The sequence below is a fragment of the Rosa rugosa genome, chromosome 5 (assembly GCF_958449725.1).
Source record: "Rosa rugosa chromosome 5, drRosRugo1.1, whole genome shotgun sequence".
Taxonomy (NCBI): Eukaryota; Viridiplantae; Streptophyta; class Magnoliopsida; order Rosales; family Rosaceae; genus Rosa; species Rosa rugosa.
Window position 1 is genome coordinate 34,755,999 of NC_084824.1, and position 72,089 is coordinate 34,828,087.

At 37.6% G+C, this 72,089-nt stretch overlaps 5 protein-coding genes across 7 annotated transcripts; 2 read left to right on the plus strand and 3 right to left on the minus strand.

Annotated features, from left to right (window-relative positions):
- Positions 1–14,119: 14,119 nt before the first annotated feature.
- LOC133711570 (uncharacterized) lies at positions 14,120–14,948 on the minus strand. The gene is made up of 2 exons (XM_062137675.1): positions 14,297–14,948; positions 14,120–14,181 (listed from the first exon to the last, which is right to left on the minus strand). Exons 1-2 carry the CDS (start codon positions 14,946–14,948, stop codon positions 14,120–14,122), a joined length of 714 nt encoding a protein of 237 aa, XP_061993659.1.
- A 4,979-nt stretch (positions 14,949–19,927) lies between these two features.
- On the minus strand, positions 19,928–23,237 carry LOC133711571 (uncharacterized). Its single transcript, XM_062137676.1, has 2 exons — positions 20,281–23,237; positions 19,928–20,131 (listed from the first exon to the last, which is right to left on the minus strand). Exon 1 carries the CDS (start codon positions 23,235–23,237, stop codon positions 22,290–22,292), a length of 948 nt encoding a protein of 315 aa, XP_061993660.1. The 3' UTR covers positions 19,928–20,131; positions 20,281–22,289.
- Positions 23,238–32,903: 9,666 nt separating this feature from the next.
- LOC133709988 (uncharacterized) lies at positions 32,904–36,673 on the plus strand. The gene is made up of 8 exons (XM_062135957.1): positions 32,904–33,056; positions 33,177–33,274; positions 33,512–33,567; positions 33,678–33,766; positions 34,242–34,350; positions 34,758–34,771; positions 35,896–35,997; positions 36,077–36,673. Exons 1-8 carry the CDS (start codon positions 32,994–32,996, stop codon positions 36,215–36,217), a joined length of 672 nt encoding a protein of 223 aa, XP_061991941.1. The 5' UTR covers positions 32,904–32,993; the 3' UTR covers positions 36,218–36,673.
- A 1,444-nt stretch (positions 36,674–38,117) lies between these two features.
- LOC133710913 (vacuolar protein sorting-associated protein 20 homolog 2-like) lies at positions 38,118–41,458 on the plus strand. The gene is made up of 6 exons (XM_062137053.1): positions 38,118–38,424; positions 38,622–38,774; positions 38,967–39,119; positions 40,053–40,136; positions 40,805–40,949; positions 41,029–41,458. The coding sequence occupies exons 1-6, from the start codon at positions 38,323–38,325 to the stop codon at positions 41,052–41,054; spliced, it is 663 nt and encodes a 220-aa protein (XP_061993037.1). The 5' UTR covers positions 38,118–38,322; the 3' UTR covers positions 41,055–41,458.
- Positions 41,459–42,104: 646 nt separating this feature from the next.
- On the minus strand, positions 42,105–55,203 carry LOC133710103 (uncharacterized). 3 transcript variants are annotated; one of them, XM_062136091.1, is made up of 15 exons: positions 54,924–55,203; positions 54,624–54,807; positions 54,194–54,273; positions 53,557–53,595; positions 52,625–52,643; positions 50,539–50,640; positions 48,670–48,797; positions 48,519–48,587; positions 47,835–47,920; positions 45,926–46,035; positions 45,635–45,685; positions 45,079–45,137; positions 44,889–44,933; positions 43,137–43,211; positions 42,105–42,609 (listed from the first exon to the last, which is right to left on the minus strand). In XM_062136091.1, exons 1-15 carry the CDS (start codon positions 55,083–55,085, stop codon positions 42,478–42,480), a joined length of 1,341 nt encoding a protein of 446 aa, XP_061992075.1. In that variant the 5' UTR covers positions 55,086–55,203; the 3' UTR covers positions 42,105–42,477. The 3 variants fall into 3 exon arrangements, with proteins under 3 accessions (XP_061992075.1, XP_061992076.1, XP_061992077.1); XM_062136092.1 differs by having other exon boundaries at positions 50,539–50,592; positions 54,924–55,201; XM_062136093.1 differs by lacking the exon at positions 50,539–50,640 and having other exon boundaries at positions 54,924–55,202.
- Positions 55,204–72,089: the final 16,886 nt, after the last annotated feature.

Here is a 72,089-nt window from a genome sequence, read left to right on the forward strand (position 1 = left end):
CACAAGGACATCTCATTACAAAACAAGATATCTATTATTTGACATGTACATCTCATCCAAAAACATATGTACGTCCAACTTAAGAAGGCAACTTTCTATCCATTAATACTCGTATCCACACTAGGTACGTGCATAGGTCCACATCATGCCTTCAACCAAACACTTCAACATCCAAAAGAACCTCACTTCCATACAACAATCCTCGTTGACTTAACAGAGTTGAATCAAGAGGTTCCTATTCCTCAAGGATTGTAACTCGCGGCCACTGAACTTATTCCAATACGAACCTACAAGACAACTGTAAGGTTCTAAGTACAACCCCTTCGAATCTCCATCACCTAAGGAGTATAGTATGCTTGGCTAATACATGTATAACACTTAAAACACAGTATAAGTCAAATACAAATTCATATTAACCAAGTCAATACTATAGGGAATGTATTCACGTTCCCTAAACGACCTAGCGGCCTAAACAACTCCCAACACTCACGCATACCCAATGACTTAGCCAATACCAAAGAGCACACGATGGGGATCCGCTGCAGACGGGCCATCACTCGGAAGGTATTGACACATCACCAAATATGCACCTTACGCTCTGATACCAAACTGTCACGCCCCGGATTTTGAATGATAAATTCAAATCCGAAACCTGAATAATTACAATTACAAAAAACCAAATCTCGAAACTTCGAGTTCATTATTACAATTCACTCTCACAATATATTATAAAGCTCAAATGAGCATAACACACCTCACAACTTACAATTGTTGTAAAACTCTAACAATTGCTCTAACCGCACGATCACCGTCCTGGTTCTCCTGTCCTGTAGGATTACCCGCTACACAATTTGAATAGTGTACCGGGAGTTGCAACAACACAAAACCCGGTAAGCTTTTTACAGCCAGTATGAGTAAACAAGAAAGAACTGTTGATTTATTAGATTTCAAGACTACCACAAACCCACGTTACTTTCTCACTCTCATATATATATATAGACACTTATGAGTTACTCTCAATTTAGCTCATAAGATCACTCACTCTCATATATATATGTAGACACTTATGAGTTACTCTCAATTTAGCTCATAAGATCCCTCACTCTCATATATATATATAGACACTTATGAGTTACTCTCAAATTCGCTCATAAGATTTCCCAACATTTGGTAGACAGACTCATATATATATATAGACCCTTATGAGTTACTCTCAATTTCCCTCATAAGGTTACCATATATATATTGACACTTATGAGTTACTCTCAATTTCACTCATAAGGTCACTCCACATTTGGCAGACAGACTAGAGCTCTAACTGAACGTAACCACTCGTCCGGCCACAGACGTGATTACGATTTAATACTATTAATAACCACCAGCCCGGTACGAGAGCGTGATTCACTAATAGATGCCATGGTCACCTCGTGACCTAGTGATCTCCACAGATCACAACAATTTATTGTTTCTCAACAATAAAACTCAACACCTCTCACAATATATTGTTTCTCAACAATAAACTCAATACCTCTCACAATATATTGTTTCTCAACAATAAACTCAACACAACTCCAACAATACATATTATTTCACGTAATAATATATATACAGACATTCACACAGGAATGTCTAATACACCAACAATAGTTCATATGATTGCAAAATAAAGCAATTAAATATATTGGGTTCGTAATATGAACCACGTGAGGTTTACTCACCTCTAATCCAGCTGCGTCTTCTTAACAGCTCCATTAACAATCTCACGAATCGTCCGCCAAATAAATCCATCGATCACCTAATCCAATAATGATCTTAACTTAGCCAACAACTCAAAAGCACACATATACGGAAACCCACGGTCGGATTCTAATTTTAATGATGATCCAACGGTCAGATCGAAATCATACGATGATCCAACGGTCGGATCTGAATTTAATGATGATCCAACGGTCGGATCCTCACGGATCGCCTTTAGGATCATCCTCCAAAATTATCACGAAGACTCCGATCTTCTTGAATCACTCTAACAAACATCTCCATAAAATTATATGAAAATCCGACGGTCAGATTCTCACGAATCGCCTTCCGAATCACTATTTCTCAATTATACGAAGATCCAACGGTCGGATCTTCGCCCGTGACCTCACAAAGTCACCGGGACAGTCATACGATCAACATATCCAAAATTGAAGCAAAACCGATGGTCAGATCTTCACAGATCGTAAACCGAAGATAAACGTAAAAACGTTAAATAGTAACGTCAAAACGAAAATCCACTATTTATCAACTTTTTCTAACATGACCATGTTATATATCAAAACGCTCGTATGGATGCATAGATCATCACCTAGATAATGAAAACTCGAAATATGGTCTGATGCGCCGCCACAAGCGGTGGTCAGTGGGCGGTCAACGGCGGTCAACGCGGCGGTCAACCACCTCAGATGGCAAAGTGACCAACTACAAACTGGTTCAAAATGAAAGGGTGGTCGACTTTCATACCTGGAGCTAAGCCTGGTTCGGCCTAGATCGTCCTAGATCAAGCGTTGAAGTTGGATTAATCTCGTGCGTCTGATCAGATTCCAGATTGAATCAGGGACGTCGAAATCTTCAACTCGTGATCTTTCACTCCACACTCCAAATCGTCAAGCAAGGCCTATATGGGGATGATCAGGGGGAGGAGGAGATCACGAAAATGGGGACGATCGGCCCATGAAACGCCGGAAAAATGGTTTTCCGGCTGGGTCCGAATGTTGCTTCTGGGTGGCTTCGATCCAGTTTTTGGAGCAGCGGCGGAGCAAGGCGACACCAGAGGGAGGCTGTGCGTGCGACGGCGAGCTCGGGGAAGGCCGGGTCCGGGGCCAGAGGAGGCTGGAGGACCATCGTTTGGCCGGGTCGGGTCGGTCGGAACCCGAGGGTTCTGAAGGTCGAAGGAAGAGAGAGAACGGAGGTTCTGGGGGCTTTTCCGCAAAAAGAATATTTTTTCGTCCTTAAATGAAAATAAAAATCAGAAATTTCCTATTTATAGAAAATTCCCAATTTTCAAAAATTCATAACTTATTCATAAGAACTCCAAATATTGCGTTCCACATGTCCACGAACTCGTATCGACGAGCTCAACAACTTTCATGAAGGAAGTTTTCCCAAATTTTGAACGTATAAAAAGTCAACTTTGTTGACCCCCTAAAAACGTTCGTTTTCGAAAATAAAATCGTTCGAACTAATTCCACAACTTCTCCAAGCTTCGTACTCGCTCCTACTATCGTGAAATCATTTCTAAAAATCCACGGAATTTAATTTGGATTTTCCGGGGTATTACAGAACTGCTTCACAGCCCACCAAGCTTTGTGCTCTAACTCCACAGGTAAATGGCAAGGTTTGCCATAAACAATTCGATATGGGGACATTCCAATGGGAGTCTTGTAGGCAGTTCTGTAGGCCCACAAAGCATCCTCCAAGCGTAGGGACCAATCCTTCCTGGTAGGGTTCACAGTCTTTTCCAATATCCCCTTAATCTGACGATTTGAGACTTCAGCTTGCCCACTTGTTTGGGGGTGATAAGGTGTAGAAACCTTATGTGTAACATCATATTTCTTCAACAAGGCCTCAATCGTCCGATTGCAAAAATGGGAACCACCATCACTAATGAGGACTCTAGGCATTCCAAACCTGCTAAAGATGTTAGACTTGATAAAATCTGCAACAACCTTAGAGTCATTAGTTCGAGTGGCCTTTGCTTCCACCCATTTGGAAACATAGTCCACTGCAAGTAAGATATATAAACACCCAAAAGATGAAGGGAAGGGTCCCATGAAATCTATACCCCAGACATCAAATATTTCAACAGTTATGATATTAGACAATGGCATTTGATCTCTAGAACTTAGATTTCCGGTTCTTTGGCATCTATCACAAGTTAAACAATACGCATGTGCATCCTTAAATAACGTTGGCCAAAAGAGCCCTGACTCTAACACCTTAAATGCAGTCTTTTTAGACCCAAAGTGACCCCCACATGCTTTAGAATGGCATAAAGAAAGTATGGCATTATGTTCATGTTCAGGTATACATCTCCTAATCAGTTGATCAGAACAATATTTCCATAGGTAAGGTTCATCCCAAACATATTGCTTAACAGTTTTCTTTAGCCTATCTCTATGAGCACGTGACATGGTATCAGGAATCTTTCTAGAAACAATGTAATTCACAATATCTGCATACCATGGTTCACTTACCTGGATTCCAAAGAGTCTGGAAACGTTTCTACTAGAGGGAGAGGGTCTTTTGCATGGACCAAACGACTCAAGTGGTCAGCTACCACGTTTTCACTACCCTTCTTGTCCTTGATTTCCACATCGAATTCTTGCAAGAGTAGGATCCATCTAATGAGCCTTGGTTTCGCCTCCTTCTTGGTCATCAAGTACTTCAAAGCTGCATGGTCAGTATAAATAATAACCTTGGTACCAAGTAGGTAGGAACGAAACTTCTCAAGGGCAAAAACAACTGCAAGGAGCTCTTTCTCTGTAGTGGAATACTTCAGTTGTGCATCATTCAGAGTCCTTGAGGCATAGTAGATGGCATAGGGACGTTTGTCCTTCCTTTGCCCCAAAACAGCTCCAACTGCATAGTCGGAGGCATCACACATCAACTCAAAGGGCAAGGACCAATCTGGCGGTAACATGATAGGGGCAGATGTCAATAGTGCCTTGAGCTTGTCAAAAGCCTCTTGACACTCCTTGTCAAACACAAACGCCACATCCTTTTGTAGTAGTTGGCATAGAGGTCTCGAAATCTTGGAGAAGTCCTTGATAAACCTCCTATAAAAACCTGCATGGCCAAGGAATGAACGAATCTCTCTCACAGAAGTGGGAGAGGGTAAGTAACGCACAATATCTACCTTGGCCTTATCAACCTCTATGCCCCTAGCAGAGACAATATGTCCTAGAACTATCCCTTGTTTAACCATAAAATGGCATTTTTCCCAGTTTAATACAAGGTTAGTTTCCATGCAACGTTTCAAAATTTCTAGGAATGAATTCTTTCCATAAACTTCACCCTAGAAAATCTCTTGTGTAATCTTTTATTCTTCTTTTGATTTTCACGCCACCTTCTCTCTCTCCCCTTTGGTTTTCACGGCAAAACATCTTTAGGGTTAGGGTTTTGCGTCACAAACCCTAATGTCATGGGCTTTGATGGGCCTTGATCCATTTTGCCGAAAATCCATAGAGTTCTTGGGCCTCGTTGCTTCATCTTCAAGCCTTCTCATCTTCCAACGCAAAACACATTGTTTTTCCATTTCTTTTTCATAGTTGCGTTGGAAACTTGCTAGGGAAGCCTTCCTCCATTTCGTAGGATTTCCTGGTTGGACTAGGAAAGCTTATTTCTTCATTTCTGCTCAAATGTGTGGGCCGTTTTCTCTCATATTCGTTCGTCTTGATGTTCGCAGGCTCCTCTTTCCATTCGTGCGTTCATTTCCACTTTTTAGCTCGGAGGTCCTGAAAATAGAAACTAGTATGAAAAATAGAAACTTACCTAATTTGAAAAATAGAAACTTACTAAAAATGAAAAATAGAAACTTTCTTAAACTGAAAATGGAAAATTGCCAGAAATGAGAAATGAAAACTACAAAAATGGAAACTTTCTACAATAAGGAACTTTCCCAATCAAAGAATGGAAACTTTCCAAAACAAGGATTTTTCAAGGAAATGGCGCAGAAAAATGTAGGGAAATGTATTTAAAATGTCGCAATAAAATGCTCCTATCAGGAATACAATTAATTAAGAGATTCTTTATACATTACAACATTAAAAAATATAATTAAATGGTGCTGCATGAGGAAGGTCCCTTCTGGACACAAAGGGTGGTGTACTTCGTGAGACTTCATTGAAACTCACATCACTATGGTCAAATTCGACGATATTTTGACCTTAGCTCCAAGAAACATGAAGCTCATGTTTATGGTCATTGCCAGAAAACTATATCAGAAGCATATATTGACTCTCTCACTAACCAAACAAAGATCCACACACAATCAAAATCCTCAAAACAGATCAAACATAAACCTGTAGCAAATGAAAACGATCCGAAAAATTAAAATTTTTTGAACCCGATAGAGGTAACCCAAATGATATCTACACCACCGATTAAAAGCAACCCAGCTCTGTACCTCCAAAACCAGACAGATCAAGCAATTTGTTTTAATACTGTGTTCAATTTGAAGAGGTATTTGCATACAGCCTGGAATATCAAATAAGCTTACCCTTTTCTTCTTTCCCTCACAATCTGCAACTTAACCTGAATCCTAGTCTGAGTCAAGTACAACCTAAAACAAAACTCAATGAATCTGAGAAATAATTACTTATTTAATCAACTACAAAAGTTAAACTTATGATATAGATTAAACCAACCTCTTGTAGCTATCGTTAGCATTGCAACACGGAAGTAAGAGAACCGACTCTCTCAGGTACACGATGCTGCATCTCTGCAAACTTGCCATATACCTGAACAAAAAACCCGACACAAATCGATTAGCGGAGCTCCAAAATATGGAAGCTTGGGAGTTTATAGTGGCTGAATTGAAATTTCAGTGAATGGTGATGTTAGAAAGGGAATGCGAGTAGTGGTGGAGGTGGTGAGAATAGAGGAGGAGGCAGAGGGAAAGAGTCCCTATCACACACCAAAACCCACAAAAATCAAACAAATAAACCAAACAAAGGCTTGATTTATATTGAGCAGCCTAGATTCAAAATCAGAGAGCGAGAGAGAGAGAGAGAGAGTACCTGGTGTCGTTGGAAATGGAGTAGACGCGGTCTACTAGTGAAGATTGGATTCGATTAGGAAGAGATGTGAAGAACAATAAGTTTAACGAATGCGAAGCAAAGCCTAATGGATTTGGGGTCGATGTGAATTCAAGTATGAACATTAACTAAACCTAGATCACCTGATTAACCTCTTTCAATGACCTAATGCAGGAACCCGAACCCTTATCTTCCCAAGTACTCGAATTGAATGCCCATAATCGAGCCATTCATTTGTAGGAGCTCGAGCTTCTGGTTCTTCTGCTCATATATAGAGATAGACCGCCTTAGATTATGTAAGAGAAAGAGGACTCAAAGTATTGGAGAAGAGAAGGTTTTCAATCTAGGGCTCTCTCTAGTCTGTTTTGAAGTGAGAGTGATGGGATGAATTCACCATCAATCGTATGAGGCGGAAAATGGTTTGGTTGTGGAGGAGAGGAGAGAGGAGAGAGGTCCAAGGTTTCAAAATGATGGATTTGGGGTCAGCGGTAGAAGATAGAGGGAGAGAGGGCGAGGGCGCTGATAGTTGTGGGTTTTGGTTATGGCTCTATGTTGAGACTCGAGAGAGTGAGGCGCTGTGGAGAGATTGAGGAGCTGCGGCAACTTTTGTTGTTCTTTTGCTCAAGTGTTAGGGCTTCAAACCCGGCTATATCAATTTGGACAAAGACACACAACGGAATTTTATAAAAATGTGGTCTGAAGACTACCATTTTAAATTTAGGATTTGTCTCCTATCAATCTGACTTCCCTCTTTGGGGAGTTAGAGAAATATGCTGGTGGGAAATCTCCCTCTTTCAGCCAAATATATTGATCAGACCACAGTTTTATTATTTTTCGTCGTATGATTAATAAATGTTGAGGAGGAAATTTGGGGTTTGAGATGGGATTTGGCACCACTACATGGTGGGAAACTTGCTGCTCAATTTTTTTAGGGTCACACAACGGTTCTGTCATTAAACGTCTTATGAACTAACTCATAATTTCACATCAGACGACAGATTTTATAAAAACGACGTCCAAAAAAATAAAAATCAATCAGACGACGGAAAACTATGATGCGTCGTTTGAGGGGTGTCGTCTGATTCAATTTTTGAAGTAGTGCTAAAAGCTCAATGAAATGGGTATCAGACAATCCACTCTTGCTTTTCAGTCGATATAAAGCTACAATGGCTGACAACTTTGTGTAATTGGGACAACTTAGGTATAAAGGAGTTTCTGCATCTTCTAGGTTCTTCATGAATTGATCATCTTGCCTCTGTACAGTAGCTTCATCCATAGAGTTTGTAGGCTGGACAGAATCTTCATCCATAAAGTAGGCAGCTCTATATAAGTTATATGCCTCATCCTTGGTGGTTTCATGATCAACATTTTCAGCATTTACTATCTGATCTCCATGTTTTGTCCAATGTGATCTTTTCTTGTACTTGGAATCCATCCCCTTTATAACCAAATGTTCAAAAACAGTAGTACTATCTTGATGGCTTACATTACGGCAATCTTTGCAAGGGCAAAGAATCATTGCAGGATATCCCAAATTCTTTTCAGCCATCTTCACAAAATGTAATGCTCTTTGCTCATACTCGAAACTAGATCTATGATTAAAAAGAAAGAGAATAGGGAAAAAAAAATTCTAAGTCTAATTAAATTTCTATGTTACTTTGCAAGTATTGGTGACCAGAAAAATTAAGTTATGATTCTTACCTGGGAAGCCACACCCACTCTTTATCCATCTTTAGATTCAAGCAATACTTATGCAAGCAATGTCTAAAATTGAAACAAACAAACTAATTCTAATCGATCAATAAAGTACATAATTTACTTCATAACTGATATCAATGAATAAAATACATAATGAACTTCATATATACCAGCACAAAAGAAACAAAAATAAGCTGCCACAATACATGCATTAGGAATTTGAATGCAGAAAAACACAATAACAATCACAATGGCAATGACAAAAACCAATTAAGTTAAAGAAACAATATGCTCTCTGATTTCAATGAGTAGATACCTGATCCAATTTTACCACCCAATAGAGACAACACTGACGAGCAACTGAGAAATCAATAGACATCTCCTCACCCCCCCTACTCTGTAGAAATGAAACAAAAAATAGCTTTATAAGAAGAATATGTACATAGGACATTCAAAAACAAAATTGGCCTTTCAATGGTTCAGTAGTTCATACACCAAAATGAAAAGTTTGAAAGCTAAATAAACATCTCCTTAAGTTTACCAACATTTACATGTTTTTGGATCCTATTTATTTTCAACTAGTTTTCACATATTATCTGCATTTGTCCTATTCTATAGCTTATTAGGCATGAAGAAGTTGCAGATACTCGATACACATATAACCTTCAGTCCACGAGGACATGCCTTCTACTGAGAAAAGACGAATATATATATATATATATATATATATATTCCTGGCATATTTTACATGTTTAAAGATGTAAAGGACCCAAGTCAAACAATATATCTAAATCTTTGTGTAATTAAATCACGTAATGCAATAAACAAATGCAGATTAGTGAAGGGAAACAGTAGCCCAACAAACAACAGCACATGCCCAAGGCTAATTGAATCTTAATAAGCTGAAACAAGCCAAATTGAATCTTTTAGACACAATCAAGAGTAAAGCATTTAGAAAGGAGAACTAAAGAAAATAGATACGTACCAACAGTGCCTAGAGCTCGAACAACCAAAAAAAAAAATCAATGGTCTGTCGGAGAAAGGTGACAAGCAACAAGAGAATGAAATATATTGGTCTGTCAGCAATGTAAGCAACAAGTAAGAACAGTACTGAAAAACAATGTCTTCCCTAAGAGAGAGAGTTATTTGCAGAAAACATATACTCGATTATGTTTAAACCGTTACCTTCAAAGTGGAATTTAATCTTTTGCAAAGCTTTCCTGGTTTGAGAAAACAGAAAAACAAAAAATTAAACCAATACCCAGATATCATTCCAAAATTAAACTCAAAAGAAATTTTCAAACGGAAGAGATCAATTTCGGAGCTCGGTGGGAATGAAGAGAGAAGATTGATGAGTTCCTTTCATGTTTCATACCTTATGAAGAAACGAAGAGAGAAGAGGAGAGAGAGCGAGTGGTGGGGATGAAGAGAAAGGGCAGCCACTGAGAGAGAACAGAGAGAGAGAGCGGCCACCAAGAGAGAAGAGGTTTTTGGGGTCTTAGTTATTGCTTTTCATTTAAAGTGTCAATAAGCCCGCTTATGTTTTTCATTACTCGCTTACTCCCACTCAATTTTTTAATAGCGTTTAAAAATTTACAAACGCTATCAAAGAATAAGGTATATACAATCTATAGCACTTGCTTGAAAAAAGCTATTATCAAGTGCTATGAATAAGCAATTTTGTTGTAGTGAAGAAAACAAACAGCACAATTCAAAATCAATACTAGGCTACAAGGAAAGTAAAGTAACTGGAATTGTAACTAGTAGAGCAAACTAACTAAGGAACATACGGAAATTCTACCTAAGCAAAAGGTAAAACGAAAGAGAAAAGCTTGATGACTTGAGTTTCTGGAGTTGTGTCTTTTGTCTATGCTTCTATTTATATTGGCTGCTCTGTGACTTGAACTGATCTCTCGACTCTTTGAAGTTGAGTGGAATTCGGCCTCCTCTTGGCTCAGTGATTCTATCTTGATTTGGCTCCAATACTTATCGTCGGCTGACTTGATGCTGGACTCTATCCTGATCGGCTCTGATGGTCGTCATCAACGGCTGTAATTAACCTTGAAGTAGACTATCTTGGATTGAACTCTCCTTATCGGCTAACGAACTTCAATTCGACTGAAATACTAACTTGATCAAATTTCATCTTTATCACTTATCGGCCTTCTCTGTCAATCGGCTTCTTTCTTTCCAAGTTACTGAGTCCAAGTTGGAATCTGACTTAAGTGATTTGAGCAATTGGCCGATAGGCTTTTAGTCAATAAATCTCTTTTCGAATTGATGACTACGAGCCGGCCGATAACCAAAAGCCTAGCTTTGTCTAACTCATCTTGGACCAACTGAACTGTCCACTTACTCATTGGCCAACATTTCTGGCTATCGGCCCAATTACTTGTTGAGCGGCTCATTGTAATTAGAAGTCATTCAATAACCATGCACATTAGCTATGTCCGAGTGAACATGCAAATGTGGGTACAAACATTACCCCCCCCCCCAAAGTTTCTTAAGCATCGGCGAATGTCGCCGAGTGGTTGAGAAATTTGAGTCAACTTGCCCGCCTAATCGACTTCTTGGTCAAACGAGCGTTCGGGAAATCAACTTGAGTGTTGAGTCTCCATTCAATAAAATTGGCGAACCAAATTTAATGGCTGAAATCAAAGTTGATAAATTGGCTTCTATATTCACGTTCTAAAGTTGAAAATATGGCTGGGTATCTCTTGATTTTGAGTAAATCCCACTCTATCAGAGCTATATAGTGATTGGGTTACCTTGAATTGCAGGTATAGCTCTTGCTTTTGAAATGCAATTTCATATTTTGGGGCTAGCTAGTTACGCAATTATAGCATTCTGCATTTGTGTTCTTAATTTCCCAGAAATCTAAAATACATGCCATGAACTAAAATGACTGCAATTAAGCACTCGATGGCCGATGTCTTTGAACTACCCATAATGTCCTCTACTCGTAATTTCTTCAGCTCAGTATTTCTAACCAATATCCAATTATATGTGCTGCAATTATATGAGGCCCACCATGCAATTATATGTGCTGCACTTCTTTCAAGTTCCCAGCTTTAGTTTGATGCAATTGACCAAACCACATTTGGCCTTGTCTTTCAAAGGCCCTGTAGTCATCACTTTATCTAATGGCACGGCTTCAGCTATGAATACCGATCCTCGATCAATTGTTATAGTTTCTGGAATACCGAAGCAGTGAATGATGTTCTGCTCAATGAATCTGATCACCTCGGCACTACTTATGGAGGTGAATAGAATGGCCTCAACCCATTTTGTAAAGTAGTCTGTGGCTACCAGAATCCATCTGTGTTGTTTGGAAGATGGGGGAGAGATTTGGCCAATTATATCCATTGCCCAACCCCGAAAAGGCCATGGCTTTACTATTGAATTCATGGGGAAAGCTGGAACTCTCTGAATGGACCCGTGAAGTTGGCATGGAGCACAACCTCGAGCATACTCAATATAGTCTTTAAGAATAGTTGGCCAGTAGTAGCCATGTCTCTGATACGCTAAAAGTAAGCGCGCAATTTAACCCTGAAAAATGTCATCGTTAGTATATGGTAAATAGGGATCGTTCTAACCGGGGATTGAGGGTACACCTGTCATTGTAAAACAAATAAAGAATTAATAAAAAAAAACAAAGTATAAATTTACAAAAAAAAACATATACAAATAACGAAATAAAAGGGGGGTTTAAGAATTAGAGTTTTGAAAATTAAAATAAATAAAAGAAAGAAATCATAAAAACACATATACAAGAAGGAAACGTAAGAAACGAAGATCAAAACCAATTCCATGTAATCAAATTCGATTCAAACCTATAATTGATCATCGAAGTCATGAGAAAGAAGTTGATCATGTGAAACATTTGAAGCAAATGATTTTTCATATTTTACTTTCCTTTACTAATCTAAGTGAAAGCACCTAGATCAATCCTATTAAACATGCAATCAGAGTCTAGAAGGCTAGCTAATCAAAACATGTTCAACGCAAGAAGCATAGAGAAATGTTATCAACTTAAGTGCACAACCTAGTTATGAATAAGTTCACCTATTTGCAATCCTCTTCAATTGAATTCGACTTTTGTCCAAAGCTTTTACTACTTTTAATCTAGGTTCACAAAACTATTAGGTGAATTGTTTACCTAAATCTAGCACCAATTAAATTCAAATCCTATAAGTGTCGACCCAAATAGGATAAACATATAAAAGTTTTCTATTAAGCAAATTCAATCGAACAGACTCACATAAGCAACTTAGAATCACAATCATAGAATGCGAAAACTTTATTTAAACATAGAAATTGGGCTTAAACTTTGCCCTAAACGTTATTGTTAACTAGAAACAAATTCATACGAAATCAAACAAGGAAATCAAAAGTGATAACAAGGAAAAAGAATGAATTACACCGTGAGTGGAGATGGAGATGGAGAGCTTGAACGTTGGACTCTTGAATCTTGGAAGCAAGTCTTCAAGGTGGATGATGGAGGTAGATCTTCACGGCTCCTTCTTATTCTTTCTCTCCTTGCTTGAAGACGCAGAACCTGTAACTAGAGAATGGAGAGAGAGAAAGAGAGCTTTGACGTTATGGGAGGATTTTCTGAATGAGAGAATGTGTGTTGAAACGTCAAGCATAGGTATATAGGGGGACGACCAAGCTTCATGATCATTCTTTTAATTTCCCAAGGAATTAATCTGATAATGCCACACAGCTTCGACCAATCACGTAGCGCCACGTCAGCTCTGTTGTGTCATCCTACCAATCAAAAAGCTCCAAAATCAATCCCTAATATATTGTTGCCGAATTTCCAAGGATTCTTTCTGATTTTATTCATAAATTTTGGCCAAATATCTAGGCATGAACCTAGACAATGTATCTGGACGCATTTTGGACATTTTCTCCCTTAAATCTCTCCATGGCTTTATCCTTAATGTCCTCCCCTTGATTTTTTCTTGATTTTCATGGCAAAACTGCAGATTTTATTCTTTAATTTCGGCCAACATATCTTGAGGAAATTGAGGAACAAATCTGGATTTGTTTTTAGCCTTTTCTTGTTGCACAATACCTTGAAACTCTCCCAAGATTTTCTCAACGTAGTCTCCTTGATTTTCACATTATCTCCATCATTTCCCATGGCAAAAATCTGATTTAATCTCCCAAAATATTTCCAACGTCATCTTCTTTGATCCTCTCTTTATTTTCACGGCAATAAAAGATCTATTCTTCCAAAAATCCCTCTTTGACGTTCACAAAACCCTAAATCCAATGGGCTTCATCCATTTGCAGAAAATCCAAATTAATCCAGAAGATTCTTGGGCCTCCATGTGTCATCTTTAAGCTATGTGGTTTCCTAGTGCCTCCAGGACTCTTCTCCCAACGTCCTCTAGCTTTTCTTTCTCTTTTAAGCTCATTTCAGCTCCATTTGCTCCATGGGACCTGAAAATAGAAACTAAATTAAAATTGATTTATTTAAGGAAATAAGTAAGCAAAATATGGGGAGTTAAATATTAAAATGTCGCATTAAAATGCTCTTATCAGTCTCCTAATTAACCACCTCATTTTTATCCCAGCCTGGTGTGCTCCGCAAATACCCTCATGAACTTCAGCCATTACGAGCTGAGCATCTTCAGAGCCAAGGCAATGAAGAAGGAGGTCATCATCAGGACTTTTTCTTAGCAATTCAGCATTTTTAATAGTGAATTTGCTAGACAACATTTTGATTTTTCGACTCCCACCTCCATCAGTTTTCATCAAAAGGTGTTGGATTATGTAAAATCTCCAATCACCAAGTGGTACGTCAAGCTCAAAGACATCGGCCGGCAAACCTCTCTCGGCCAAAGATGGCAACGATTTTCTCTCAATTGTGATGATTTTGTTAGTCTGGCCTTCCGGGATGCTGACACCAGAAGCAATATGAGTCATTTCATTCGCTTCACGATTGAGTTCTCGCGGCAGATGGTGAAATTCCACATCATGAAAACAACTAAGCAATTGTTGTGCTGCGGCATAATAAGTGGCCAGCGAAAGATTTGAACATCTAAGAACCTGGAGCATTTGATTGATGATTAGCAGGGAGTCCTCAAACACCTTAACTCGTGTTGCTTTAAGCTCTTCCAATACTTCCAGACCAATTATTAAGGCTTCATATTCAGCCTGGTTATTTGTGTAGTTAAAGTCCAGTTTGAAGGCATATTGATGCTTTTGGCCGGTTGGAGATTCAATCACTATCCCTGCCCCGACGGAGTCACTGGTGCTTGAGCCATCAAAATATAGTAGCCAAGGCTCGTGATACATCTGGCCGACTTGTGCAGTTTCTATTTCAACGTTCTCCATATCTTCAATTTCAACAGAAGGGTGGTCGGTAAGAAATTGAGCCAATACCTGGCCTTTGACAGACTTCTGAGCCACGTATTTGAAAGTAAATTCAGAAAGTGTCATTGTCCATTTTCCGATTCGGCCTTTGATGATCGGCCGAGTCAGGATGTATTTAATTAAATCCGTTTGTGAAATTATGTGAACAATTGATGGTAACATATAATGTCATAATTTAATCGCCGAAAAGTATAGCACGAGGCACAGTTTTTCAACCGGCGAATATCTTATCTCAACTGGGGTGAGGATTCTGCTCAAATAATGGATGGCTTGTTCCTTTCCTTGATCATTGTCTTGAGCCAACATGCTCCCAATTGAGTCAGCTGTGGCCGCGATATAGAGCTTCAGCGGCTTTCATTTCTGTGGAGGTACTAACACTGGGGGTTGTGTTAGATACTTCTTGAGTTCGTCGAAAGCTTTTTGGTGTTTTGGCTCCCACTTGTATTCATCTCTAATTCTCAACTTAAGTAGAGAAGAGAAAGGCCGAAGTTTACCGGCCAAGTTAGAGATGAATCGCCTAAGAAAATTAACCTGACCAAGGAATAATTGTAGCTGTTTTTTGTTCTAAGGAGCAGGTGCGTCGATAATGGCTTTAGCCTTATTTTTGTCGACCTCAATTCCCCGTCGATAATGGCTTTAGCCTTATTCTTGGGGTTCATTTTAAGTTTATGTTTTCGCATATGTTTGAATGTTTGCTCAAGATCGGCTAGATGTCCCGATCGGGTTTTTGATTTAACAACTACATCATCTATGTACACCTCCACAGTTTTGCAAATTAAATCATGAAAAATGGCGTTCATGGCCCTTTGATAAGTCGCTCCGGCATTCTTTAAACCGAAAGGCATCACTACCCATTCAAAGGTTCCAACAAATCCTGGGCACCTGAAGGCGGTTTTATGTACATCCTCTTTGGCTACAAATATTTGATTATAGCCGGCATGACCATCCATGAAAGATAATATTTCATGTTTGGCCGCTCCATCAATTAAGAGATCGGCCATTGGCATAGAATATTCGTCTTTTGGAGTTGCCAAATTCAAGTTTCTGAAGTTAACGCATACTCTCATCTTGCCATTTTTCTTTCTTACAAGTACAGCGTTAGAAACCCATTCCACATATCTAGCAGGTCTAATAAATTTAGCATGTAACAATCTTTCAATTTCTTCTTTCATTTCAATTTGTACCTCGGCGGAACATCGCCGAGGAGTTTGTTTATAAGGTGTACAATCGTCTCTAAGAGGTAATACATGTTCTACTAAACTTCTATCTAGCCCAGGCATTTCATGGTACTCCCATGCAAAAAAATCCTTGTATTCTCGTAATAATGCCTCCATCGCTGCTCGTAGTTCTGGTTCGAGAAGTCTACTAATAGAGATCAGCCGAGGGTTATCCTTAGGGCTGGACTCGGTTCGGTACCAGAGCCGCAGGCCCAAAACCATGTACCGTACCGACCTAGTTTGGTACATAAAATGATAAAATGGAGAACCACTACCGGCCACCTAAGTCGGTATACCAACTTATCGGTATACCGAGAGACTTGGTTGGTATCGGTTGGTTGGGCCTCCAACCAACTTGACTGATTGGGCCAAAATTCCAATCATTTCACCTGTAATTTTAAAAAGCCCAGACCAATAAGTAGAAAAATAAGTATATAACTCTCATTCATGATACATCAACTTCATTGCATCATTTCATCACTTAATTGTTCATACTTCATACTTTATACAAATTCAGAAATTCCAATTCATAGTTCATAAAATCACTTCACTGAAAAAGTTCATAAAAATGTACAATAATATGAATAACTAAATTGAAAGTTCATGTGAAGAAACAAGGGAATTAAACAAAACATTAAATAGACAGTAGCAGTTGAACCAAAATTCTGCAATCTGCAATCTGTCAAACTGCAATGCTGCCAAACACATGAAATTTGGTGTCAACGAAGCTCAGCAATGAACCAAAAATCTAATAACACTTAAGAGAAGACTGCATCACTTATAAGTTATAATCTCGATTAGGTTTGAAGCAAGTCAAAGTGTCGAACAACTACTTTAACTTTACAAACATACAATAATTAAAACAAGCTAGTTAGAGATGGAATTAGACAGCTGCATACCTTACAAGCACCTGTAGGCTGCTAGAGTGCTAGACATCAGTTTGAACAGAAGTGGTACTGTTAGTTGATGATGCATCAATTCCCTGATTAAAAGCATTATCTGCAAAAGAATAAAAAAGAGGTTAATAACAATATTATGCTTGCTCAGTTATGAATAAGAAAATCCACATTTTCAGTGGCTTACCCCTCTCAAGTTCCTCCAAAGTGTGGTACATCTCAAGAACATCTTCAGTGGGATCTTTATAGAAGTTTGGGGGATCAGATTTTAACCAATCCGAAGTGCAAACAAGGGCTTCCACCATTTTTGGTGTCAATGAAGCTCTAAAAGGATCCACCACTCTTGATCCTAAAGTGAATGCATTCTCCGAAGCCACTGTTGAGCATGGAATAGCAAAAATATCCTTTGCTAGCTTTGATAGGACTGGATAGGTTTGCTCATTGGCCTTCCACCACTTGTGAATTTCAAAATTCTTTGCGAAGAGGCTCACATACCTATCCGATAAATATTGATCAACTTCATTTCTTATGCATTGGGATTGCTCAGCCATCCTCTCCCTTGCTATTTGCCTGCTCACTTCATCAAGGTTCTCCAAGTCATCCCCATCCAATCCAAAATCTTCTGCAATGCTTTGTTCAGTTTGGTTGCTGCCTTCGTTGCCCTTATATTCATCATACATGTTCAGCAATATTTTCTTCAAGTCCCCTTGTATTGAGTTAATCGTTTCATAGCTTGCATGGACCTTTTCCATAGCTACTTTTGCCCACTGTAGCTTGTATCTTGGGTCAAGAACATTAGCTATCATGACTATCTTGTTCACCGATTCGAAGCTTCCCCAATATTTGTTGAACTTGGTCTTCATTGAAGTGGCAACCCTGTTTAAAACTTCATCTTCTGCATTCATGGCCTTGTCAATCTCAGTTTGCAAAGTTATCATTTCAACAAATAATATATTTGCTGTGATTTTTTTCCAAGCACTAAGCCGAACCGTAGCTTCATAAAAATTCTTCAAGAACAAGCAAAAGACTTGTGCATTCCTCCAGTCCTCATTAGATGGGGGTCCAGCCCTACTTCTGCCATTTTTGTCAGTTTCATCGAAATATGCTTTAAACTGACAATCTTCTTCAGCCATGCTTCCAAACACAGTCTCATACTTGAGTGCAGCTTCAAGCATGAGATATGTGCTATTCCATCTTGTGATTACATCTAATGGAACATTGGCATTTGCCCTGCATTGTTCCAAAACAGCAAACTCCCTAAACTTGTCAAGTCTTTGCGATGAACTCCTAACATACTTAGCACAGTTCCATATAGCAGCAATCCCAGCTTCTAACTCCTTCAAACCATCCCTAACTATTAAATTTATGATGTGGCATGCACATCTTAAATGTAAAAACTGTCCCCCAAACATCAAAGTCTTGTAACCCCTCAACCTTCTCATCATGTATGCCACAGCTACATCATTAGCGCTAGCATTGTCTACCGTGATGGTAAACACTTTAGTGATCTCCCACTGCCTCAAACACTACTCTACTACCCTTCCAATCTCCTCTCCCTTATGACTAGTAATTGTACAAAAGTTTATGATCCTTTTGTGCAATTTCCAGTCACTGTCCATAAAATGGGCAGTTAACACCAAGTAATTTATATTTTGGATCGATGTCCAAGTGTCTGTGGTAATTGAGATCCTTGTCTCATTTGCCCTTAATTGACTCAACAATACAGCCTTTTCAAAATTAAACCTATCTAAGACACCCTTAGCAACCTGCTTTCTGTTCATTCCTGGCCAAGATGGCTCCAATTATTTACAGAAAGCTTGAAATCCTTCTTTCTCTACATTCCTAAAAGGAAGTTCATCCTTGATAATCATATCTATGCACCTATCATCACACCTCTTCCGGTTATACTTATGGTATGTTGGAGCTCCACTCACATTATCCTTATTCAACTTAGCCTGCTTGGGATCAGATTCTCCGTTTAATGGATGAGGGCCACATTTTCTAGTATGTGACCACATTGAGCTTATCCCATTCTTTTTAGTATCACACAAGACTTTCTCATTACAATAGTTACAAGTGCACCAACATGTATCTATTTGGTCTGAGTTCGGGAGTTTACATCTAGTAAAATGTGCCCAAAGAGGACTTTTGTTAGCAGGTTCTTTTCTTTTCTGCTCAATTACAGCAGGGGGTTGTATGTTGTCACTGCCAGGTTCAGATTCAACACCAGAACCTGAACCTAAAGCTGAAGGTGGGAGTGTTTGAGTGGGTGGTCCTAAAGGGGACTGCCCTAAAGCTGCAGTAGACTCTATATGCATGGCAGAACTAATAGAAGGGCTTGAGCTACTTGTTTGACTCAGATTTCCACTTTGTGTACCCATAGCTACAGAAAAAGAAAGAAAACAAAAACCATAAATTAACAAAACCCAACAACAGTTCACACATCACAAGTTCACATAGCATCAATGCTTCACAAATTTGTTCACTAATTGGTCTAATTCAACAAAAATGTCAAAAACAGTTCCATAGTTTGGTACATAAACTGACCTCTTGCTCCAAACGTTTGCTCCAATGCTCCTATTCTGCTCGAGCTTGAAGCCTTCAATGCTTAAGATTGGAAAAAAAAAATTGAGTACGAGACACATTAAAAAAAAAACATATTGGAACAAAAAATAACACAAAAGACTTGTCATTGACTGATTTCTGATTACAGAATGTCAGAATTCCCTCAATTAAGTCAATTCACATCAACAAGATGCAAAGATAAAAAGAACCAAAACTAAGGAAGTATCCTTAGTTTGACTAACCTTCGATCAATGATGATGGAAGCATGAACTGTTAAGTTTGAAAATGTCTGATTAATAGTACGAAACATTACAAATTAAAACTATACCACATAATCATTACATTACAACCTAATCAAACATTACATTAAAACTGGACCACAAAAATGCAACCTAATCAAACATTCAAACAAAAATAAGAGCTCTGTATCAGTATATCAACATTCAATCTCTATAATGACAAAAACAATCAATTATCAAAAAAAGTTACAAAGTCACAGACTGAACCTCACCTCTATAATAATTATGAGCTTTTAGCTTTCCAAATCTCTAAAAGCAATGCCAATCGGGACCTGATATCCAAAAGCAAAGACCCAAACAAAAAAAAAAGCCCAGAATTAGTTAATCACCAAAACGTGAAAACCTAGAACATCACATAATTGAGAGACCCTGCAGAGATCGATTCAGACAAAAAAAATAAAGTAATGGGTTCAGAACTCACAGCAACAGAGATCGATTCACTTGAAAGAGACCGATTCGATTTCAGTTGAGATTAGTGGCAACAGAGATCGAATCCACTTGAGATTCAACATCAGCAAGCAAGATGCAAAACAACAAAAACATTAGAAATCACTCAACTTAGAACATGAATTGAATGAATCCAAGAGCAGATGATTCACTAACTAAAATTAAAACAAAAATTAACCAAAAGGGAAGACTCACCGGCCATAGACGAGAGGTGGATAGTTTCTGTGTTTGATTCTTGGATAGTTTGGGCTTCGAAGGAGAGATCGAGTCAACGAGAGGTGGAGAGGGTTTGAGTCTGAGAGAGACTCGATAGTGAGGCTGCGAGGGACTGAATGATCTTTCTGAATCCACCCTTAGGGTTTCATAAGTTTTAGTTTAATCCAACGGTTATAATTTAATATGCAATAAAACTATTAATAATCAACGGTTCAGATCAATAGATATAAAAAATATATAAATAAATAAATAATATATATTATATACGGTTCGGTACGGTATACCGTATTTTTTTAAAAATCAGAACCAATACCGTACCGTCATCTATACCTCGGTTCAGTAATACCGTACCAATAGTTCGGCTACCGAATTCTTTGGCTCGGCTCGAACACGGCTGGCTGGTTTGACTCGGCTGAAAATGCTAGCCCTAGTTATCCTCGTCTCCTAAGTTAATTTGATCTACGGGATCTTGAGTTTCGGCTTCAGTATCTTCTAATTCGGCCGACGCTAGGCCGATATCTTCCAACTGCAGTTCTTCTTCCTGTTGTTCTGTAATGTATTCCATCAAGTTGATGGCCGAGTTATTGGTACGTAGTCCTGTCGGCCCAATAGGCCAGCAAACGTCCGAAAATAGATCGGATTGCGGCCTTTCTTTCTAGAGACCTTAGGTCTCAAGACATTGATATTTTCCTTGAATAGGTCAACCAAGGTTGGACGCTCTATGTCTTGCAAAACATCCTCACTCCCTAGGTTGACAATCTTCTGGGCCGTAACTTGGGTAGGTCGGCCCTTGCTATCTCATCCACTGAAAGTGAAATAACCAATATCATCCTCGTAAAACCTTGCTTCCACTACATTGGTGGATGCCTGAAATGGGTTATTGTCTGTTGGAATGACCTCAATTTTGTCTCCATGCCAGAAGATCAAAACTTAATGCAGGGAAGAAGGTACACATATGTTCTGGTGAATCCAATCGCGGCCAAGCAATGCATTGTAATGAGCAGATGAATAGACCACGAAGAAAGCTGTCATGTTTGTCTTTTCCCCTATGGTGACATCGAGTGGGAGGATACCTCTTGGCCTGCTCTTCCCTCCAGAGAAGTTGCTCACTGTAATGTCTGAAGGAAGCAAATCGGATTCAGTTCTGCTTAATTTCTTCATGACGGTTGTAGGTAACACATTAACTGCTACGCCATTATCTACCAGAACTTTCGTTATCGGATATCCTTCTATGTAAGCCGTGATGTATAACGGCTTCAAATGTTGAGCCATTTTGGCCGTTGGTTTTGTGAGTACCACACGGCCTCCCTCATCCTTCAACTGGGCATCAACTTCATCAATCTCAAATCGAGGATGTTGATCGGCAATAAAGTCGCCGATCAGTTCATTTGACTGACCTGGTTAAGCTTTGAGTTCTGAAGGTAAGACATAAACCATGTTGATGTCCATTGTATTGCCTTCTCCTTTTCCAAAGGCGACCTCGCCTTTGTAAAATGGGGATAAGGTTTCTATATCGAAAGTTGTATCGTCTCCTATGTCGTAGTCGATTCCAGTTTCATTTTCATAATCACCTTGTTCTTCCTCTTCCCCATAATCGACTTCCTCATCACCATCGTCTCCAAAATCGTCCTGCTTGCCATTGTTCGTGGCAGCACCTTCTACCATTTCCTCATCCTTCAACTGCTGACTGAGACTAGCTTGGTCTTTCTTTAATTCTTCAATGGCCCCAGTTGTTACCTTGGTGGATGCCTTTTCTGTCTCGGCTTGCTACTCAATTGCACGAGCCCTCAAGTATTTGGACAAATTGTCCAATAATTTGCTCTCGGCGGATGTGAATCCATATATCTTAGCAGCCAAATGTTGTTTATGGTAAGTGCGAAGGTAAGTAAGGTCAGAATCGAAAATAGGCAAGTTATCAGTATTGGCTTCGATCTTACAGTTCTCCATCATTGCCTGATAACTGATCTTTAAGCCGATGCTAGAATCCTCATTGATGAGGTATGACTCTGAAGACAGATCCTTTTCCAATATCTTCATCATCGTGCTTTCCTCCTCAGTTAGGCCATACGTGGCCAATGCTGAATACATCCTATGATATTTCTTCATCATCCCCAGATCTTGATTTGAGAACGGCGGATCCTGTCCTCTCTGTACTCTTATGGTGGGGATTTTCCCATTTGACGTCTTATCCTTAGCCGCCTTCTGTATTTCCTTATGTTGTTCAATATTCTTAGCTCTGGCATCAGCCTTCGCTTGCTCTTCAATTGCAAAGTCTTTCTTCTCTAAATAATCATCAAGTTCTCTTGCGAGCTGGACCTCTTTTGGCGTTATACCATAGGTTTCCTCAGCCGAGTGACTTCTATGAAAACATTTAAGGAAATGAACGTCAGCTTCTGAAACTGGAATTTGAGCGACTATATCCTTCTTTTGGATTCCTTTGCGATGTGCTTGATACAAGGCTTTCAAACCAGGAGTAATGAATCGGCTATGGAAACCCTGCCGAATCAGAGCATGATCTGCATCAGAATTTGCTATTATTGTATTGAGTAGGGCTGGGCATGGGACGGGACGGGACGAAATTCTGGTGATCCCGGTCCCGGACCAGGAAATAAAACTCGGGACGGGACGGGACGGGACTGGCACTTTTTGAGAATTGATCCCGATCATCCCGAACCCGAACGGGACCGGGACGGGATCGGGACGGGACCGGGACATCCCGAAAGGAAAAAAAAATAAAAAAATCTCCTGCAATTTCATCAATTTCCCTGTTTTGCATTTCTACATTTCCATTAAAGCAAGCTACAACTCAAAGAAGACCAAAGTATCAAAGCAAGTTGCAACTAAAGCTAATGCATTTCTACATTTCCATTAAAGCAAGCTGCAACTAAACCTAAACAAGAAGAAAAACATGATATAATAAGCAAACTGCAACTCAAAGAACTGAAAGAAGACCAAATGTCCAAATCTGCATAATTTAATAATCCATTACAGTTCACAATTTGACACTTCATTGAAAATATGCACACAACTAAATGAATTGAACAAAGTTCAAACATCTATCACATTACTAGCTGCCCCAAGCTTTCCCTTGCCTTTTGCTCTTGGATTTGGAGCTGGACATACATTGGTTTTGCTCTTGGATTTGGAGCAGTTTTCTTCCCCTTAGCCATCAGCTTCTTGAAGGTAGAAAACTATAGACTACAAAACAAAATTCAGGATTTGCAAAATTCAGAAAACTATAGACTGCAACCAGTCAGACACAAGATTTGCAACTCACAAAACCCACTGACCCAATCGAACAAATTTCACAAAACCCACTGACCCAATCGATCTTCACGAACTCAACTGTAAGTTCACAAACCCAATCGAACAAATTGAACTCCTAATCGGCTAATCCTACACATGTAATCTCACAATCCCAATCAAACAAATCAAAATTGCAAAACCATCGGCAATGAAATCGAAGTTTGTCTATAAAGTATAAATTGCAAAACTGTAAGAAACTAAGAATCCATGGCTTACATTTGCAGTCTCGGTGACCAGGAAGGTAGGAACTTTGGGAAATTGGGAATGGGTCGGTGTCTCGGTGATGCTTATGAGCTGAATTGATGGAGCCTGGAGGAGTGGAGGAGAATTGCAGAATTGGGAACCCTCAGTCGGTGAACGGATGAGTTGCCGATTAGGTCAAAAACCGAGAGGAATGACCGAATGAGTAGTGAAGGAAAGGTGAAGGAATGACCGAGAGCCTGAAGTAGTGAAGGAAAGGTGGAGACTCGAGACTTCGAGAGGAATGACCGAATGAGTTGCAGATTAGGTCAAAAACCGATTGAAAAATAAGGAAAATAAAATAAGTTTTAATACATCGGGACGGGTCGGGCCTTTGAGGGATTTCTTCGAACCAAACCGAAACCCGTCCCGTTAAAACGGGACGGGACGGGACGGGCCTAAATAGTAAAATTTGAAGTTTCAAACCCGTCCCGTCCCGGCAGTTTTCGGGACGGGACCGGGTAGGGTTCGGTTTTCCGGGTTCAAGTGCCCACCCCTAGTATTGAGAATATAATCTTGGCTCCTCGGAAGCCCATAGATTACAAGGGCTGAATGTTTCTTATGGAACTTTCTCATTGTTTCTAATTCAGCCAATTTAAATGGAGGGTTGAGATGTTTGAAGACCTTAACCCCTCCTTCAGTAAACCGCAGATGAGATAGCTTTAGGAAGCTAAGAACATTTTCAAACTGGTCACCGATGGTCTCAAGTTCCATAGGTTCTCCTGAATCCTTATGAAAGTCCTCTCTTATTATGGGGGCTTCTCTGTTATCTGCTTCAGTTAAGCATCTGATTTCCTACCCTTCTGACCCTTGCTGCCTTACGGCCGCCACTTCCCTTTGCATGCGTCTCTTTTGAGTTTTTGTCAAAGGGGAAAACGGCTGATCTCTGGCCGCTCGGCCATACCACCTATTGTCATGAGTAACTGGTGGCCGATATGTCCTATAAGGTCTACGTCCTCTATTTCTAGCAAAGTAATCTTGGTCATAAAATCGATCATCTTGGTCAAAACTCGTCGGCCAGTGTAACTGTCAGCAGCATTCCCCTCAAGATCATCATCCTCAAAAGTCAACCTCCTCCTCACCGAAAGTCGTCCGCTTTCGGCGTTTTCAGATTCCTTTATCCTCTTAAAAACACTTTGGGAAGTTTGCTGTCCCTGATAAAATTCCTTGGGACTGTGAGGGCCAAAGAGCTTAAGTACTTCATCCTCAGCTAAATTGGCCGTGGGAGTCCCCAATTCATTGCCAGCATGTTTCCCTCCTGTGTCTCTTTTCTTACTTTCTTCACAATTAGTTGGATCTTTTAACTCAGGCTTTACCTGTTGATCAGTAGCTAACTCTTGGTTCTTGATTTGCAGAAGATTACTGAGGGTTACTTCACAGTTGCAACGGCTGCACAGAATCACAGCACTAGCTGGCGGTGCTTTCGAAGTAGATGACGATGAGGCCTTCAAAGCCGGTGGCATAGTCATATTATACGCATCCTCATCCTGGCTATCATAAACTGGCTCCCTCCTATGGTCACGAAACATATACCTCCTACGGGCCCTAGGATCAGACAAGTTCATATTCGGCCAAGTCCTCCTGTGACCTCTTAAGAAGTTGACGTACACCATGTTGACTGGAAAATGGTCGGTATCAAAAAGTTGATCCGGTTTGCTCATCTCAGGAAACTTCAGCTTTCCTTTTTTGATGAGATCCTGCAAAGCATCACGGTAAACCACACAATTCTTAGTAGAATGCTTCCATGAATTGTGAAATTTACAATAAGACTTATTTCTAATTTCATCGGCCTTAGGTATAACATGGCCGTTTGGTAATTTAATTACTTTCTCAGCAAGAAGTTGATCAAAAATTATGTCGGCCTTTGTGATGTCAAAAGTGTAAGTGCGGGTGGGTGTCAATCTTAAAGGTGTGCCATCTTTGGTATGGTAGGTTATCGGCTGAGGTTTATCCTTGATTGGGTTTGTTGGCTTTACAAGGGCTTTACAAACCACTAGCTTGTTTACAAACAGTTCGGCAACATTAATGTCGGCCGAATCTTCTACCTCGACCTTCAAACCTTCGAAATTGGCCTCCACAGCATGAACAGTAGGGTTCTTATAATAAGTTCCCTTTGAGGCTGACCTGGCTTGAGTTTCTTCTCTAATGATTGCCTCATATCTAGCCACGCTAGTGGTTAGTTCAAAGATGTCCCTAATATCAACTCCTTCATATTTCTTGCGCAACTCGTAATTTAGACCTTGTTGAGCTATCCGAACAAACTCTAGCTCCCCCAAATTAACACTGCACTTGTTTCTCGCGGCCTTAAATCTATCTAAGAAATCTTGGGCTGATTCATGTGCTTCTTGATACATCTTTGCCAAATCGGCAATTGTGACTTCTGGTTCAGCTCGATAGAATTGCTCATGGAAAGCTCTTTCCATGTCGGCCCAGTTTTGAATAGAATTAGGAGCCAAGTTAATCTACCACGCATGTGCAGGGCCGGTCAATGAGTTTTAAAACCACTTTAGCTTCAAGTCATCATCTCTAAAGTGTTCGGCACATCGTGCTGTGAACCGAGAAATATGTGCTATAGTTGATTGATAATCATCTCCATTGAAGAGAGGAAAGTCAGGAAATTTGAATCCCCTCGGATAATCTCTGTTTTCAACCCTTTCCTGATACGGTTTGGTGTATCTTGGCCTGGTCGTTCTTCTAGGAGCCGGCCCTACAGTTCATTCGATTCTTCTAATTTCTTCGACTGTCAACCCATTCCTAGGTGAATTTTGTCCTCCTAAACCGTTGTTGTTATTCATCGGCTGTTGCATATAATTGTTGGCCATGCCAAATTGAGGTTGAGCTTGAAACGGCTGTCCACCAATCGGAAATTGAGCCTGAGGCTGTGGAATATAAGCATGAGCTAGCTGCCACGGAAGTTGAAGTGCTTGGTTGAGTTGGCCTTGTTGATTTTGTACAAGCAAGGTTTGCAAAGTGTTCTGACCATTCACCATAGCAGCCATTGTTTGGTTCAGTTGTTCAAGAGACGTTTGCAATCCTCCAATTGATCGGTTAGTATTCTCTCCCAAAACAGTTGCTAACTGATCTACCAAAGTTCTATTGTTGATTTCTCCCCGAGCGATGATTTCTTTCGTCTGTAATTTAATGACCTCATTCAATACTTTATACGTATATTCGGCTGACACTCCGGCGGGTTCTAAATAATCAGCTTTCACAGTATCTCGTATACTCCCATCTCGTGCTGCATATATGATAGCACCGGGAGTGGTTGCACTGTTTGAGGCACTCTGAAAATCATTAAGTGGTCGCTCCTCTAGACGAACTGTCAGTAGATTGTCTAGCCAAAGCTGGCGGCCGCTCGTCTCATGTCTTCTTGCCTTGCAGCGGCGTCGGCTGCCGCTGCTTGTGTAGCCTCCTGCCTTGCGGCTAGTTCGGCTGCTGTAGTCTTTGCTGCTTCTTGAGCCCTACGTTCATCGGCTAATTGCTTTGCCGATGAAGAATATAAAGTTCCATTCCCACTTGACTCGAGTGACATTCTGATTGGAGTAAGATCGAGCTTCGGCCGTAATAGACAAAAAGTTGAATTATGTCCAGACTCTCCGCACCGAAGACACTTCTTTCCCCTGTTTACACTGTATGGGTTGTCTTTCTTTTGTTAACTAACCTCCTTCCCTTGCATTCAACCTTACTAAACAATTAGTAATCTTGTGTCCCACTGGGCGTGCCAAAATATGTTGCCTCTGAAAATCACTTCGGCCTAGATAGCCGAGAGATCAAGGAACAAATGTCCTTCTCGATGAATAGTTTGCGGGGCGTGCCAACACACGGCCAGAAGGCCAAGTGTGCAATTGTGGATGTAGTAGATATAGTTCTGACTTATCAAGCAATTGTTGGCCGAGGAAGGAACTGATTCTCGGCCGATAGTTCGCTGCCTTTGGATCAAGGACTTGATGGCTGAAGGTCAGGTGAATTGGGTGTGGTTGTAATAGTGTGAGTGAATACGAATTGTCTGGTCACAGGGCTTAAGTCAATTGGGTCCAAGTAATAACATGTAACTATAAAAGTGAACTCGTAATGAATATAATTCTCAAGATTGATAGCTATTATGCGACTACGAACAGTAAATAACATGATCAAACAAGTAAATCATAAAGACAGTAAGGAGCAAATAAAAGATAATAACAGTAATACTGAAATCTGGAATGGCTGAAAATTATTAACTATTGTTTGAAAGAAAACAAAGAGAACAATTCAAAATCGATACTAGGCTACAAGGAAAGTAAAGTAACTGGAATTGTAACTAGCAGAGCAAACTAACTACGGAACATAAGGAAATTATACCTAAGCAAAAGGTAAAATGAAAGAGAAAAGCTCGATGACTTGAGTTTCTGGAGTTGTGTCTTCTGTCTATGCTTCTATTTATATTGGCTGCTCTGTGACTTGAACTGATCTCTCGACTCTTTGAAGTTGAGTGGAATTCGGCCTCCTCTTGGCTCAGAGACTCTATTTTGATTTGGCTCCAATACTTATCGTCGGCTGACTTGACGCTGGACTCTATCCTGATCGGCTCTGATGGTCGTCATCAACGGCTGTAATTAACCTTGAAGTAGACTATCTTGGATTGAACTCTCCTTATCGGCTAACGAACTTCAATTCGACTGAAATACTAACTTGATCAAATTTCATCTTTATCACTTATCGGCCTTCTCTGTCAATCGGCTGCTTTCTTTCCAAGTTACTGAGTCCAAGTTGGAATCTGACTTGAGTGATTTGAGCAATTGGCCGATTGGCTTTTAGTCAATAAATCTCTTTTCGAATTGGTGACTACGAGCCAACCGATAACCAAAAGGCTAGCTTTGTCTAACTCGTCTTGGACCAACTGAACTGTCCACTTACTCATTGGCCAACATTTCTGGCTATTGGCCCAATTACTTGTTGAGCGGCTCATTGTAATTAGAAGTCATTCAATAACCATGCACATTAGCTATGTCCGAGTGAACATGTAAATGTGGGTACAAACAATGGTCATCTTAAGTCATAACAGGATCTCAAAACAGTTTCATTCCTTCAGTTTGATGATGGGAATGTTGTCGTGGTCACTGGTGGAAGACACAAGACACGGTGGACGTATTTAAGTCATTGATAGGGAGAAGCATATATTCAGGGTTGTGATTATTTACGTCTTCCATGGCTCAGTAATGTGTTCAGCATCTCTAAGGGTACAAAGCCTTGAGTGTTCCTTCTCGAGTAAAAAGTATTGAGCTGTCCATTGCAGATGGGAATAAGAGAAGACTTGGCTGCTCAGACGGCTGCCACTACGTAAAATGTTCAAAAAATATGTGGTGGATGTGCGATTTGTAATTTGGATCCTACTTGGGTGAACCAATTGAGCAATTGAATCTTTTTAATTAGCTTTTCTGAGAAAGATTTTCATGTTCTTTCATAGTCCTAATTTGTGAAAGATTTTTCCTTTTATCCCTACTTACGTACATACTGTGTATAACTGGAGACAATTTGTATTGGTTTACGAAATTGTATGTAATCTTTTATTTTGGTGTAGTGACAGGCAAAGGAACAAAATTGAATAAGAAATTTATACAGGGAGAGGGAGACTAAAGAAACAATTACATAATTTAAAGTATGATTTTCTCTCTAACAAGTTAAAATTCTGTCAAGTACCACACTCAACTTTACGACCCATTATCCATTCATCTTGAGCTAAAGAAAGCTCTTTGACCGTGGTTTTGTGTGTGCAAATAGCATTCCACTTTGAGAATAGCCTTCCTCAATAACACAAAATTTAATATATGGGTCGTTGCAGTAAAAGAAAAAAAAGAGCTAAGGGATATATATTTTTTTTGTAATCGCATTAAATGCACAGGCTTTAATCAAAAAACATTTATCAGTTACCATCTTAACACCATGCAAAAAAATTTTTTGGCGAATGTGTAAAAGAAAAAGAATTCTCACGCGCAATGCACATAGATTGTGTTAGCGTGAGTCAACTATTTAGAATATTCTTATTTTATTAGGAATGTACTTATTGTATGCAATTAGGAATGTAATTATCCCTTTAATTGTAATTATTAGCACTTACCTAGTTAGTATATGTAACCTTGGTGTATAAATACCTCCTTGTGAGAAGAATAAAATTATCTCATTATTCTCTCAAATACGTTCTTATTCTCAAGTTGGTATCAGAGCAAAGATCCGTATTGGACTTTGTATCTTTGTTCTCTCATTGCTCTCAATTCGCTCAATTTAATTACTCTTAAATTTTCTTCTACCCAGTAATTGGGATTTGTTTGTCTGTGTTCTTGTGATTGAGAGTATTCAAACCTTTAAACCTAGATTTTGGGTTTTAGGGTTTTTTCTTCAAGCCTCTACTGTTTTATTTATTTTTTTTATTTATTTATTATTTTTTTTCGGCCTACTCAATTTCATCTTTTTATTCTACTGTGCTTTATTATTGCAATGGGAGGACAAGGGTCAGGCAAGGATGATGATGTTGTTGTTCAAAAGGTGGAGGTATCTCTGAATCAAGACTCCTCTGGGGGTTTTGGTGGTGCTAAGTTGAATGGCACCAATTATCGTTCTTGGAGGAAGATGATGACTGCAGATGTGTGGGCTTGACGGATATGTGAATGGCACAATTGAAGCACCAGATGAGAAGGACCTAGGGTTCGGAAAGTGGGAGAACTCAAATGGGTCTGTGATGTCCATCCTCTATAAATCAATGACTGATGAGGTAGTTCAATTGATCATTGGATACGAGACAGCTGCTGAGATATGGAAGACTTTGAAAGAGTTGTATCTCAATGATTCTGACTTTGCTCAGATTCATGAACTCCATACCAAGGCATTCAAGATATATGACTCAAAATGGACAACTGATGCAGATTGGGCTGGTTGTATTACTGACCGAAGATCTACTTCAGGGTACTTTACATTTGTAGGAGGAAACTTGGTTACTTGGAGAAGTAAGAAGCAAAAGGTGGTAGCAAGGTCTAGTGCTGAAGCAGAGTATAGAGGGATGGCTCATCGAGTTTGTGAACTACTATGGTTGCGTAATTTATTGCGTGACTTAGGGTTCAAACCTAAGCAAGCCATGAATTTACACTGTGACAATAAGGCAGCAATCGATATATCACAGAATCCGGTACAACATGATCGTACCAAGCATGTGGAAGTTGATAGGCACTTTATTAAGGAAAAGCTAGACGCGAAGTTGATTGATTTTCCATTTGTTCCAACTAAAGAGCAATTAGCAGATGTGTTGACTAAAGGAGTTTCCACCAAGGTGTTCTATGACTCACTTGACAAGTTGGGCATCCGTGACTTGTATGCTCCAACTTGAGGGGGAGTGTTAGCGTGAGTCAACGTATCCTATTTAGAATATTCTTATTTTATTAAGAATGTACTTATTGTATGCAATTAGGAATGTAATTATCCCTTTAATTGTAATTAGCACTTACCTAGTTAGTATATGTAACCTTGGTGTACAAATACCTCCTTGTTAGAAGAATAAAATTATCTCATTATTCTCTCAAATACGTTCTTATTCTCCAATATTGTTTATTTGATTTCCGGTAAAAAACAAACAAATAGACTAAAAAAATAAAACAAATCTATTAGGGGTGCAATAGACGTCTATTGGAGGGCAATTGACGTTTTTAAATTTATATAATCTCTTCGTTTTTTTGTTTAATTAAAGTTTTATTTGTCTAATTTTAGGAAGATTAGTTCCCATTGCGGCTACCGAAAGTTCTATTGGGGGGGCAATAGACGTCTATTTCCCCCAAAGGTCTATTGCCCCCAATAGACGTCTATTAAGGGGCAATAGACTATTGGGGCTAATAGACGTCTATTGCCCCTTGAGGACCTCCAGCGAGGTTTTCATAAAAGTCCGGTGGGTGGCGGCCGCTGACCGTAATCCGGTGATCGGTGACCGGATTCTGGCGAAAGTTGGCTAGAATCCGGTGACCGGATTCCGCCGAAAGTTGACCAAATTCCAATGACAGGTGACTGGGCTCCGGCGAAGTCTCTTATGGTTTCTCTCTCTTCTATTCTCTCTATCTCTCTCTAAGTAACAAAGGGGTGAGGGTAAAATAGTTTTAAAAAAACAACAAAAAACAAAAAAGAAAACTTAATGGGGTATTAGAAAAGATTTCTTTAGAGTGCTTTGGGTAAGGGAGAATTAAAAAAACTTAATGGGGTAAGTGGGAAAAAAATCCCTAGAAATGGGGTAAATTGACAAAAACCCAAAAAACAAATAACATTAGAGACTCAAATTACATATTTACCCTTTATATGTCAGTTGACTAACACTGTAACGCCCAACAATGTTCCAAGTACTAATGTTGGGTCGGGGTCCGAACTTCAAGTACCAAAATGATATTTTTTAAAGTTGAGGTATCAAATTACTAATGGGTCAAATGTCAGTACTGTTTACATTTTTTTCCAAAATAGAAAAAGAAAAAGAAAAAGAAGCTAGTTTCTCCAGCGTGTTTGGTAAATTGAATCAATCTTTTTTTGATCGGGAAGTTAGGTTAGTAACGCACACACTCATGCAGTGGTATCCCAGCACATGCATCGTCATTGCGGCGAAAGCCAGACTAATCCACTGCCATAGACGCACGAACCCAAAGGGTCCCTCAAATCTGCTGGCCACAGGATGGAACTGAGATTCGAACTCTAGACCTGAGGGTTACAGACTAGGTCGTTCGACCAGCACACCACACCACGTGGTTAATGGAAATCAATCTTTGTTAAAAAAAAAAAAAAAAAGAAATAAATAAATAAAAATAATTAAAAAAATTGGAGGTGACGGCGTCGTATTTCGACGGATAAGATTCTCTTGTTTATAATGAAAACAGAAAAACCCGTTGTCATCAGAAAGTTACACAGCCGCCAGCAGCAGCAGTAGCCATGGCGTCGTTGACGACGATGATAACAGTTCCGTCGAATTTCCCCTCCCTTGGACTTCCCATGGTATTTTTACCAGACTCCCAACTTTGCTTAAACTTCCAACCGTTCACCTTCCAATTTCATATGCATTTCTTGTCTACTACAAATGTGTGATTCAATTGAGACGTTTTCGATTTCTTGCAGCACTTTTCTGTGAGAAAACACTGCACTTGTGTCGTTGCTTATCAAAATGCCGCCTCAAAAATGGGGTCATATAGCTCTCAACATAATCTTTTCACTCGGTAAACTTTTCATACCCCCTTTTCTAAACTTTACCTTGCAGCTTTCCTAAAGACGGACTGAGAGTTCGTACTTTGAATGCAGCAATGATAATAGTAAAAGTAATAAACTGATGTAGACGCCTTTCTGCTACTGCAAAGCTAACTGGGTTTTCTTCCTTTAACAACAACAAACAAACAAAAAAGAGGAGACAGAGAAACGAATTATACATGTTAATGTGGTTATTTTCTCTGTTTTAGTGTGCATGAGATTGGTATTGCACGCTTATCCAGGCCGATATTCGCAGCCGGTTCAGGTCTGTTTATTTCTGTTAATTGTACTTTATACAAAGCCTTTAAAGTTTCCTCTCTTTCTGTTTGCTCCTGTTGTTCTCTGGTGTTCATAATTGTTAATTTGGTGTGGCAGGTTTAGAAGCATCCATTGCGGAAGAAAATGTGATAAAGTTGAAAACCACAAAGATTGTTGTCGAGTCCCAAGATGAGAATAGTATACAAGTGAGTTTGCACTGAAATATTTAACCAATATTATGACCTTGAGTTAAGCCTTATGATGATAATTTGAAGTTGTTCATGAAGGCTGTTTAAGGAAGATTTTAAGTTTTCCTAGGAACATCTGTCTTGTTGGTCTACCATAAACAGAAACAGTATTCAAGTATCCAGAGAATCAGATTGAATTCTTGAAACAAGCATTAAAAAGACTCTCATCAGGGCTGCAAATAAGTTCTCTTTTCATCAAAATAGCTGCCTGGTTCATTTTTATTATGTTCAGAGTGGGTTAGAGTTTTTTTTTTTTTTTTTTTTTTTTCATTTTTATTAATTGTTTGATTGTGTTGTGCCATTCAATTTCATTATTTATTGGGATTCTGATTGTATCTGCACTATCTCAAAAGGAGTTATGTCTGTGTTTTGCATTTACTCTGTCAGGGTTTGGGACCTTATATTGCCAGTTGTTGTGATGTCCAAATGGTAGGTTAGAGTGGACGTGGCTGGGGATGAAACGCAAAAAGTTTTTGATCAGGTTTTGACAAATTTGGCACGCACAGCTCCACCAGTTCCAGGATTTCGCAGACAAAAAGGAGGTAATACAATCATGCCCTCTGCTATCATTGTTCAATTGATAGGAACCTTCTTATCCTGAATTCCTGATGGCTCACACTTCTGGATGACTTCTACAATGGGCTCTTCTCTGTCAGTCTATGGCTCTATGCGTACCCAATAAAATCTTGCAGTTGTGCAAAAATCTTTTAAGAGTAACCATCCCTTCAAAGTTGGCTATACCGTGATATTAAAAAATTCTGCTAAGGTTCTGCTCAATGATATGCGTAGGATTATTAACTCCAATGCATCTGGGTTTAACTCATCCATTTCTATCCGATAATGTTTCTCTTTTCTTCTTTTTCTCACAACTCTGTATGTCGGCAACTTTTAAAATTGCCAGCAGTATTAACTAAATTTTCTTTTTTCATGTGCTTTGGAGCTACTTCAGGAAAAACATCAAAGGTCAGTAGCTTTACCCTCAGTCCATACGTTGGATTTTAGCATTTGATGTCTCCTCTGCATTTAACTTGCTCTATGTAGTCCGCATACAATAGGTCTTATAGGATGCTATTCCTACCCTTCCAATGTATGTGTTTGATTTGTTCAAACTTTTGGTTAAAACATGTTCATGCAAATGGCATTATTTCTCCAGAGTAGGCTGAACCATTCATCTCTTATTCTATAATTGAATTTGATACCAAGGCAGTTTGTGCATCCTCCACAAGTTGAATGGCACTGTAATTGTCCAATTCAGTAGTTTAGATTTGATAAATTATTCCACTGTTCTTAGTTTGACATAGTCTCCACTCTAGCGCCAGAATGAGGCGGCCATAGAGAAACAGATTTTTATTCCTTTGTCTCAAACTAAGATTGCCCTAGCTATCCCAAAAAAAAAAAAAAGGGAAGAACCTTATCCAAATTTCCATTTTCAGCACCTTATTTCAAAATCCTATATCACCTTATTTTGGTATTATCATAACTTCAAAGAGAGAAAACAGAGTTTCATATAGTCTATCTTAATCATATGAAACAAATTGCTTTAGTTGCACGGGAGCCTCCCCAATGAGAACCTTAGAATGAGGACTCAGTAGACTTTTATATGATCATTGGGTGAATATTTTAAATTGCAGCTGATATTTTAAATTTTTATCCATCAAACCATGTTGATTTGAAAGTACATATTGAGTCTTTATTTAGAGAGACACCTACCTTCTGTTTTTTTTGGGTGAATCATAGATGCACCCTTTGTTGTACAAAGGCTGTTCCTTTTCTCAAATTGTACTATTTTCATGTTGAAATGCAAACCTTTTTATAATGGCACGTTATCTAAGGGTTACACACTCAAAGATAAAGTGGCTAAATCTTCATGTTTAACTTTGCTTGTAGAGAATCCAACACCACTAACATTCCACATTGGGAACTCGAGTTGCTTGGCTGTTTATGTGATAAATAGACCTAGCAACATGTTAAAGTCTTTCATTTTGATTGGTGATATTGTTTCGCAGCGGTTGTGCAATTACATTTTTTTCTGTAAGTTTATTTTCTCTGATCGTGTTCTTTGGTCACTAACTGGCAACTTCTGTCAGGTTCCAAAAAGCTTTCTCTTGGATATACTTGGTAAAGAGCGTGTCACAAAGTTTGTCATACAAGAATTAGTAAGCTCTGCTATGGCTGATTATGTAAAGCAGGCAAGTCAACATCAATTTCTTCTATATGTGTCTTTCTTTTAAAATTGTGCGAAAATAAGAACCCAGGTCCAATTTTCAGGAAAATCTGACCGTGAAGGAAAACAAGATCAACACCACCCAATCAGCAGAAGAACTCCAATCATTGTTCACTCCGGGGAATGAATTTGCATTCAATGCTATAGTTGAACTTGAGAATTCAGAAATTGAAAAGCCAACCTGAATCTTTCACGGGATGGTTAAGCAGGCCCAGTAAAAAAAAAAAAAATAATGTGAAAGAGACTGAAGAAAACTTTTTCCGAGTGCTTAATCGGAATGTTCTTTTCATGTGGGATGGTGGAAAAGAAAATTTTGTAAATCCTTGTGTACCTAATTCATATCTTTTGGATCATCTGGCGACATTAGCATATAATCACCAGAATCCTAGAGTATGGATTTCTTGTCTTCCCCTTTTAGTGTGCCCAGCGTTTCATTTGGATCAGCTAGGAAGCGGAGTAGTTAGTGGTTTTTCTTTCCTGTTGTAATCTTTTGTCATAAAAGAAAAAAATCATATCTTTTGTATACCTAGTTTTTTTTTTAAATTTTTTAAACTCTACCCCTTTATAATCATGATGGGATTCGAACACATGACCCCTCAATTATCACACCCTAAATGAAAAGCTATGCGTGGTTATTTGCAGAGGAGAAAAAGATTAATTTTATAAATTATTATTTGCCAATTACTATATTGTCCTTGAGAAAAATATTATATTCCTAAGCCCTAGTAGGGTTCGTCTCCTCATGCTGTGCTGGAGATTATTCATCGAAGTGAAAATCATCATTTGCGATAAAAGTGTTAGTCTTTCAGCAAAGGCCCCAAGTATTTCTTCTGCTAAATGTGATCATATATTTTACGTAAAAGGCCATCAAATGCTAGTGAGTAAGTAGCTGATAATACTTCTTTGCAAATGTAACCTGTGGGACAAGAAATAGAGACGCGTAAAATAAAGACCCGTTAAGACCGCTAAGATTTTTTTTTAGTTTTTAAATTCTTTTGTAATTAATTTTTTTTTTTAGATTTTTTAAAACTTTTTTTCACACCCATTATCTATTAAAACTCTTCTCAAAAACAATAAAAAAAAAATATTCTAATCATTGTTAAAAATAATATTCTCATCAAAGTAACAAAAGTTAACTGGTACCAAAAAAAAAATTACCAAAAGTTAATGTTAAGGAAAAGATTCACTATTCCAAGGTTTCAGTAAATTCACTTACCAAAAAACATAAAACTAGCCCCCTCTAACCACTTGTCAAACTCCCATTGCCCAATCACAGCTCTCCCACACTTTTGACTACCGCACTTCTCCTCCTCCTTCCCCAACAAAACCCCAGAACTCCAATATAATTAACGGAAAAAAAAAAAAAATGTAAGAGAAGCGAATGTGAAAAAGAGAGAAGCAGGGAGAGAACTGAGAATCTGTGAGCCATGAACGAAAGCAACTCGTGGCTCCTAAAGGTCGTGGTGCTCCTCTTCGCCCTAAACTCCATCTCTCTCTGCCTCTACTTCACTTCCCACTCCAAAACCCTCACCACTCCAACCGAAACCCTCGAACCAACCGCCTCCCCCTAACAGATCAAGCCCACCACCACAAATGCCGCTGCTCACAGCCATGGCCGATCCTCCCCTGGTCCCAGACCCCAAACGCGGAGGTCCGCTACTGCGAGGCCTACTTCGGCAACGGCTTCACCCGCCGGGTCGATCTACTAAAGATTCTGGCAGCTGGTTCCGGTGCGCGTTCAGCGAGACCCTGAGGAGCTCGGTGTGCGAGGAGGGAGTATCAGGATGGTGCCGGAGAGGGTGAACATGTCAGCCCCTTTTTTTTCTTCTAACCGGGTTAGATGGGTTCCGTTGTTTCCTCCCCTTAACTAACGGGGTTGGCAGCTCAGTAACACGTTAAGTTATTGGGCGGAAATAAATGAGTTTTTAGTGGGTTAACGGGTCATGGGCTGAATTACCAGGCCTACAGTTGTGACAAAAAAAAAACCAGAGGGGTGGTCTTTTTAGGCAGTACGTGACTCGTAAATTCCACATAAGACGTATTCAGATAGAATACACGTATAGAAGGGCTGGACATATAAAAGGTCTGGGTTGGGTGCATTTGAGGAGTTGTGGTCAAAGAGTGAGTCGAACAAGAACAAATTCTCATTGATTGCTTCCTCTGTCAAACCTGTCATAGGCTGCAGCAGCTTCAATTCTTCCCTTTGGTTTATTGGAAGAAGCCCGAAACCCAAAGCCGGAAAGGGATGGTGTAGAAGTCATCTCTCTCTCTATATATTATAAACACGGAGATGGGGAATTTGTTCGTGAAGAAACCCAAGATCACCGATGTCGATCGAGCTATTCTCTCTCTCAAGACCCAGAGACGCAAGCTCGGTCAATACCAACAACAGGTGCATATATACTTCAAATTATTCATAACTACGAGACCCAGTATGAATTGGGATCGTGGGCATCTTGTAAAATTGGCTTTTTTTTTTTTTGCTTTGTTTCCGAGCAAATGAAGAATTCTGTAGGCTTATGAATTGAATTGGCATATATAGAAATGTACTAGTACAATTCCTTATGTTAGCTTGTCCACTTGTTCCAGCTTGAAGCTGTAATTGAAGCAGAAAAGCAGGCTGCAAGGGACTTGATTCGTGATAAGAAAAAGGAAAGAGCCTTATTAGCATTGAAGAAGAAAAAGGCACAAGAAGAATTATTGAAGCAAGTAGATACCTGGGTTATTAATGTTGAGCAACAAGTAAGTCTATATAACAGACCATCTCAATTTCTTTTGATCTTTTCGGGTCATCGGTACGCACACTTTCAATACCTTTCAATTGTCAATTCTGTCAATTCTTTTGCTCAGTTTGTTGTTGCTCTGTTTTTTTTAGTATGATCTTATATTTTGAGAAGAAAACATATTGATAGTTCGGTATACATTTTGGTTCAGTTGCAAGATATTGAACTATCAAGCAAGCAGAAAGCTGTATTTGAGAGTTTGAAGGCCGGTAATAATGCAATTAAAGCTATACAAAGTGAGATCAACCTTGAGGATGTTCAAAAGCTAATGGATGATACTGAGGAAGCTAAAGTTTACCAAGATGTAAGCTCCACTTTTCTGTATTATTGTTTTTCTTTGGTTACACAATCTATAATTTACTATTCCAACTTAATTTGTCATGCTTAGTGGACAAGAGTATATAGTATGACCACTTCATCTATTATTAACTGCTCCAATACAGTCCTCGGTTTGAATTCCCATTCAACAATACTCTAAATGCCTTAATAAAAATTATTGAACATGAAAAGGATCACATATCTGCTTGCGGTTCTGTGAACTGAAATTAAGCAGCATGTCCAAAGTAATACTGCCTTCATTTCAGCTGATCTCCTAGTCCCCTCCCTTTAATTTTCTTTCTGATGTGTATGTCAATTATTACTTGATATCTTCTTTCCTTATTTTTTTGAGTTCTAGAATTCTGTTCTTTTTTATTTATTTTTTCCAAATGAAGAGCATGCATAATATTTGACAATGGATTTACCTCTTTTTTTATTTTTTTTTTGTCATTATTGGTAGAAGGAGACCAAGGCGAATATTATCAATTTATCTTTAGTTTAACCCGTCATATGCGGCCCTTGTTTTGAGTTTCCAAACATTTGTTGCACCTGAAATATCTTGAATTGGTTGGCTTATAAAGGATGTTGGACATGACAAGGGTCATATCTGTGCTTTGGGAAATAAATATGTGATGAACTCTTCAACTCAGTAAAAGCATGTATCAAATGTGTCTGTCGGGATTAGAGGTCCTATCTACTCTTCAACTCAGTAAACGCTTGCATTAAATGTGTCTGTCGGAATTAGAGGTCCTATTCACTTTTCATCGAAGATATGCACTTTTGTTATTTCTCCCGTGATTTTCACACCACTTGTGTACACTTATTCAATGAATTTATTATAGCTTCTTCTTTGCTTAGCATGTTCTCCCTCAACTATTTTCTCTTCAATAAGTTCTGCCATGTTTATATGACTTTGTAGGAAATTAGTGCAATTTTGGGGGAGAAATTATCAACCGAAGATGAAGAGGAAATTTTAGCAGAATTTGACAACTTGGAAGCTCAGGTATGTACTTTTTATTTGAAATAATAGGTCCTACTCAAAACCCTCTCGATCCGTTTGCATCTTGTTCTTTTATTTTATTTTATTATTATCTCCGTTTATCTCTTTACCAATATTACTACTATATTCAAGCTAATTTTTTACAATGCATAACATCTAGTTCCCCACCTTTGTTTTAAGATTAAATTTAGTTGGAGTTGTTCAGATTCAGTGGAAGTCATGCTTGAGTCTTGTCACTGTATGCTTGTCACAAAGTGCTTGTACAAAACCCCAAAAGAGTTTTTTTTTTCTTTTCATTCCACATCGTTGCTGGCTTCCATTCATATCTAAGCATGTCTGTGGGGGTCCTAACATATTTTGACTATTAGAATGTATTATGGTTCTTTTCTTCCCATGTCCTTTTAGATTTCAAACTTGGATAACATACATGACTAATTGTGTAGTACCCTGAACCCTAAACCCCAACACACTAATAAGAAATTATCTTTTTTTTTTTTTTTTTGTAGTACTAATTGTTGTTTATCCAAAGCCTAATTATATACATTTCTATTGCATTGAGTTTAATTGAGATTATTACTTGTGTGTTGCTGTGCTATGTTCATGTATCTGCAACAACTCCATATCACATGATTTTATTTCATCTAAATGAGAAACTCCCATCCCGTTGTCAGATCACTGTTCAAGACCTTCCTGAAGCTCCTGCTTCGGTGCCGGGTCATCAAGATGAGAAGTTGGACCTTCCCGATGTACCAACCAAAGTACCAGTTGCACCTGATGTGGTCGCAGATGATGCAAAAGATTCAGCTAAGAGTAAAGGTATTGCTCTCTCTGCTCCGCAAACTGCTTATTCCTTACAACTCAATTTCAGATTCTTGACACTATTTTGGATTTGCAGTTATGGAGGAACCGGTGTTGGCTTGATTTGTATATAACAGTTGAATTAGCTCGCCACTTCTGAAACTATTCACAAACTTGAATTTGATCATCCCTTCTGCAACCATGCATGATATTGGTCAAAATCTTTGATTTGGATAACTTTGATTGCGTGTACCTTTACTATGGGACTTGGGTCATACAGATTTGTATTGCTCCAACCTTCATGATTTGTTTCTAAAAGTCTTAGTGATCTTACTGTGGAACTCCTCGTGTGATCTTACTGTGGAACTCCTCTTGTGATCAACCTCAACTCATATGTTTGCCTTTGTCAACAATGAAAAAGGAGGGGCACAGTTCATTGATTTCACGATTCAAATGGTAATTGTCACTTGCTTGAGAGATGCAAATGTATCACACACTATTGTAATGAAAAGAATGTCATTTGTCAATACCAATTTTCACCTATGGCCAGCCGGTTCAGAATCAATTGAGTTCATTATTACCAATTTTTCACCAATGGCCGGCCATTGAAGAATCAACCATTCGAAAATTCTGATTAATACACTCGGGCATATCGCTTTAAGGTTTCTAGGTGTTCTCCTACGGAAGCTTGACCAAACCAGGATACATTTGGGGCTGTGAACACCGAAAGATTGAAGTTGGTTTTTTTGGTTATTTTCTCAACATTTTGAGCTATCTAGGCAAACTAGAAAAAGTTTGGTTACTCGCAAAAATGATTCCAAGGTAGATTAGGAAACATTTTGCCCCGAGATACTTGCAAATGAAAATGTGATTTTTCATTGTTTCTCCACAGCTTCTCCACAGTTTGAGCTTCTTAGTTAAACTAGGGAGATTCACAATTCAAAAAGATTCCCGGCCAGGCCAGGAAACATTTTGGCTACGTTTAAAGTAAAGGGATCGACTTTGGTCAAGCTTCAACTATGGTGGTTGAGTCCATCAGGCTTCAGTTTTGCTCAATGACAATTGCACATTCGCCTACAAATTTGTCAATTATTTAAGGATGGAGGTTCCCAATTTAGTTTGGGTGAGCGTTATTCTTTCTGGTGTATGGATGTTGTAGTGGTGAAAAAGAAATAATAATAAAATAAAAACTTCTATTGAATGGGTTCCAAAAGGTAACCCGCCAAGTTTAAGCTGTGTTTACAACTAAACAACGCGTTGGTAACCCGCAAAACTGACCCATTTGTCAGGCCTGATTTTAAAACTTGTTTTCACTGTACATAAACATAGTTGGTAGACACTCTACACTAAGATTATATCTACACTAATAAAATCCATAGAAAAAACATCAGATATCTCAGGAAGTCGGTAGCTATTTTGAGCATGTATACCAGAGTATCAAAATAAGTTGCAAAACAAAATCCATGATGCACCTTCTGCTACAAGTGTATTCTCTAACAAGCTTGGGCATCATACTCTTCTCCAGAGTCCAGACTGTAATGCAAAACTAGGAAACTTGGTTATGGTTTTGTAGTTTGTTCCATAAGTAAAATGCTCTTCTTATGACTGGATCAGCAGAAAATCCTTCCGCATACGCACTAATGGCAGTCAAGAGACTCCTGAATTTCTCTCCATCATCCTGTTACCAAACCATGTAAATCAGCTGTCAAAAGATAATGACTTATCACAATCATGAATTGTTTCATCAAAGCAGAAGAGGTATAATAAATGCATCCATTTCAACATGTATAGATTAGTTAGCAGGACCCGAAACAGTGCCAAGTAGAGGATTAATCTAGGACTCAACCTGTCTGTACATTCTCAACAATAATAGCTTAACGGTTTTTTGGAAACTTTACAAGTTCAAGCATTTGAAGAGATCAATGAATTTCTCAAAAGAGAAAAATATGCAATGCATTGACCCTAAACAGTGCCAAGTAGAGCGTTAATCTAGGATTCTTCACTCATCCACGTACTACAAAACTATAAAACCCCAAATGGGTTCGTCTACTAAAGTATTACTAGACTTCCTTCCAAAACAAGTAAGAAAAGTGATGTCATGTAGTCGGATAACTTTCATGGGCTTGAAGCAGGCGTATTTGAACACTCCAAAATTCTAGTTGGGAAAAGATAATAACTTTGTATAATAATCATAAATGCACGAACCTCAGGTTTTATAAATGCCAGATCTTTTGTATTGAATGGTACCATGTAGAATGGAAGATCAGAACGTAATAGTGCCTGTCATAATATAGAGCAATTACATATCAAAACAAGATTAATAGAAGTCGTGGGACACCCATCCACTAGGAGATGGGTAGTAATAAAATCCTTCAGGACACAAATGAAGTTGTAAGACACTATTAGCCAATAGAAATGACCCTGAAATAGTTAAAATATGCACAACAAAACCTTTAAATACTTAGACCATAATGCTTTTAGGAGTGACCTTTACGTCTTTACAGTACATGTCATCAATTAAAGTGCTTTTACCCAAAAAATGCTTAACAAACCAGCAAGAGGAGAAAAAGAGGGAGGAGCGGGGAAGAGAATCCAGACAGTACCCAAAAGTCCACTCACAAGACAAGTCTCTACATAACATTGCATGTAAAGCAGCAACCAAGCAAGGGTTGAAGACTTGAAGCTGATAGCTGGTTTACACATAGCAATCTATACTTAAATATAGATTGCTTGACCATGGCTTAGTTTGGCTTGATATCTATATCAACCCAAGCACAAGCTAGTGTTCAAACTGAAAATAAAGCCTCTAAATGTTTTATAATAAAAAAAAGGGATCATTTTTGGTAAATTGAGTTGAATATAATCAAGTTAGTTGGTAGAAGTGTAGAACAGTAGAACTAAATGTTCATGTTCAGATTGGTGAACTGTCGGGTGTCTGGGTCCACTGGTTGCTATTGACAGTTTGATATGGCAGCGACACACCATTATACTTGCAGGCAATTGGGCAGTTCTTTTTTTTTGGAGAAAAAGCACAGATATTATCAGAGAAAAAAAAAAAGGAAAATTACTGGTCCCCCCTTTAACTTTTGGTGCGTCGACAGTTCAGTCCCTGTTATTCCAATTTTAACAGATAACTCCCCAAACATTCAAATTTCACACAATTTGATCCAAAATTACCATTTTACCCCTCACTTATTTTTTTTTGTTTTTGTTTTATTCTTCTCTCTCTCTCTTTTATACATATGTATATATGTGTGTGTGTGTGTGTGTATATATATTTTTTATTCTTCTCTCTCTCTTTATATATATATGTATGTGTGTGTGTGTGTGAGTATATATGTATGTATGTATATATGTATGTATATGTGTGTGTATATTTTTATTCTTCTCTCTCTCTTTTTATATATATTTATATGTATATATGTGTATGTACATATACATATGCAGATATATACATACACACACACACACACATATATATATGTATATGTATATGTATGTATACATATATATCTAATGTGTTTATGTATTTGGTAAGTCTATATACTATGTTTATGTTTCATATTATAAAAAAAATTCACAACTTTTATATATCTAATGTGTGTGTGTATATCTATATATATATGTATGTATATGTATATGTAGATATATAAATATATGTATAATTTTATACATGTGTGTGTGTATATATAATGTGTGTGTGTGTGTGTGTATATATATATGTATGTATGTATGTATGTATATGTAGATATATGTATATATGTGTGTGTGTATGTGAAAAAAGGAAGCGAGGGGTAAAATGGTAATTTTGGATCAAATTGTGTGAAATTTGAATGTTTGGGGAGTTATCTGTTAAAATTGGAATAACAGGGACTGAACTGTCGACACACCAAAAGTTAAAGGGGGGACCAGTAATTTCCCCAAAAAAAAACATAAAGCAAATGCTCATCTGATTACCAAGTTCTTGCTTAATATAGCCTGTTCAGCACCTGCTATCAAGGCCTACAAGGAAAAACCAAAGGCAGCATTGTCGGTCAACTAAGAAATTTCGGAACACTTGCAATTTCTATTATGGTAAAATCTTTTACTAATCAATGGTTTTAAGAGCAAGAAGTAATGGGCAACTACTTCTTGCTAATAGCATTACCTTTCTGATTCGTTCTTCCTCAACTTGATGCACACACTGCAATAAATTCTCCAATGAGGCTGTCCACATAAGAAAGGTTAACTATTAGCATACGAAGCAATACAGTCCCTCCATGGACCTAAGTGGGAAAGAAGTATCAAGTATATCAAACAACAATAATTAAGTGACTTACAAAAGAACATTATAACAAAAAGAAGTAGATCACCAGAAAGACATCCCTGTATTGCTCTGATGGAAGAAAACTTATAGTGAAAAGATGTTTGGACTTTCAAACTACGTACTATACGAACAGTATAGATTTCAGAATTCAAGTTCTACTTTCATTCCATACTTTCTTGGCAATCAAACAGAGCAAAATGATCTAAAACTCTTCTTCAGTTAAAAAGAAGACTATGCATGAATGAACCACATTCAGCATAACAGTTGTAAACAGAAGACATATGGATGCACCAAATTTAGTGAAGGACTCCCTATTGCTGGAACCATGCAAGGTTCACAGTTATAACAGCATGGTTCACAGTTATAACAGTTGTAAACAGAAGACATATGGACGCACCAAATTTAGTGATGAGTTGCAGAGCATGAACGTTTCCAATTCCATCAACCCCTGCATGAATGGTTTAAGTTCTAAGATCAAAATATTGTCTTGATGCTGATGATACTGCAAGAAAATTTCTCTGAATTGCATCTCATGCCGTGAAATCCGTAAAATAAGAAAACAAATATCTTGCTATAGTTACTTGTAATTCTTCAACACTAAATGTTTCATATTTGTTATACAGTCTCTTCATGTAAATAATTTTTTTCCTTATCTTCATTGGATTTTCACGAATGGAACATAAATAACCTGGAATGTTATCACATTTGTCACCAACAAGTGACATCACATCAACAAACTGAGAGGGTTGCAAGGTTCCATATTTTTTAGCAAAGTCCTCCATTCCAAATGAAACCATCCTGGGAAACCACAAAAATTATATCAGAAAATACTAGTCAACTATGATCTAATTGTGCATGCCACATCAATGACATGTCATGGGTCCCACTAAAGCCACGTCAACATTTAACAATACAATTGCAATGGTTCGACAAGATTGATTAAAATTGGTGACTACAGGGGCGCTCATGATAAAATTAGAAATGCAGGGGCACAAATGATTTAAGGTGTAAAGCTAGGGAGGTAAATGAAATGAACCCAAAACAAATACCAAATAATACAAGAAAGATGATGAGAAAGTTCCTAACTTCTAACTTTCATCCTCAAGACAGCATTTGATTTTCCTGACAATAAAGTGTATGCAATAGATGTATTAATTTATACCCCACTGAAAGCATGAGTTGGAATAATCTTCTAATCAAACCAAGCCTTTATCCTAATGAAATTCTGGATGCATCCTCTTCATAAATAATTTGGAGTCCTCAATTTGAAAGCTCTCCACTGAGACAATACCCTAACTAACTCTTTTCTCCATCTCTATGCTTTCTCCTACCTATGTTCATGTTAAATTTGCCCCATTTCATTTTATCAACTTATCATCTATATTGGTTATTGAATTATCCTTCGAGCTCAAGGCTCTAAACTGAAATCAACTTGGAAGATTTTCCCTCATCTATATTTCAAATCCAAGTCGTGCAATTATATCCTAACCAATAATACCAAATCACGGTATAACATTATAGAACTGCAATCAAGATGTAATGTCATTCAGTTTAAAAACGATAAGCACGGTCAGGAGGCTACTTATGTTAAACTATTCAACTATTAGTACTTCAACCAAGTGAAAAATCTTCTACAGTGATCACTAAAATTCATGGTACTTTATTCCGAAGCTTATAGACAAATCAGTAGGGTGAGTGCCGAGAGGCGTTTTACTCGATTAGGATAAAATTTTGAGATACAATGTAATCAACACTAAACTCTACAGTACTTAAGTAATCAACCCTACTAGTCAGCCATACACCTACTAAACATTTCTTACTTTTAAGTAATCAACCCTAGATCTTATCAACAATGTAATCAACACTAAACTCTACAGTACTTAATTATAAACCCTGCACATTTCATAACCTTAAGAGTAATCAACCCTATACCACAAGAATGAAGGCAAAAACAATACCAACAAATTCTGTGGTTTTCTTACCCTGTCAATCAACCATAACTCTTGAAAAGGTTAAATGTTTATCTTTCATACATAACACTCTTCAGAACTTTCTTTCCTGTTAAATTTTGGATAGGAAACCTAAGATTTGATGAACTTTACAGAAATAAAAAAGCAAGGAGTCATTTCTCTTTTACTTATAACAAGCAAGAAACTTTTATAAAGCAGAAATAAGTACGAGGCAAGATGGAAAAGACGTTGTTAATTAGCAAAAGGAAAGACAACCACTGAAAAAACCACTAGACCAGCCAAAAGACAGATGAAAAATTAACCAGAAAACAGAAAAGCAGACAAAAGCAAGAGAGCTAAAACTCAAGGGAACATACTTAAGTTGTTTAGACAAACAAGCACAGAGATAGGTTAAGAACTTAATCCTCTTCTACAGTGAATCCACATCTTCCTCTCATAAAACCTTTTTTAAACACACCCTGAAGGAATAGCTGGCCGCAGTTCCAAAGAAAGGAGATAATATATGCTAAACAGTATTGCAGAAACATATTAACTAACTATAACCAAACGTGCACAGATAAACAAAGATCTTCAAAAAGGTCCGCAAGAGCCATGAAGTAAACGTGGATAGTAAATGAGCTTGCTTACTCAAAGCCACGTGAAGCAATTCGTAGAAGGCGCAATGAAGGAGATAGGATCTGAAAAAAGTCTTTGTCTGGGGAGACAACTCGTACCTGTTTAAAGTGAGAGCAACTGAATTGATAAAGCAGATTTAAATTACTCATAACTCTTTCTAATTCTTACAGTATGATGCCAATATGTCATTTCTCATGAGTCAAAAACAAAACCCCTATGAAATACATTAGTCCAAATATTCAGTATTCGCCATGGCAGCATGCCTCAGTTATGACACTAGTAAGTGTTAAGTTGCACTAACAGAACCAAATTCCAATACGAAACTAAATGACGACTCGCTTATTTTTAGAAAACTAGATCACAACTTTCTGAAATAAAAAAATAATAATAATAATGAATAAAAACATTAAGCTACTCACACATTCACACCCTTAAAATTAGAAACCCAAATTTTCTTTTCCTTTTTTTTTTTTTTTGGTACGAGAAAACCATATGTCTTAGAAGTTTACAACCACCACTGTCTCAGCTGGAGCCTAGATTAATTGGGATTCCCGCTTGATGATCATTTTCTTACAAATAGAAAGGAAATACGGTAATACCATTCTCGAATTACAACCACAAAAAAAAAAAAACATAGGGGGAAAACAAGTATATTTTGAAAAAAACGCTCTCAAATATATAAGTTGCAAATATAACCTTGTAACCATTATCAACACTCCTAACAGCCAATGTTCCAATCACATCATCAGCTTCCACACCTGGAACCTGCCTTTGAGTAGACCACAATTAATCAACAGATACCAATAAGGGCAACTAATCATACAAAGCTGTGATATAGAGCTATTACCTCAATAACCGTGATGGACATAGATTTGAGGGATGCTTTCAAGTACTGAAGTCCCTGAACAATGGTATCCGGTGTAGGGGGGCGATTGCTCTTGTATGCGGGGTATAAAGTATGACGAAAATTCATGCCTTCAATTAAAATCAAGACAATACTATAAGAAAATCATTCTTAAAATTAAAAAATATATAGAATAAATAACAAAAAAAACTCCAATAATGAATTCTAAGAAAAGGTCAAAACTATTAAAAGAGCAGCAATAGGGGATACAAAGAAAAATGTGACTGTAAACTGAGATGAATTGTGGAGACGGATAATCATGAGAAATGCATCTGCTGGGGCATCAAACCTCAATAAAATTCATTCATTCAACCTAATCAGAAACGTGATAAAAAAAAGCCTAACCAATAAATTTTTCTTATAAAAAAAAAAAAAAAAAAAAAACTGAGAGAGAGAGAGAGATAAAAGAAAAGAAAAAAGCAAGCAAACAAATAAATTACAAAGGTAAAATGTCTTTAATTCAACATAGACAGTGGTTAGTAGCCAATCCAACTACTATCTTCAACATTCCCATATGTGACAAGGGAGGGATTGGGAGAGGAGGGAGAGGAATGTACAGTCAAAAAGAGAGAGAAGTATGTCTCCAGTTCCCCATATATAAAACCAAACTCCCCTTCAACATTCAGCATCCCCATATGTGAAAAGGGAGAGAGGGAGAGGGAGAGGGGGAGAGAGAGATCAGAAAGCCATGTTGCATGGGAGGGCAGGGGCATGCAGATCCCCAAATGTACAAGAAAAACGACTCTGCTAAGATAGCAAGGTATACATGGATTGATACTATTATGTACATTAAGTTGTAAATTTATACTATTAAAAATGTTAGACCTTCAAACCAATTAGCAATGAGAGAGAGGTCCCAGATCTTATGTGCTGGTAATGTAAGCTCATACAGAAAGTATGCTTAAATCCGATGGTCATACAAAAAACCATTTAGTGTTTGTAAAGTCACATATTAGGCTCAAGTAATGTGCCAATTACTTAAAAAACTGAAATTTAAAAAACTGCAGCTTCAGTATTTCCAAATTTGATAAAGAATCTCAACCAAATTTCGAGAAAATTGAAAATGGAGTAAATATGTGCATGCCTAGAGATGCAAAAATGGACTCTTGACTAGTCTTCTAGATTTAATTATTTTCTTCATGATTTTTGAAGTTATTGTATCCGGGTTACATTTTTCTAGGGTTAGTACATTAGTATCTGAGTTTTCTCTTAAGGTTTATCTCTCAAGGAACTGAAAATGGCAATCTTGACTGATGAATAAAATTATTCCTAGAAATTGTTGCTTCCTTTCTCACTGCCCTCCACTATAAACCCTGATCCCTCTACCTCTCTAATCCTCTTCTCCTGTGTCCAATCCCTATTCTGTCAATCTCTAATCCACCCTTTCTTTTCTCTCCTCGCTTAACTCAATCTATTTCATCTTGGTGCTACATTGACTAGGTAACACAATTTTTAACAGAAAAATAATACCAGCATATATACTAGTCATTATGCAAGAAGTGGAACAGACAAAATGCCCCAGTAACCTTAAAAACATAACATATGCATTTAAATTTGATATTCCTGTGGGCACTAGGAAGCAATCTGGGGCCTTACTAGACCAAGGTAGGTTTTCGATGATCACAATAGTTGAATCTTAATATTTGAGAAAATTCAGCAGGATGAACATATTTTATATTTTGCCAAAACCCTCACAAGGGTTGCCAGATATCTATTGCTACCTAAAACCACTGTCACTAGTTTGCCAGACTGGTCTATTTTCTCAACTCCCAAATGCAAACCAAGAAAAAGATTAAAACAAATGAAGCATACCTTTTCCTCTAACACTTTCTTTGGATGAAACACTAGTTTGACCAAATGAACCTCCTGAAAAGAGAAGGTCTGTCTTATCAAAAATTGGGCTTGAGAAAACAGCTACACATACCAAAGCAGCGGACAATTCATAATTAGCCGGTCACAGGGAAGAAATGAAGATTAGAGTCAGGAGACTAACAGCACCCAACATCTTAACACTGAAGACCCGAGATTAACTAAAAACATAGGCATATGCAATAAAATAGTATATGACATAAGCACAACTAATAACTTGTGATGGAAAGGCAAACCATTAGTGAATTATTGTCAAATTAATTAAGCATCTATTTTTCTGCATAATATTGAATCAACAGAGGGAACGGGGAACATAAACTTTTAGTACTCTTTTTGAAAACTTCATTACTCCTTCAAATAGAGATTTTACCCAACAGCTATGCATGAATTGATTTCAACTAATCTGACTAATTTATTCAATGAGAGAAAATATGCAAGTCACTAAACTCCTAGATTACATAATTACATGATACATGCCTATGAATAAGATATGCCGGTACATTACTGGTTGGACCAAAAGATGCTAGTTTAGCATAATGCTCTAGACAATGTCCACGAGTTGATGAATTACTGTACATGATAGAGCCAACACGCAGTAAAATTAAATCATACGTTGCATCTGATTCAACAGATCTAACATAAATATGCTGCCTAAAAGGAGAACCTTTTATATTCCAACTTTAATATCAATAATCATTCCACTAGATTCTAGAGGCAATTTCTCAAGCACTTCTCATACTATACCAATAAAAATAGATTCAACAATAATCACAGAGCATTAAAGCAATCACAGGGACAACTGATAAATCATTTATAAAAACTTCCCCCTTTTTTTTGGTCTGAATGATGCATAAAAGTATAATTAGATATTAGTGCAAATGTTTGTGAGCATGAAAGATGGAGAGCTAGTGTGAAGAATGTCCCAACAAGAGCAACCTTGAGAACTTAATAAGTAGCAACAAATCTTGATAGAGATATGGAAAGAAATTAAAATTTTTGAATAGCTCTGTTAAGATGGAAATACAGAAACGTACCCGTCAGTAAAGACAGATGGATGGGTTTTGAAATTTGAACCACTTATCTACCATCAAATTAAAGAAAAAGTAAAGCCTTAGTACAATGTTGCAGATATTCACTAAATCTTCAGTTCATGACCTTGGACTGAATGATATGGGCATCCTCTCCCATTGGAATTAGATTACATCACCATGAGCTTTCCTAAATGCACTGAAAGAATACGTAAGAGCTTAGAACTTACATTTAGGAAGGGTCATGGTGAACTACTCACCACGTCAAACATTAGTAGATAGACTCAAAGGAGCTCCTACTGGTTAAGTTTAAGTATATTCCAGTGACAATTGGAATTCAATGGATTTGATGCCCATAAGGTTGATTCCCTCATCCATCTTTGATCATTTCAATCTAATTCTTTCAGTTCTTGGCCAGATAACTTATTGTCTAAACTTCACTTATATGGGAAAGATCTAAAATAAATTTGGAGAAAAAGAAGATAAAAAGTGGTTCCTTTGAGAAAAAAGACAATTACATTTTACCCAAATCCTTGGCACTAAAACAAACATCATTAAACAAAATGCATTACATTAAATACACAACACAAACATCCTATAATCCTTTCTCCAACCATGCAGCTATGAAACCAACAGTCTACTGCTGTCTGAAACAAATGTAAACTTTTCTCTTTTCTAAGAAACAGAATTTTAATAGTTCAAAAGAAAATTTACAAACTGGACAAGACATCCAATGAGAAGAACTCCTCAAAACAACAAGCAAAATCAACTGATATACCTAGCAAAAGTGCAAGAGAAATAAATACAACATAAGTGAGCCTAGGAGGTATATGAATAATAGATCATTTTTCTTCAAACTCCACAAGCAAAACCAAAAATTCTAGGATGTCTAAAGCATTTGAAGAGCTAAAGAGTGATAAAATGTACAGCATTTAAAGTATATCTTTCATTAAAAAAAAAATCAATTACAGAAGGAAGAGGTTAACAGATTCATATCCCACCATCATGGTCAAACACCACCTGCATAAAAACAAAGAACAGAAACATATAAGCAGTTGTAACAAATTTAAAAAATAAATAAGGAGGGTGAAATTGGCACCCCCTTTTCACAAACTACACCCTCCTCCATGCACATATCCGTTGGAAAATTACTATTGGAGGGGGGTGTGGTTTGTAAAAGAGGGGGTGCAATTGTGCAAATTTCAATCCCCATAAATAAATAAATAAAAACCAAGCGAACTCTCAAAAAAAAAAAAAAAATTAACATTTAGGGGGTGTATGATATTAGGATATATTGAAGGAGGACCGAGCAAGAAAAAATAGTTGCATATCCTAACTATTAAAGATAATTATTTAGTACAATCAGTATTGCATCTTATATATACTTGTATCTATACCCAACGTTCATTCTCACTCTCATCTTACAGCAACTTATACACCTCACTACATATGGATTAAAAAAAGAAAAAAAAATTCAAATTTCAATATAGATAAAAGTATGGAGTAGGAATCATACACAAGTGGATGAAGAATGAGGGGTAAATTCAGGATTTAATTTTAGTCTTTTTAGATAATTTGGATTAGAAGCTAATGAATAGGATTAGGGATTTTGGTACAGATTTCGGTTATTTTTAGACTGAACTGACAAATAACAGGGATTTTGGTATATATTTCAGTTATTTTCAGACTGACCTGACAAATGATAGGGATTTCTAATGTGGCACTATTGTTTCTCTCTCTTCCCTATCAATCCTGCATAACTAGTCTTCCGTATTTTGAATAACCAAATTAGAATAGAACCAATAAGGAAGAAAAAGGCAAGATGGCCAATTAAGACTAGCAGGAAGAAGCATAGTGCGTGCATATAAAATCTATGAATCAAACAGAATAATAATATTATGTGTGATGCACACAGAATGGAAAAAAATCGTACCGCCACATGGGAAGGAACAAACTGTAGCACATCAATTATCTGCAAGGAAATCCAGAATAAAAGAAAAGGCCTTAGACCACAAAATTACAGATTTCTTATAGAATTTCTATATTATTCTTATATAAAACATAGTATGTCCGGAAAATAAAAGAAAGTCCAGTTCATGTGCTTATTAGAGTAGGTAGGAATTAGATACAAACTTACTCAATAAGACAGACAACTAAAAATCTACATAAACAAACCAAGTTACAGTCCAAAAAAGAACTAGACCAACAAAGTGACCACAATTAAAAAAAAAATACACTTTTTATTATTATTATTCTTGGAACACGGTTTCTATATGCAGGGTCAAAGAACAGACTAACATAATGAAACTTGACTTAGCAAACATATGTTCACAGAAAAAAAAAAAAAAACTCTTCCACTGAATCAATAATCTACAAGAGAAGATAACTTTCACAAACATATGCATTTGCATCAGGAAAGAATAATTCCACTTGGTTGAAAACAAACAAATAAAAACAACAAACTACAAGACTCCTAATGGTATAATACTGCAGATAAGGAGGCCACATGCATCCAAAATATGTTCAGTGCACTTTGGAAGATTTGAGTCCTCTGTATAAGCATCACTTACAAGAGAAAGCGCTGTAAATATGGTCAGCACCCAATCTCCATTTCCATCAGCATGTGTCAGATGGCCATGGTGTAACTTGGCTACTCTCATCAAGAGAAATAAAACAATGATTAGTAGTGCTATTTATCAAACAGAAAAGAAAAGCAGATAATGGAATATCAGAGACATGATATTATTTGTCAGAGATATCCTGAAGCTTCAAGTTATCTGAGCGAAGTCGGAGACAATAATAAGAGTTCCAATAACTAACTTGAAGCATTCTATATTTGATATCATTCTATCAATCGATAAAATATCCTCAAAACTAAAAGTTCAAACCACTCTACTTTGGTTCCCCCAGAGTTACCAAAATAAGTTAAAATGTTCCAATCAACATGATAAACGAGACGAGAATCCAATTACAGAAAATCAAAAGATATGCATAATTTACCAAGAAGCTTGTAGTATGATCTATAGATGATGGATGTGCCGTCAATGAGCATTACTCTACCATTTGAAGGGTTACTATTTACAATTTTATCTTCACGCTTCCCTGAATCAACCAGCAAATCTCCATTGTCATGAACAAGTCCGGGTAATGCCGAGTGAACACTGGCGGCTAAATTACAATGTCCCTAAAATCAATAAAAAAAAGAATCAGAAATTCATACTAACTCGTTGGGAGGCAAAACCCTAAATTTCACACACTGACTTGCCTGAAAGATAATGAATTGTGGGGTATAGATAATACCTTTGCGGATGTTATAGGAGAAAAATGGAGACGACAAGTGAGCTTGTTGGGAGTGCGCCAGTGGTGCCCGAGCCTCTTGCGAGCTCCTGGGCCAAACAACTTGAAGCTTCTCCAAAGGATAAGGGATTGAAAGTGAAGCAGCGAAGAGAAAGAGCAGGCCATAAATTCATAGCACCATCTCACACTCGCTCGCTCTCCAATGTCCAACAACAGCACAAGCTATCCCCCCGCCCAAATGAAATTTACACGACGCCGCACGCTTTAACTTGCCACCAAATTAGATAATGCCGGATTATTATTATTATTATTATTATTTTTTGAAAACGGGCATGGGTCTCCCGTTAGGTTGAAGATATAGTTCTCGTCCTTATGTTATTATTTATACTATTTTGAGAGTATAACGATGGGCCTAAACTTCGTGTTGGAATACATTCATCCTCAATCAAGACATTCTGAATAATATCAGGAGTGTCATCTACCCAAAACTCATCCAACATGGATGTAGTAGCAAGGTGTGCAAGTCTGTGCAACACCATTTGCTTCACGAAAGACATGTTTAAGGGAGATAAAATTAAAGCCTGTGAATAGTACTTATTGATTCACACGCAATGTACGTGTGTTTCTAGCCCTAATTACCTTGAAATTAGCGAATACTCAAGCATTATTTCGTAGTATTACTTTATTTTCTTCATTTGTAGGAAATTATGGTCAAGAGAGGAAAAAGACGAAAGAAGTAGCGAATTTGAGCAAAATGTCAACTTCCGACTAAAGGACAAAAAGTCAAATGGTTGACCATCGGGTCAACCAAGTCAACTTGGCCCGATAGCATGAAGTCCAAGGCCAAAGACCAAAGAAGCACACAAGTGAAGACCTAAGCCCATTTGTATTACATCTTTGTATTTAAATTTCAAATTCAAAATTGATGTAATGACAATAATAATTAGTGGATCACACCTCACACACATCACACATGTGGATGGATGAAGATATTTATTTGTGTTCACACTAGGCACACACTCACTTACACTTTTACCCTCCGGTTTTATTTTTATTTTCCAAAATGTTTTCTAATATCCTATTTCTCTACATTTTTATTAGGTTGTTTTAGTCTTTTCATTTTACCCTTTTTCTACTTGTTTTTGAGCCCTTGGATCTAGGGTACAAGTCTAGTCTTGACCCTTGAACCCAAGGAGGTATTTAAGCACCTTTGCACACACATTTCACAAGCTTAAGACCTATTTTTCTTCACCCTAGGCCTTTTGGCCGAATTTGGGACTTCTCTCCCTTCTCACCTCTTCCTCTCTTCTTCATCCCCCATTCTTCACATGTAAGCTTGCACAAGGAGGAGGCACACACATTTCCGGTATCTAAGCCACCATCTCTACACCATGGCTTCATAAGGGTAGCAAGAGAAGCCATGAAGTTATGGCAATAGCTAGTGACAAGCTTTGCCTTAAATTTCATGGATTTCTCCTCTCTTTCCCTCTTCTTTCTCTCTCTTATTTCTTGCTTATGGTGTTGTTTGATGTGTATTGATATATACTTGTGTGTGACCTCTCATGGTTTTAGGGTTTTGAAACCCAAGTTTAGTTTTGTATGGTTTTGTTGAGGAATTAATAAAATTGATGTTTATTCATATGATTTGTGTACTCTTGCTTTAATTTCTTCACTCTAGATGTATGGTTTAGGTTTTCCCCTCCTTAATCTATGTTTGGTGTGTTGGAATTGGAATATTAAATTGGGGAATTTATATTTCAATTTAGATTATGGCATGAGTATGGTGGAATTAATTTGCCCATTGCATATCTCTATTTCCATTTGGATTTCTTAGATTGTGGTTCTCAAGTCACCCAATTTTGAGTATTAATATTACCCTTGATTGTCGGAATAGTATTCGGAGTTGTTGGGTAGGGTAATTGTTATCACAAGTACTCTTTTCGACCTTATTATTTGTGGTGATAGTTGCTAGAGTGTGTTACAATCGATTGTCGAAACCTAAAACATTTAGTTTTGAGCACTTATGGCCCTAATAAGGCATAATGTTTAAGACTAGTATAGGGTAGCCAAAAACTAAGTATTTTTTCTTCTTCTTGTTTTTGCTTAGGGTTTGACTACTATTTTATGACAATCAATTTAGCTTTCTTTTCGACCTCTTAATGCTAAATGGAAATCCGACAAAACATTTGAAGCATCATTTGAATTAATCATCGTCATTCCATATGATTTTAGATTTGTGTGGAGAACCTTAAATTCCATGGTGACCCTTGATGCGATGCATCCCATCCTTCTATCTATCTTATTTTTATGTCGTAGTTAGTTAGTGTATTTATCATTTATGAAAATCCAAAAAACATTGTGACTTTCCCACTACCATTCATTTGTAAATCCATGTGGGTGTGAGCATTACAAGCACTTTTGTGTGTTTCACGGCCCTATCTAGGCCTTGCTTGGTGCAAGGCCGTCTATGTGACTTTGTGTGATGCAAAGTCATGCTTGAATGAGGCTCGGTGCCTTGTTTAGCATTTTTTCTATTTTTATTTGTTTGTGCAAGTGATTTTCGGTGACTTAGAACCATAGGATTCTTAGCTAGCTCGTAATCCCCGAGGTACGATAAACCGGGACGTAAATACTTCCCATCTTTGATGACCGTGTTGATGGTTACGCGATAGGCGAATGAAAAACGCTCAAATCACTTATAATCGCTTAAAATAGCACCAACCTCGGACAAGTCATCTCCATCACTAGCCAGGGCAGTCATTACTATAGCACTATCACTTTCAATCTCCACTTCACTCCATTGTTGATGTATGGCTATAAGTAGACCGGCACGTATCGCCTCGGCCTCTACATGCAACGCAGAGCTTGCAAATGGAACATGTCTGGACAACGCCGCAGCTCAGCGTCCCTATTCATCTTTGGCTATAACTCCTACTCCTCCTTTCCTGGTTTTTAACGTATAGGAAAATGTTTTTTAAATCTAATTTTAACAAAATTATTGGGCTAAATACTTGTTACTACCTCGTTACTTTAGGTATAAAATCGATTCAGTCTGTGGACTTTTAATTCATCAAAAATACTCTTACACTATTATTTATTATCCAATAGATCGTTTCGTCTGTAATTCTTGAACTGGAGATGTTAACTTGCTGACTTCACCTAACACTTTGATCTGTTGTTTACCTCACCGATCACCACCACATCATCATAATTGTCGTCGAACTTGTTATTGGATCAATGAGATTCGAGATCTAATCGACGGTGTCGTCTTCAAGGTCTTTGAGACCCGTTTCCTCGTCGAAGATTATGTCTATCATGCATGAATTCATTGTAGAGAATCAAAAATCACAAGCTAGTGTTTCAAGAAATCGTCATGGTTTGAGCAATTGGGGTGCCAGAATTGAAGAACTGGATACTGGGTTAGGGTTTAGGGTGATTGAGGAGATGAGGAATTGAACTATTTAGGGTTTTGAAATGGATAGTGGCAAAGGGACTGAGTGAGAAGTGAGTCGGACTCACTACTTTACCAAAGTTTAATTTTGTCTTTTTTACTATGTACCAGAAAAGTGGATGAGAGAAAGAGCCAGGGCTAATTTGGAGATTTTCCCTTATATGTGGGCCCCACATGAGTTGAGTTGGCATGCCACGTCAACGAGTTAACATCTTCAATTCACGAATTACTGACGAAATGATCTATTGGATGAGAAATAAAAGTGCAGGGGTGTTTTTGATGAAATTAGAAGTTCTAGGATTGAATCGATTTTGGATCTAAAGTACGAGATATTAACCAGTATTTAGCCCAAAATTATTCCTAAAAAAAATCCACCCAACTTATAAATTTCCTCATAAGACTACAGTAAAACATCGATGAATGAATGTTCGATAAATTAATAACGTCGATTAAATAATAATTTTTTCTAGTTCATACTCGATACCAATCACTACTAGCTATTTGGCCTACAGCCACCACCATTATTTCATGGCTATTGACACTATTAGGGAGAGAAGTCGGTGGCTATTGGCCTTTAGCCTCCAATACCATGTCCGACTCTAATTGTACCAACTCCATTTGGGTTTGTGTCCCTTAGCCACTGATAAATCTGTCTATCCCACCTTAGGTACCATTGCCAAAACAAATTTCACGCGCCTTACTTTTCCTCTCTGACAACGAATAGTAACCAATGTTTTCTCCATATATTATAACATCACTCACACGCTCTGCTACTCTGAAATTAGTCCCCATATTGAGACATCAATAGTTTAATTTATCTTCTTTCATCAGTGCCCAATTGGTACAAAATTATCAAAAAAAAGAATATTTTAATTTATAGTGCCCAATTGCTACTCTGAAATTAGTCCCCATATTGAGACATCAATAGTTTAATTTATCTTCTTTCATCAGTCCCCATATTCTATGGGTAAAAAAGAATACCAAAATACACCTCATACACTCCACCAACTTATTTTCAACCCCACTCACACAAAAGTTTTCTGTTTTCCTCCCAACTATTCCTTTCACTTAAATGTTTATCCCATTAGTACCCTATCCAATTCTTGCTTTTACTATTAATTTGTTTCCTTTTGATGAAACGTGGTGGGCCAATCTTGAATTTATTTATCTAAACTATAATTGCAGCTAAACTTCATCCTCGATTCAAAGGTAAACGGTTAAACTTTACTATTCATAATATCGACGATTGTTGACAGACTTGAACTTAATGTTATCTGTAAAAATACTAGCAAAGAATTGAAAAAAGAAAGAGAAAAGTAGAAAAAATTGAAAGACTATAGAGAAGGTCTAAAAAGAGAAACTCCTGGCTATTGGGATATTGTCTTTAATATCCAAACAAGAATCTATAAAGTTGAACAAGATATTGAAAATCTCTTGTATATGCTTTCAGAGGAACAAAAAACCTCTTGATTATTTGAGCATTGGTTAGATCCGCAAATCACTGGTATCAGAGCTTGTAAAAGGCTCAGCAGGGGAATCCCCAATAGGGACAATGTCTGATTTAATAATAGAGAGACTGAATTCTCTAATAAAATCTTCTGATGAAAAATATCAGAACCTGCAGAAAGAATTATCTAGATATCAAGATCATCTAGAAAAAATACCTGTTATAATCCACCAATTAGAAAAATTGGAAAACAAACTAGATTATATCAAAGAACTTCCAAAAACGGAAGAAGAAAAGCTAACAAGTGTTAGTGGAAAAATCAATGAACAGCAAAAAACGCTGGATTCTATGAAAAATATACTGAAGGACAAGAAAGTGTATACAGTAAAAACAAAGAAAGCTAATGGATTCAAACCATTAGAAAGACCAGAAAAGAATCTTATTCCAAACATGATTTTTCTGGATCCATCAACTAGTTCTACTAGTATTCGGTATGAAAATCCGAAAGAAACTCGAGATGTCAAAATGATGAGCATCTTCGGGAAAAAGAAAGGAGTACAACTCCTAAATGCTGAAGAATTCGAATATAACGAAATCGAGCATGAGGTAAAAAAACGCCTCAATTCCAAAGTTAGATTTCAAACAGATCTACAAAAGGGGAACGTTTGACTTGATGGATAGCCATCATTTCAAATTACTGGAATTCACAACCCCCTCTACAGCAGGAGAAACAGATCTCTTGATGATCACTCCTGCTGAAGTTGCCAGAGCCAGATCAAAAAATTATCAATTTATGCATATTGGAGCAGTCCAAGTAGGCATAAAACTTCTAGCTCGCGAAGGCATAAACTGTTCAGTTCTATGTGTCCTACAAGACAATAGACTAACAGATTTTCAAGCTAGTCTGATGGGAACCCTTGAAGCATCTTTATGCAATCAAGTGGCATATTTCAACTGTTTCCCAAACTTCTCAACAAGCTTGAAAGATGCAATTCACTGTCTAAGACTGAGAGTCAAGACAGATGGCATATCCATGAAAAATGATATGCAAGAACTCGCAATAGTATACAAAATATACTATAAACTGATGAGTACCACGGTAGAACCAAAGACAAGGATATCAAACATCCCAGGTCTTACTACTGGATTCCTCACCAGTCAGAAGAACCATTCACAACAGATTCACAAGGTTACTTGGAATGAAGTAACTTTTCCTATTGAATGGAAATTATCTGGTCCGAAGCTACCAGCAGAAAGTGCAAAAGCTAAAATTTATGAAAGTAGAAAGACTGGAGAAATCAGTCTAAATTTTGACAATCACAAGAAAAGTGATGTCTGTTCTAAGAACATCAGGATAAACAAAAATGTTCTCAGAAGATGCTACAGCACTAGAGAAGCTAGTGTTAGTGGTACGAAAAACTCTGAAGAACCATCAGAGTCTATCACTGAAGAAGAATTAGAAGCTGATCTGAACAGACCAGTAAATATGCTTAGAGCACAAAAGCTCTATGATCTCTATGAAGAAGCAGAGTCCTACGAAAATCCTGAACGATTAGAAAAAATAATCGAAGAAATGAAAAATTTCAATCCAGGAAAGGAAAGAAAACTCCTTCCCTACCAAGATATTGAAATGTAAGAAGGAGAGAGCTCCAAAACTAAAACTAAAACTAAAAGGGAAAAGGGAAAACTAAAACTCCCTATACAGAAAACCCCTACGGGTAGAAATGAAGAAAGAAATTCTCAAAGATTTGTCCCAGAGGACAAGATACCCAGAGTACCAATTTCCAATTATGGTATCTGGCTAGATGTAGACAAAGCTCTAGACAAGAGAAAAACTCTTGACCAATGGGTAGATAGCCTGATGATGACCTCTGCTCTTACCCTTGGAAAATTTGAAGCTCCTGATCTTCAGATGTACTTTGAAACTACTCTCACCGGAGTAGCCAAGAAGTATTACTTCTCTTTTAAAGAGATAGCCAGAGGAAAAGAATGGCTGGAAGAAATCAAAACTTCGAAATCTCCGTATGATTTTGCAGTACCCCTGTACGATCAATTCTGTGGAGATCTCTCAAATTTGAGTGAAAAGGCTAAAGAAACGGCCAAATCAAATATTTATGCTCTTAAAATCTGTGACATGAGATATTTTGAAGAATACTTGAATGAATTTCAAGAATACTACTGTACGATTGGTGAGCTAGAAAATACTGATCTAGTCAACCTGTTGCACAGAAAACTCCCTGAACCATGGAGAACAGCTGTGCGAGAAAGTATAGCAGAAAAACCAATTTAAAGATTTTCAATTAGAGGAATTGCCGACAGAATCAGGCAGTTACTGAAAGAACAATGCAAAGCCAATCTTAGAGCTAAGATGGCCAAGAAACAACTCAAAGGAGTTGAAAATTTCTGTTACGGAATACTGGATATGCCAACCAACTGGGGATGTCATGAATCCAAATTCCACAGAAAGAAGAAAGAAAAATATTACTCTAAAAAATTCAAAAGGAGTAATCAGAAAAAAGATTGGAAATTCAAGAAAAGTTCCAATTACAAGAAACAACAGGATGAAGATCCTAAAAAGAAATTCTTCAAGAAAAAGAAGAATACTCATCAACATAAACAACCAAGCAAGAAAGCTTGCAGATGTTGGTTATGTAAAGCTGAAGGGCACTATGCCAATGAATGCCTGGAAAAGGGTAAAAGATCTACTAAGGCTCTCTTTGAAGAATATGAGCATATAGTAGAATAAACAAATATGAAAGGCTATGAAATAGCCTCTTCTGATGATGAAGAAGACGACAGGTCAGTTTACTCTGCCTGGTCTGAAGAAGAAGAATCATCTGGTTCTGAAACTGATTCAGAAATAGAACACTTTGAATCCAGACAGATGAACATCTTGAAAATCAAAAATTGGGAAGAAAGTAAGACAGAATCATTAATGTCTTCTTATCAGGTGAACCCTGGTACATTCGTTTGTGACTACTGTTTATGTCACGAAAAGGATGGTCTCCCTATGTTTTGTGAAGAGTCAAAAAAGACTTATCACAAAGAATGCTTCATAGTTGAAGCAAGAAGAAAAACCAAGAATGGTCTTGTCAGCCAATTGGTAGAACAAGGATATGAAGAATATTTCTCTGAACAAAAAGAGAAAAAGGTAGAAGCCTTGTTCCAAGAAATCATGGAACCATCTTCCTCAAAAATAAAGGAAGAAATCATCGATGAAGAAAAAAGCGATGAAAATATTGAACTGGTTGAACCACCAGAAATTGTTCCGGAAGAATGCAAACCATTCATTCCAAAGGAACAAGCTCAGGAAAATGAGCTTCAACAAACGAAGGTCGTCTCTACTGGTAGATACAGCAACTATATAGAGATTGGACTAAAATTCCCTGATCACAAAAAATATCATCTACATGCCTTTGTAGATAATGGATCAGGATTTACCGTTGCAAAAAGATTTGCAATTCCAGAAGAACTCTGGAAAGAAGATAAGAAAAGAACTACTACTGCTGTCACCTTTGACGGAAGTCACCTTACAATGAACAAAGTAGCACAAAATGTTCATATCACCATTGGTAGAGGAACATTTATCATCCACAATGTTTGGCAATCTAAAGGCCAAGGATCAGATTTATTGTTGGGAAATGATTTTATTCTCCAACAGAGATTCATCCAGGATGAAGAAGCGATAGGCTTCAGAAAAGGAGAACGGGTGTTCTGGGCAGACAGGCTTACTCAAGCCAAAAGTATAGTAGGACCACATTTTACTACACAATATCAGAGATCGCATCAGAATAGTGGTGATCTTACCCCCTACAAACCCAAATTTGAACCCATACTCCAAATCAAACAACAAGAAGAATTACTTGTTGAATAATCTTCTGAAGAAGAAGAAGAAGAAACTAGTGAAGAAGAAGAAGCTAGTTTCATCCATGAGCATAACCTCAAGCACTTCTAGAATAAGCTTGAGTCTCAGAAAATTCCTACTCTTGAAAAAATCAAGAAACTACTCGAACAGAATATCGATGTAGACCCCCAGAAGTTTTGGGAAAAAGACCCAGTGGTCTGTGTAAGATTACATGACATGAATGCTATCTGTCATGTCAAAGTCATTCCTCAGTATAAAGAGGAAGATAAAAAAGAATCCAGAAAAGATATTGAAGATCTCCTGAACAAGAGATTAATTCAACCTTCCACTAGCCCTCATCATGCTCCAGCATTCTACGTGAGAAATCATGCAGAAAACCTCAGAGGAAAAGCTAGAATGGTGATTGACTACAGAGATGTCAACAAGAAGACTGTCAAAGACGGTTATCAAATTGCTCAAGTAAGAGTATTGATCAACCAGCTCAGAGGAGCTAAAGTCTTTTCGAAATTCGATGCAAAGTCGGGTTTTTGGCAAGTCAAGATGCATCCTGAGAGTGTACCTCTCACTGCATTTGGAACACCACAAGGACATTACGAATGGTTAGTAATGCCTTTTGGTCTAAAGCAAGCTCCCTCAATCTTCCAGAGAAAGATGGACAACATCTTCAAAAATGTTGCGGAGTTCTGCGTCGTCTACATAGATGACATCCTTGTCTTCTCCAAAAACAGAGAAGAACACATGAAACACCTCCACGAGGTAGTAAAGCTGATAGTTCAGCATGGAATTATCCTAGGAGAAAAGAAAATCTTCTTTATCCTCGATGAAGTTGATTTCCTAGGAATAAACATCAAAAATGGAGTGATAAAACTCCAACCCCACATCCTTGAGAAGATCTGTAAATTCCCAGATAAGATTCCTGATGCTAAGAGTCTAGGGAGATTCTTAGGAGTTATAAACTATGGGAGAGATTTCATTCCAAAAATCTCAGGACTAACAGCAATGTTATCTCCTAAAACCAGTTCCAAAAGAAAATGGAACTTCACGGAAGATGATGAAAAAATTGTGAAGCAGATAAAAACTCTCTGCAAAAACCTTCCTCCTCTACAACAACCAGAGGAAAATGGTGAAATTATCCTCCAAACAGATGCGAGTGATAATTATTGGTCCGATGTTGTTCTGGCAAAAACGCCTGGAACTAACATTGAAAAGATCTGCAAATTTTGTAGTGGCAAGTTCAGCCCTGCAGAACTGAATTATCCCACAGGGGAAAAAGAAATTTTGGCTGTTAAAAAAACAATTTTAAATTCTCTAGCTTTTCTTGGGAAACCCTTTACTATCCGCACCGATTGTGCTAGAGTAAAGAATTTCAAAAATTTCAAACTTGATAAAGCTGCTGATAGAGGAAGATTAGCAAACTGGCAATTATTTCTTAACCAATATGATTATGTTGTTGAATTAATTGCAGGAAACAAGAATTATCTTCCAGACGCCTTAACCAGAGAACTGGCAATGTTCAGTCGAAAAGATGACGATGAAGGTCGCAATCCCAGAAGCAGAAGAACAACTGGGAAAGAACATGAAACTGCTGAGGATCCCAAAGAAAAAATCCTCAAAAGGTTTCTGATAGGTCCAAGAGGCCTAACCCCAACTGATCAATCCCAGGGTAAAGGATTGGCTAGCCCGTCTCAAACGGCAGACGGTAAAGGCTCATCAAGACCGTTGACGGCTGTTGCTTCCAAAAAGTAAACCTACTCCAACTGGAGTAATAAATGTTTTTAATTATGAACTTCAGTAAGCAATTCTGGAAGCAACTGTATGCTGAGACTGAAGTTTAGATCCACTCCACCAGAATGGATCCAGTAGACCAACGGTGAAGTTGAATATATTTCTCCTTATCACTATGTGAGAATTATTCAAAGAAGATATCTTCAGACTGCCTGTGTTGGATACAATGGCCAGCCAAATTCAAGCATTCCATGGATGAAGGCCATGTCCCTTGAATATATCAAGAAGATCATCTCTGAAGATACAAACAATACTTTCCTGGCAGCAGGAGAAAAAACCATTATTACTACATACGATCATCCTGACGTAGTCAGCAGTGACCTATTCTTATCTCTCACAAGAAAGGAGATAGACTCGACACTGGCATGCTTACAGTGGGTTGAAAAACTTGAAAATGACAACCACTACAAGATGTATGTTGATACAGATGTTGAAGACAATGCAACAACTGCTAGAATGGCCCAGGCAGATAACAACTCGTTTGTCTTTGGTCACAATTCAGAAACGGATGAAAACATGTGAAGCAGCAGGTGTAGAAAACACCGAAAGAACTTTTGGACTTTTCCTAAACGTTGCTTTTGCTTTTCAAAAAGACAGGTGAAAAACATTTCACCTAAAGGAATTTGCTTTTTCCCATCCGACCTCCACTAGCAGGAGCACTCAAAAAAAGCAGAAAATCACGGAGTTGTTCTGTACATTGTATTGTTTTGAATTTGAGTTTGAGTTCCGCTCTCTATATAAGGAGCTTTAGTTTCATTTGTAAGGCATTCGAAAAAAGATCGACTATCAGATAAAATAGTTTTAAACTTGAGTAGAAGAGTCTTCTCTCAAGGAGAATGCCATAGTAGCAGTGTGCTCTTCCCTTTCTGTTTAGTGTGAAGTAGCGTGCTTTCATTACAAGTAAGTATCTGTAATCATTCTCATGGATAGCTAAACAGCTTTTTAGCTGTTTACCTGAGAATGAGGCTCTGAATTCTTAGCTTGTAATTATGTTTAAATAAATATTTTCAGTGTGTTCACCCACTTCATCAAGTTTTAAATTCGCAAGTTATTTTTTGTTATCATCAATTATGTTCAGCCAGTATCTTATACTATCTTTAAGTTCAGATTTCCTGATTTTTAGGAAAACTTGCCTCAGCTTAGGATAGAAACAAGCAGCAGTGATTCCGCCTGTTAAAGTAACCGTTAGGCAGGGAGCCGTTAGGTGAAAAACTTGGGCATGTTGAAGGCTAGTTTTGTTTTTCTCAGAAGTTGGAACAGGGTTTTCTAAGAAAAAGTGAATTTTGGACCCAAAAGTCAGCATAGGACTAGGCACTACTTTAGAAATGACTACCCTTATGAGTCTTTTCCCCTAAAAGTTGTGTGAATGGGCAAAATACAAGGATGATGGATTGATTGGGCAAAATACCATGAGATTTTGGGCAAACGGGCACAACCCAAAAAAAATGTTTTGGAAATTTTAATAAAATACCGATCTGGTTTTGCAGAAATACTATTCTCTGGTTTTACTATTGGGCCCCATTGTAGATGTTTTATGGTAATAAAAGTGTGACCTGGTAATTTTTAGAAAGAAAAATTTACCTAATAAATCGCTACAGTGATATTTGCAGATTAACAAATTATATTCTCCAATCTAAAAATAATAAAAAAATATATAAAATTTTCAAAGATACAGTTCCAGTTTGAATAAAAAAAACGTCTAGTATATTTCTAACACACCTGAAAAAACTAGGAAAAAAAAAAACACAACCTGCTGCAACATAAACTTAACTATTAACACATTTTCATTGTAATATACCATGCATGCTATGAATTCTAGCAGACTTTACAAGTTCTACATATTAAACACTAGATCTAAAAAGCTACCAGCACAACTTCCATATACGAAAAGAAAATCTCATTCTAAGCCACATTGAAATTGGATAGAATGAAATTTGTTTCTATCAAAATTAAAGATCCACCCTAACTAAGATTGGATCTAGAAGCTGGTAATCTAAGTAGATCTAAGTCTACTTTTACATATTTCCAAAAACAGTCACTAACTTGTTAATATTTTCAAAAGGCTAGGGCAGAAAGTTCTAACCATTACCTAACAAGTCGTGCAATTTTTATTGATATTGTTCCCCATTTGCACATTTGAAGTAGATATTGCTTGAGGATTGTCCGGTTTCTTTAGACAATGTATGAGACGGTCAAGATCCAATGATTCCATAGAATTTATCCCCGCTGCAGCAAAGATCTGGGTCAAGGGATTAGCACCCACTTGTGTTTCCAATGATTCCAACTTCTTGCTCAGCTGTGCATAAGAAGCTTGCAGCGCCTCTTCCCTCTCAGCCGATTCTTTCAATTGTTGGGCCAAAGCTGCTTCCCTTCATTCATTTGCTACACATTGTGCTTCATAAGCCTCACTCAAGGCTGTTAGTTTATGTTTTATCCCGTTCTTTTGGGTAACAATCCCTGGAACATCTGCCCATTTTGCACCAATTCCGTATCCACGCACCCGATTATGCGTCTCAGGGCCCATTACCTTGTTAAATATTTCATTCCGAACCTCAGAAGTTACTTGGCGACCTTCGTTTCAAACATCATTCTCAAGCTCTTATAATTCATTTTGCAACAACTCAAAAGTTATATCACTCAAAACCTGCAAATATAATCTTCAATAATCAACTTGTTTACTGCTAGTGACTCTGTTTTTTGAAAACCATATCATAATGCCATCAGGCATGACACATGTATTTAATGCAAATCCTACCCTAGAAATACACAATACTCAGATGATTATATGTTAAGAGGTTGTCCAGAAAATTCATAACAAGCTGTATTGAATTAAAGTTTTTCTGATGCTCTGTGTGACTTGCTCTATAATTGAACAAGAGCATTTATGAAACCACGGTATATTGTAGAATTTATTACTTCCAAACTACAATAATTCAACCACAGATATAGAAAATAACCGTCTTTAATCCTACACCACATTTTCTACATCTCAGAGAAACAGAAGTCATCTTTATAGTTTTAGACACAGTGAAAAGAAAAATGATTAATTTCAGTTTACCTACTCCAACTTTAGGGCAATCTTCATGTTAGTCCTTATTCTTTTAATTTCATCAAGATTACCCTTGTACTCTCAATTTTAATCAGCCGTGTCCAATCCATCCAAATCTTCCGTCAAGTGATGACGTGGCAGAAGACAGAGTTGCGAAATTCCTATAGTGCCCCTCGTCAAACCTAAATGAAAAAATAAAAATAAATAAAATTTCTCTTATTTTCTCAGTTCTTCAATCTGCATCTATTACCGTTTTTGAAAATCTGTAGAAGCAGAAACAGCCATAACAATCTATACAAGATCAGAGTTAATCCCTCCATTTCACTTTATCAAAACTTAGTCCCAAATACCCAATTACCAATCAACCCAAAATCCTAACTTTTTGCAGAAACTAACAGGAACACGAACCCCAATTGATTTAGATAAAGCAAGAATAGCCAACTCTCAATTATCAAATATCCAAAACTTCATTGAACCTAGATAGATTGAACATAGACAAAACCCAATGTCCAAAATCTCATATTCAAACCCACAAAGCATGAAACTTGAGAATAAGAAAACAAAAAAATTGAAAATGAACAAAACCCAAGAGAAAAAATCTAAAATCTTTACCTAAATTGTGAACCCCCGTAGCCAGGAGCAATGTGATTTGAATCACAGAAACAAATTGTAGATGAAGAAGCAAAGGAAGACATTTCCTTACACAACAAACCCTCAAAACAATGAAGTATTGTTTCTATTAATGCCCGTCAAAGCAGAGGAGGAAATCATGAGTCTCCGATGAGCCTACGTGATAGAGATGGATGGAGAAGAAAGCTGCGTCTACAGAAAAGTCGTGGTTCGAAGAAATTCAACGGCCGATTTCGACAGAAGGTTCTTGAATTCGAGCTCCAGCTCTTCGGATTTCAGTTGCGGAAGTGAGTTTTCTTCATCGGAGTCAGATTCCATGTACGGGTCGAGATCGAGGTCGTCGTCTTCGTGCTACAGCATGCCGAGGCTCAAACCCATCTGGACCAGTGTCTTATCGACTAAGCCTAAAACCCATCGAAAGCTGATGCAAGAAAATGGGTTCTTGAAGACAAAATCCAAGGCGTTGAAGATTTATAGCGACCTGAAGAAGGTGAAGCAGCCAGTTGATACGCTCAAAGCAGACGCATAATTTAACCCTACAAATGTCATCGTTAGTATATAGTAAATAGGAATCGTTCTATTCCGGGGATTGAGGGTACACCTGTCATTGTCAAACAAATAAAGAATTAAAATAAAACAAAATATAATATTTACAAAAATAAAAAAAAAGTATATACAAATTTACGAAACTAATGGGGGTTTTTAGATTTTGGTTTTCGAAAATTAAAAGGAATAAAACAAAGAAAATGTATAAACACAAGTACAAGAATGAAACATATGAAACAAAGATCAAAACCAATTTCATAATCAAATTCGATTCAATTCCTATAATTGTTCATCTAAGTCATGAGAATGAAGTTGATCATGTGAAACATTCAAAGCAAACGATTTCCCATTTTTTACTTTCCATCACTAATTAACCTAAGTGAAAGCACAAAGATTAATCCTATCAAACATGCAATCAAATTCTAGAAAGCTAGATCATCAACACATGTTTAACGCATGAAGAACATAAGAAATGATATCAACTCAAGTGTACAACTTAGTATGAAAAAGTTCATCTAATTGCAATCATTTTCAATTAAATATCGATTCTTGTCCAAAACCTTTACTACTTTTGATTCAAGTTCACAAAACGATTAGGTGAATCATGTTCTTAAATCTAGCAACGATTATATATAAACCCTATATGTTTCGAACCACATAAGATAAACACATAAAAGATATCAATCAAGCAAATTTAATTGAACAATCTCACAAAAGCAACCAATTAAGAATCACAATTATAGGAATCTGAAATTTATTCAATCATAGAATTCGGAATTAAACTCTTATTTCAAATGTTATTGTTAACTAGAACATAACCAACGAAATCAAGCAAGGAAAATCAAAAGTGATTACAAAGAAAGAGGTTGAATTACACCGTGAATGAAGATGGTGATGAAGAACTTGAACGTGTGAACTCTTGAATCTTGAAAGCAAGCTTCAAAACTAACGGCTTTAAGGGGGATGATGGAGGGATGCTCACGGTTTCTTCTTCCTTCTTCTTTGCCTTGCTTGAAACACCAAAGATGAACTAGAGAATGGAGAGAGAGAGACTAGACGTTTATGAAGAGAAATTTTCTGAATTGTAAGGTGTTGAACTTCTCAACGTCAAAGAAGGGGAGTATATATAGGGAACGACAATGCTTCATCATTCTTCTATTATTTTCCCAAGGAATTTTCTGAAAATGCCACATAGCTTCGACCAATCACAGAGTGCCATGTCACCTTTGGTGTGTCATCCATCCAATCAAAACTCTCCAAAATAAGTTTATAATCCCTTAATATATATTTGCCGAAATATCTATGAATTAAATCTGATTTATTTCCTTATTTTCGGCCAAAATTCCTTTAGGGAATGTAGGGATGAACCTAGACTTGTTTTGAGCATTCACCCTTCCTTAAAACTCTCCAAACGTTATCTCCAAAGTCACCCTTGATTTCCTCTTGAGATTTTCACGTTAACTTCCTTATCTCCACGGCAAAATCAGTTTTAATTCTCCAAGAATATCTTTATTTGTTGCACACACTCCTCTTTTCCTTAAAATTCTCCCTTGAATATCTCTTTGCGTAATCTTCCTTGTGTGGCGTCAATCCCCTTGCTTTCTCTCTCCCTTTTCACGGCAACAACGCACTTAAGTCATCCAAGAATATCTCTTTGCCCTTAAAACTCTCCCTTGATTTCCTCCAATCAAAATCTTCAAGTATATTTTCTGATTTTTACGTTGCTTCCTTCTTTTCCTCTTGGTATTTCACGGCAAAACACTTATATTCTCCAAAATTATCTCTTTGACATCACAAAACCCTAATTCCAATGGGCCTTCATTGTTTTGCCGAAATCCACAATAGTCTAGAAGGGTCTTGGGCCTCCTTGTGTCATCTTCAAGCCTTATAGTCTCCTAGTGCTTCCAAGAATCTTCCTCCAACATCAACTTCCTTTATTTTTCTGCTCATGCTTCCTTGTTTGCTCAGGAGTCTTGCTGTGACAAAGTTTCCTTTTCTGGACAGGATTTCCTGGTTGGACCAGGAAAACTTCACTTCTTCATTTCATCTCATTTATGCAGTCCTTGAGCTCCCTCCAAAGTTCTCCAACTCTTCTTTCCCTTTTGAGCTTATTTATGCTTGTTTGCTCCAAGGACCTGAAAATAGAAACTGTTACTAAAAATGGAAACTTTCTAAAAATAGTAACTTTCCTAAACAAGAAAGATTCATTTAAGGAAATAACTAAGCAAATATGAGGAAATAACAGTTAAAACGTCGCATTAAAATGCTCCTATCAAATTCCCCCACACTTAGCTTTTGCTAGCCCCTTAGCAAAATCAAAACACAGACACAACTAAGACTCAATGAAATTTAAAGAAGGAAAGACTCAAACGTTACAACATACAAAGACTCTATTG

Coding starts and splice junctions, on each gene's coding strand:
- LOC133709988 (XM_062135957.1), top strand. CDS start 32,994: ATGGCGTCGTTGACGACGATGATAACAGTTCCGTCGAATTTCCCCTCC. Junction 33,568..33,677: donor GATATTCGCAGCCGGTTCAG/GTCTGTTTATTT, acceptor TTGGTGTGGCAG/GTTTAGAAGCATCCATTGCG. Junction 33,767..34,241: donor AAGATGAGAATAGTATACAA/GTGAGTTTGCAC, acceptor TCCAAATGGTAG/GTTAGAGTGGACGTGGCTGG.
- LOC133711571 (XM_062137676.1), bottom strand. CDS start 23,237: ATGTCCCGGTCCCGTCCCGATCCCGTCCCGGTCCCGTTCGGGTTCGGG.
- LOC133710913 (XM_062137053.1), top strand. CDS start 38,323: ATGGGGAATTTGTTCGTGAAGAAACCCAAGATCACCGATGTCGATCGA. Junction 39,120..40,052: donor AAGCTAAAGTTTACCAAGAT/GTAAGCTCCACT, acceptor ATGACTTTGTAG/GAAATTAGTGCAATTTTGGG. Junction 40,950..41,028: donor AGATTCAGCTAAGAGTAAAG/GTATTGCTCTCT, acceptor TTGGATTTGCAG/TTATGGAGGAACCGGTGTTG.
- LOC133710103 (XM_062136091.1), bottom strand. CDS start 55,085: ATGGCCTGCTCTTTCTCTTCGCTGCTTCACTTTCAATCCCTTATCCTT. Junction 54,808..54,923: donor CTCCTATAACATCCGCAAAG/GTATTATCTATA, acceptor TATTGATTTTAG/GGACATTGTAATTTAGCCGC. Junction 47,921..48,518: donor GTGTTGATAATGGTTACAAG/GTTATATTTGCA, acceptor CACTTTAAACAG/GTACGAGTTGTCTCCCCAGA.
- LOC133711570 (XM_062137675.1), bottom strand. CDS start 14,948: ATGACACTTTCTGAATTTACTTTCAAATACGTGGCTCAGAAGTCTGTC. Junction 14,182..14,296: donor TGAGCTTGACGTACCACTTG/GTGATTGGAGAT, acceptor TGAATTGCTAAG/AAAAAGTCCTGATGATGACC.